General features: G+C 40.0%; 1 protein-coding gene and 1 long non-coding RNA gene across 2 annotated transcripts; one reads left to right on the top strand and one right to left on the bottom strand.

Moving 5' to 3' along the window:
• Positions 1–17,898: 17,898 nt before the first annotated feature.
• RGMB (repulsive guidance molecule family member b) lies at positions 17,899–45,533 on the bottom strand. Its single transcript, XM_011967255.1, has 5 exons — positions 45,202–45,533; positions 44,160–44,235; positions 40,614–40,867; positions 34,373–34,881; positions 17,899–21,308 (listed from the first exon to the last, which is right to left on the bottom strand). Exons 2-5 carry the CDS (start codon positions 44,162–44,164, stop codon positions 20,640–20,642), a joined length of 1,437 nt encoding a protein of 478 aa, XP_011822645.1. The 5' UTR covers positions 44,165–44,235; positions 45,202–45,533; the 3' UTR covers positions 17,899–20,639.
• On the top strand, positions 41,707–45,209 carry LOC105529961. The gene is made up of 3 exons (XR_001004588.1): positions 41,707–41,865; positions 42,038–42,214; positions 43,651–45,209. It is a non-coding gene; the product is annotated as an uncharacterized LOC105529961 (long non-coding RNA).
• Positions 45,534–72,089: the final 26,556 nt, after the last annotated feature.

Below are 72,089 nucleotides of genomic sequence, written 5' to 3'. Positions count from 1 at the left end.
GAGAAATTATACATATAATTAAAATCTCCTGGATACTTTCTCTGGATCTATTGTTTTTCCTGCTTCTCTCAAATTAACAATGATTCATGATTTTATATTTTTAGTACATAAATATATCTTAAAATTTTATATTCAAGCTAAGCATTTTGATATAATCAGATATATCAACCTTCATGTCGTTTGCTTCTTGTGTTTTTGGTATATTGTTTAAGAAATTCTTACTCAATTTAAGGTTCATTTATAAACAAATATATCTATGTTTTCTTCTAACATCTAAAAATGTTTTTCTTTTGACATTTATGTCTTTAAAACATCTGGAGTTTATATTCATGTAGGGTGAGGTAAAGATACTTTTTTTTGAAAATGAATAAACAATAGTTCAAGTGCAATTTATTAAATACGTTACTCTTTTCCCATTGATTTGAATTGTCAATTCCATTATATGTCATTTCTATTTATATGCTGGGGTCAACTGCTGGTTTCTGTTTCACTAGATTGTATTTCTAATTCTGAGGCAGTATAACGTTGCTTTAATTGTTATGTGTTATGTAAGTTATTCATTCCTAGTAAGACATGTTGTTTGGACATGTTATTCTTCAAAAGTATTCTGCTTTCTCCCTGGTATAACAAAAGGCATTTACATTTTTATGATTTTAAAAACCTTCACAGCAGTAAAGTGTAATAGGTATATAAATTTGTTTAAATATCAGTTGGTAGTTTGGTCATTTATATGTCATCAGAAAAAGAAATCATTTATTGAATACCATAATTCTGCACAGTTTCGTAAAAACTGATTGATTTTACAAGAACAGTCATTATGCCTGAAGTCCTCTAGAGCTGTATGTTGCGATAGACAAGTATTCTAACAGATAATGTACTGGGACTGGTGGCAGTGGATCAATTTTCCAATAAAGTTTGTTTATCATATATTCATCATGGGACTTAACCACACTTTTCTTTTTTGGCTGCTTGTGCAAAATCATTACACGTTTAGACTTATTTGCTTTTGCACATACAGATCTGCATTTTACATTCACACTAGAGCACTTCTCCCTATTCATACTTCCAACTTTATTTTGGGTCACAGTATTTATATTACCATTTTTATCAGTTCTTTTAATGTTTAATGAGCTGCTTTTGATAGATGGGTATATTCTTTGAATTGGAATGACAGCAATGAAACATGCTTAATGTAACAAATTTAAGTGATAAGGTCAAGAGACAATATTTCAGTTTCTTATTAATACAGTACAAACTCTTAAATACAGTACAAACTCTTTAATACAGAGTTTCTTATTAATACAGTACAAACTCTTAAAGTCTATAAATTGTTAGAACAGAATAAGATTTTAGCAAAACTTATAGTTAATCTTACATCTCAAATTTACAAAATATATATAAATAATTATTGTAAGTTTAAAAAAATATTTAATTGCTAAACAGACAGATGATCCTTCATGGACCATGAGGGACAGAGTCTGAGGCCAGCACTGTGAAAAGCCCTGTTCTCAGGTATTTGCTTCAGAAGTGCCATAGCTTTGTACTGTGTTTCAGAGAAGTAGAACCTTAGTAATCTGAAGACATGTACCTTGACAGAAGAGCTATACCAACCTCAAATGTAGTCAGATCTAGAGTCTAACATATTTTTCAATTTCACTCTGTTGCTCAGGAAATTCCCTATGATATCACATGATTCATCTCCTTTCAGTGAACCACACACAGCGAGTGATCAAAGGATAGTCACTTTTATGATTGAGAAGTTTGTGTGGATGTTTTCATAATATTTTAGAAATTTCAAAGAAATCACATTCCTGGTTTAAAAAGGATTAAAGTGTTAAAGGCTTACATACACACACACACACACACACAGAGCAGTTCCCATGATCCTTTACACCTGAATCGTATTCGCCAAAAGCAATCACTTAAACCTTTAGCTTTTGTTCCCCTAGTATTTTACCTCTATATTTCTACCCATTGCTTTTTACTAACTTATCGATTTTAAGCATTAAATTTTTTTTCAATCAGCCTTTCCAGCTTGAATAAGCTTGCTTTATTTATTTATTTACTTATTTATTTATTGTTTTGAGACATGGTCTCCCCCTGTTGCCCTGGCTGGAGTGCAGTGGCACAATCTCAGCACTGCTACAACTTCTGCCTCCTGGGCTCAAGCAATCTTCCCACCTAAACCTCCCAAGTAGCTGGGACTACAGGCTGCAGCCACCATGCCCAGCTAATTTTTATTTTTTTTTGTAGAGATAGGATTTTGCCACATTGCCCTGGCTGGTCTCGAACTCTTGGCCTCAAGTGATCCACCTGCCTCAGCCTCCCAAAGTGCTGGGATTACAGGCATGAGGCACTGCACCCAGCCATATATTTTCTTATATTCCAAAAAGATTTTATGTAGATTAAATGATATACAACTAATCTCTAAGTGCCTCCATTTTTAACTATCCATAAATGGATATGATAACATAGGGTAACTATGAGAACTAAATGAATTAATATTTGCAAAGTGCTTAGAACAGTGTCTAGCATATGGTAAATTCCATATGAGTTTTTAAAAATAAAACAAACAATATGGCAAAAAGATGTAAATTCAAAATAAGAAAAATGATGCCAATAAAAAATAAAACAAAATGCAAAACACAAAATTATTCCCATGAAATCCTTTACACTAATGAGAAATGGATCACAATCTTGGCTTTGAGCTTTCTGATACCAAGGCAGAATATGAATGACAATCACTTACATTGTTCACAGAGTTTACAATTTAAAAAGAAGAGCCAGTATGGTTCCTTACATTAAGAAGAGAAAGAAATGAATCCTCAGATCCAAATATTTTCACTAAGTTTCTCATAGTGAACATAGTGTTGTTGGGCTGCGTCTCATCATCCCATTCAGTCACATCATAAACAGTTCATTGAGCACATTCTAAGGCTGCTGAGGACCTGTGTAAGACCAGGCACCGTGTTTCAGTTCTGCACCATCTTTATGGCCTGGGTTAGCCTAGGAGTAACTTTAAGAATGTCATTAGTGGCTGGACACAGTGGCTCATGCTTATAATCCCAACACTTTGTGGGCCTGAGGCAGGTATAACACAGTGAGATCTGTTTCTTTAAAAAACATAAAAAATTAGCCAGGGGTAGTGGAGCCTGCCTGTAGTTCCCACTACTCACTACTCTGGAGGTATAGGTGGGAGGATGGCTTGAGCCCAGAAGGCTGAGGCTGCAGTGAACTGTGGTCGTACCACTGAATTCCAGCCTGGGCGACACAGTGACACCCTATCTCTAAAAAAGATTGCATAGAATTGGGTGAATAACAAGTTGATTTATTAAGCATGTAAGAATTGTATCTGAAATAGAAGGAAATGAGTCCTGAGTAATGGCCAGAGAGATTCTTCTTTGAGTAATATTCTGTAAGAGTATTACTTGGTTTTTCAGATAATTTTTTCATCTTCCTATTGATTCTTGGCTGTGTTCTGAATAACTCACTTTGCAAGATAACTGATCATGGAACAAATGCAATATTAATCTACACATGCTACAATATTATGCTGAATAGGGTGTCAAAGGGAGAGCTTTCTTGCAAAATATTTCATGAGAAAGAGATTGCAAAATTGCTGCCGGGTGAGCCATCCTGTTATACATAATAGATCAGTTAAGGAAGAGCTCCAGGTAAATGCGGACCATATAATCCAAACTGTAGAACTGAGTCATCCAAGGGTAGGAGACAGAGGTGTTGCAGGTCTGGGGCTTGGAGCTTGAATGTCTTAGATATCCATCTGAAACACTGTTTGCCTGCCCTTGAAGCAAGAGTTTGGAGGTTAGTCACTGCTTCTCTTTATCATTTTCATATTCCATGGCAGGAGTGAAGAGAAAGAACATTTTCTTCTTTCTTCTCTGAAATTTGGGCATATTGTCTCCAGTTTTCATTTAGTGATTTCATTATTACTACCGACATTTTAAGCACCTGGAGATACTTGGGAATGGGACAACAAAAGGAATGAACAACTTAATGCAATGTGACCTTAAGAAGTTCATTTTCAACAGCATAAACAAGGATAACTGAGGTCAATTTAGTTTTTCAAGTGGGTTGGCATAGTTCAGTGAACTTGAAAAGTGGAATGACATTCTCAAGAGAACAAGGAATGTATAGTTTGTAAAGTAAAAGCAAATCTTTGAGATTTTTTTTCTGGCAAAAAAAAGTTACCCAATGTCCTACTAACACAGTCAGAAAATAATACATTAAGAATATTTTTAGTGGTGGCTCACTCCTGTAATTTTAGCACTGTGGGAGGCCAAAGTGAGAGGATCACTTGAGGTCAGGAGTTCAAGACCAGTCTGGGCAACAAAATGAGACAGTATCTCTTAAAAAACAAAAAAAAGAAAGAAAGAAGGAAAGTACTTTTAGGCCAGGCATGGTGGCTCATGCCTGTAATCCCTACACTTTGGAAAGCTAAGGCAGGAAATTAATGGGGCATGGTGGTATATGTTTTTAATCCTGGTGACTCAGGAGGCTGAGGCAGGAGGATCACTTGAGTCCAGAAGTTTGAGGCTGCAGTGAGCTATGATTGCACCACTGCAGTCCAGCCTGGGTGACAGGGTGAGACCCCATCTAAAAAAATAATAATAATTTAATCTTAGGAATTTTAGTTCATAATCTCTACCTGTTTGGATATATTCTTCCCACTTTAATCAGATCACCATTTGCTAGCAATTGAGCTTATTGATACTGCTGCCAACTTCATGAATGAAATGGAGTATTTGAAACACTGGCCCATTTATTTCTCTAAAAAACAAACCATTTCTCTTTGCTTCTGAAATTTCTTCCCACACTTCCATCACCTTAGTCTCTATGAAGTTCTTACCAAATATCTAAATGCATCTTTTTCCTGTAAAAAAAAAAAAAAAAAAAAAAGGAGCTTCAAAGTGGGTGATCATTACATTGTCTATTGGCTTGTTTAATTTACTTTAAGGTCATGCAAAAACTACTTTATCCCAACTATAAATAATTTGCTTAAATTGAGGTCAGAAGTAGCCTAAGGAAGTAGCCTTCTTCATTGAGCCACCTGAGCCTACCCCCAGAATTCACTGACCCACACACCCAACACATGTTCACAATCGATTCAAAATGCCCTCCAGTGAACCAGCCTCCTGAGACTTTCTCTGTAATCTCATCATCCGGAGATTCCCAGGAATCAACATGCGTGTCTATACTGATAAATGGCAGCAGGGCTTACAATGAAAATGGGAGCTAGGAAATGGGACTGAATCTTTGTTTATGGAGAACAGGAGGTACAGGAAGCATTGTGGGACTACACAAAGAGTGAGGCTGGAGGAAGTTCTTATCGGAAAAAATTGCAACTGAGACCTCTTAATGTACTTTTTTCTCTTCCTTCTATGCTAGAATCTGTTATTTACTATCCGGACATTTCTTGTTTTTTCTTTGTTTTTACTCAGTTCAACTAAATTATTATTTTTTTAATTTAATTTTTTTTTTTTTTGGCTAGGAGTGATGGTTCATACCTGTAATCCTAGTACTTTGGGAGGCCAAGGTGGGAGGATCATGTGAAGCCAGTTCAAGATCAGCATGGGCAACATAGCAAGATCAAATCTCTACAAAAAATTACAAAAATTAGACAGGTATGGTGGCAGTGCCTGTAGTCCTAGCTACTCAGGAGGCTTGAAGCAGGGGGAATGCTTGAGCCCGGGAGTTCAAGCCTGCAGTGAGCTATGACTGCGCCACTGCACTCCAGCCTAGGTGACAGAGTCAGACCCTGTGTCTATACATACATACATACACACACATATAATGTGTGTGTATATATGTATACAGACACACACACACACATATATTTACTGAATAACATTAAAAAATTAACACACAGTAATTATAATTAGCATATTCATCATCTCATTTGCATTTATCATTTCTTTCTATTGGGGACATTCAGTTTTCTCTTTCTGTTTTGTTTTGTTTTGTTTTTAAACAGAGTCTTCCTCTGTCACCCAAGCTAAAGTGCAATGGTATTGTCACAAGTCTGCAGCCTGGACCTCTTGGGCTCAAGCGATCTTCCTGCCACAGCTGTCAAGTGGTAGCTGGGACTACAGATGTGGACTACCATGACCAGCTAATTAATAAAAAAGATTAGTAGAGATGAGGTCTTTCTATGTTGCTCAGGCTGGTTTTGAACTCATAGGCTCAAGGAATCCTCCCACCTCGGCCTCCCAAAATGTCAGGATTATAGGTGTGAGCCACTGCACATAGCCAATTATCCTCTTTCTAGCTATTTGGAACTATGTAACATATTATTGTTAACTCTGGTAGTCCTCCTGTCATCCTCCAGTAGTATAGAATACTAGAACTTACTCGTCCTATGTAGCTGTAATTTTGTATTGGTTAACAAATCTTTCCTTATTTCCCTCTTAGCTCTCCTCCTTGCTAGCCTCTAGTGTACTCTGTGTTTTTTTTTTTAATTATTATTTCTGTGATACCCACTTTTTTTAGATTCCACATAAGAATGAGAACATGTGGAGTTTAACTTTCTGTTCTTGGTTCATTTCACTTAACACAATATCCTCCAGTTCTATTCATGTTGCTGTGAATGACAGCATTTCATTATTTTTTATGGCTGAATGGTATTCCACTGTGTATGTATACCATATTTTCTTTAACCAAGCATCTGGTGTTGTACAACTAGGTTGATTTCAGAGGTTGACTCCATATCTTGGCTATTATGAATAGTGCTGCAATTAAACATGGGGGTGCAGAGGTCTCTGATATACTGATTTATTTTCCTTTGGATAAATGCCCATAATGGTATTGCTGAATTATGTGGTAGCTCTATTTGTAGTTGTTGTTTTTTTTTTTGAACATTCACACTGTTCTCCATAGTGGCTGCACTAGTTTACTTTCTCAAAACAGTGTATAAGAGTTCCCTTTGTTCCACATCCTTGCCACCATGTTATTTTTTGTCTTTTTGATCATAGCCATGCTAACTCTGGTGAGATAATACACTATTACAGTTTGATTTACATTCTCCTGATGATTAGTGATGTCAAGCCCTTCTTCATATGTTTAGTGACTATATGCCTTCTTTTGAGAAATGTCTGTTCAGATCATTTGCCAAGTTTTTAATCAGATTTTTATTTTTAATTTTTTTGGGCTATTGAGATGTTTGAGTTCCTTGTATACTCTGGATGTTAATCCCCTTTCTCATTTGTTTATTTTTGCTTACGTTGCTTATGGTTTTGGGGTCTTATACATAAAATATTTTTCCAGACCAATGTCCTGAAGGATTTCCCCTGTTTTCTTCTAGTAGTTTTGTAGTTTTGGATCTTACATTTAGGTCTTAAATCCACTTGAGTTGATTTTTTAAACAGATGACAGGTAGTTTCATTCTTCTGCACATGGATATCTAGTTTTCCCAGTACCATTTATTGAAGAGATTGTCCTTTACCCTATGAGTATTCTGGGTGACTTTGTCAAAAATCATTTGGCTGTATATGCGCAGATTAATTTCTGAGTTCACTATTCTGTTCCATTGGTCTATGTATCTGTTTTTATGACAGCACCATGCTGGTTTTGTTACTACAGCTTTGTAGTATGTTTTGAAGTCTGGTAGTGTGATGTCTGCAGCTTTGTTCTTTTTGCTTAGGATTTTTTTTTTTTTTTTTTTTTTTGTGGTTCCCTACAAATTTTAAGTTTTTTTCCTATTTCTGTGAAGAATATCATTGGTAGTTTTGATAATAATTGCATTGAATCTGTAGATTGCTTTTGGTAGTATGGTCATTTTTACAATACTAATTCTTTCAATCCATGAGCATGGATGCAAATGTCTTTTCATTTTTTTTGACATTCACATTTTTATGACACTTCACATTTTTATAACACTTCACATTTTTATGAAGTGATTAGTAATGATGAAGCTTACATAAGGTTTTATCAACATATGCATATGTGTTTATACAGATGTTTACACAAAAAACAGGCTAAAGATTCAATTTCCTTCATCAGTGTTGTATGTTTTCCTTGTAGAGATCTTTCACCTCCTGGGTTAAACTCATTCCTTTGTTGTTGTTGTGTTTTTGTTTTTATTGTTGTTAAATTTATTCCTAATCTTTGTATTTTCTTTGTAGCATTTGTAAATAGGATTGCCTTCTTGACTTTTTTTTTAGTTAGTTCACTATTTGTGTATAGATATGTTACTGATTTTTTTTTTTTTTTTTGAGATGGAGTTTCATTCTTGTTGCCCAGGCTGGAGTGCAGTGGCATGATATTGGCTCACTACAACCTCTGCCTCCTGGGTTCAAATGATTCTCCTGCCTCAGCCTCTTGAGTAGCTGGAATTATAGGCATGTGCCACCACACCCGGCTAATTTTGTATTTTTAGTAGGGATGGGGTTTCTCCATGTTGGTCAGGCTGGTCTCGCACTCCCAACCTCAAGCGATCCGCCTGCCTTGGCCTCCCAAAGTGCTGGGATTAGAGGTGTGAGCCACCATGCCTGGCCATTCAGGAGCATGTTGTTGAATTTCGATGTATTTGTATAGTATTTTTTGTTTAGTTTTCTTTTTGTGTTTTTGTTTGCGAGACAAATTCTTACTCTTGCCCAGGCTGAAGTGCAGTAGTGTGATCATAGCTGAAGCAATCCTCTTGCCTCAGCCTCCTGAGTAAATGGGAGTACAGGCATGTGCCACCATGCCTAGCTAATTTTTGAAATTGTTTGTAGAGATGGGATCTTGCTATATTTGCCCAGGCTGGTCTCGAACTCCTGGCCTCAACTGATCCTCTGGCCTTGGGTTCCCAAAATGCTGGGATTATAGGCATGAAACACTACATCTGGCCCATTTGTATAGTTTTAAATGTTTCTCTTGCTACTAGTTTCTAGTTTTATTCCACTGTGGTTAGGTAAGATACTTGTTATGATTTATGTTTTTTGAATTTTGTTTAGACTTGTTTTGTATCTTAACATATGGTCTATCTTGGAGAATGTTCCATGTGCTGATGAGAAAAATGTGTATATCTCCAGCTGTTGATTGCAATGTTCTATAAATCTCTGTTAGGTACATTTGGTCCATGCTACAGTTTAAATTTGATGTTTCTTTGTTGGTTTTAGATCTAGATAAATCTGTCCAGTGCCAAGAGTGGGGTGTTGAAATCCCCATCTATTATTGATTGGAGTCTATATTTCTCTTTAGACCTAATGTTTGCTTTATAGATCTGGGTGCTCTCGTGTTGCCATCTGGAATTTTTTATTTCCTCACTTATCTTTTTGAGAATACTAAACCACATGGTGAGTTACAAATTTTTAAGTATAGGGAGAGTCTTTGGGGGTTTTCCGAGCCTACCTATTCAAATATGAAGAATTGATAACAATTTCCCAAAGTTAATTTATGTTAGTTATTGTGAAAATTATTATAGTTCTTTTTTATATGAAGCACTAGGGAAAAATTTGAGACTTTAAAAGTGATCTTCTTTCTAATGATGGGCAAATAAGATGCTTGAACCTGTTTCTAAATGAATGCAAATTACAAGTTTCAGTAGACTGAAAGTCTACTTTGAGTGGGCTACCTTGGATGTCCAGCCCAACTGAAACTTTAGATCACTGCTTCCCTCAGGTGACCTCTAACCACCACTTCATGAGAGATCCCAAGGAAGAACCACCCAGCTGAGCCCAGTCAGTGCACATATCATGAGAGAAATTACTATACTTTATTGAAATTATGGATAGGCATTATAGAAATAAATTATAGTTGGTATATTAAAACCATACTAGTCCATTTTAAAACATTTTATTTCAAAGTTGAGCACTGAAGGTTGAATATAATATTCCTTTTTGCTAGACCACAAGTTCTTCCAGGTAAGAAAATGAGCCTATTTAGTGTGGAATTTCCAGTTTTTAACAGAGTGGCTTGTACTTAGTAGGTGTTCAATAAACATTTGTTAAATGAATGACTCTTCCCTTCTATGCTACATTCAGTCCAATTTTTCTCCTCACTAAAATCTCTATTCTATTGCAGAGAGTTATTTTATAAACTGAATTCATCATACTACCCTCTGATTGCCAAAGAATGTGGTTCTGATGAGTGGATAAGTTTTAGCACATTTTTATGAAGTGATTAGTAATGCTGAAGCTTACATAAGGTTTTATCAACATTATACATATGCATATGTGTTTATACAGATGTTTACACACAAAACAGGCTAAAGATTCTTTACCCTGATTTATTGACCCCACTGATTTAAACAACAATAATACAATTCATTTTTGCATTTGCTATGGACTAGGGGAAAAATTCATTTTTATAATAATTAAACAAGTGTTTGATAAGTAAGATTACAGGAGAAACATTTACATTTTAATGACAGTATTCTCAAATATTTTAGATGCCCTGTTAGCAAACAATTAAAATGGCCATTTTTAGTGTTTATTTATTCATAAAAGGGGGTTAGCTTAATAGGGCTATTTGTTCAGACTTCATTAGTATTTTCTTTCAAGTAGGTACTATATAATTCAATGTAAACCTTATAGCAACAGTAAGACATTATTGGGCAGGATCATGGCTTCATATGGGGAGCATGAGTTTTAGATCCCAAGGAGTCTAAATTCTAATGTAAGCTCCACCCCTCACTGATTGGTGATCACCGTCTAATTACTCAACCACTTTCCTCAGTTTCCTCAAATCTCATAGAGTTTGCAAGGTGCCTGCATTGTGTCTGGACATAGGAGGTGATCAACAGATATTAGATCCCTTTGCTTCCCCTGCACTGGATACAGGATCAGTCTAGTTCTAGAACCAACTCCCTGCCTTCCATACAGCCTCCGTTACTGATATGGCTAATAGGCAAGTATCAGAAAAAGGGGTTACCATAAGCTTAAAGCCTTTCTGATTATAAAATCACATCTGTCAGCTCACTCTTGACTCCTTCATTTTTTGTTTCTTCTAGTTTCAATTTTACTTCTACTCTTGAAGCATTACCAAGTTGAATCCCTCCCTCCCTCCCTTCCTTCCTCCCTTCCTATATTTATTCATAGGGGCAAAACTGTCTTCTCTGGGCACAAAACAATAAATAGGAAAAATTATCTGCCTTATGGACTTTACATCCTAATGTGGGAGACAAACAGTGAACACATAAACAAGGACTGTAGTAAGATAGTGAAGGAAAACAAAGGAGGGTGCAGGAGTAGAGAGGGAGGGGGTATCATTAGATAGAATGGTCATGATGGGCCTCTCAGAGCCTGCATAAGGAGAAGGGCTTTATGCCTGCAAATATCTAAGGCAGAAAGAGAGTGGATGAGAAGCCCTGAGGCAGAAGCATACCTGTCCTAGAAGAAGCAAAGATGGATGTGGTTAAAGTGAGAAGAAGGGGGTGGGCTGAAAATATAGACCATGTCAGCCAGCATGGGCTAAGGATTGTTTTTAACTTTTTTGGAAAAAAAAAAATTGAACTTGCAGAAAACTTGTAAAAATAGTACAATTAACTTTTGTGTATGCGTCACCTAAATTAACTAATTATTAAATTTCTGCCACATTCAGACTATTTATCTAGCTATGTATATTATATACACATACACACTACCATTATCTGCTGAATTATTTGAGAATAATTTGCAGACCTTTTACTTCAAAATATTTCAGTGTATGCCTCTAAGAACAAGGATATTCTCTTTCATAATTCATAAAAATTTAACATTGTATAACACTATAATCTAAGACAGAGTTCATATTCAAATTTTATCCGTTGTCCCAATAATGTCCTTTAAGAACCATTTTTCCCCCTCATCAGGGTACAGTCCAGAATCCTACACAGACTGCATCTAACCGCCACATCTCTTTAGTCTCCTTTAGTCTGGAACAGATCCTCAGCTTTACTTTGTTTTTTATGACACTGCTCTTTTTGAAGAGTACAAGTCAATAGTTTGTAGAACGTCCATCTGTTTGTGTTTGTCTATGGGTTTTGAATTTTATTCTAAATGTGATGAAACCCAGGGCGGAGTTCTGAGCAGGGAGTGATTCTACTTATGTTTTGTAGGTTCTATCTGGTTGCCGCATGGCGAGTTGGAGCCCACAGAGGAGCAAGTGTGGAGGCAGGAAGGCTCGTGAAGAGTGTCTTGCTATCGTCCAGGTTAGAGTCCATGGAGGCATGGGCAGGAGAAAGAGTCAGCAGGGAGACCTTTCGAATGGTCAGATTTGGAATATGTGTAACAGAGTTTTCTGGTGAATTTAATGTATGGTGTGAGATGAAAAGAGACATGGCCGATTCTCTGAGCTACTATTTAAGCCTGAGCCCTGGTGAAGGGTGGTGCCATGGTTAGAGACAGGAGGAGGCTGTGGGTTGAGCAGAGGGTGTTTGTGTGTAGGTGACAGGAATCAAGTGTTTGGCTTTAGATTTGTTACATTTGAGATCTTTATGAGACATTAGTGTGGAAGTGATATGCAGGCAGTTGGAAATACAAGTCTGGAATTCAGGTGAGAGACTGGGATTAGAAAACCAAACTACCTAAATCTCAGTACTGATAACAAGAATACCTACCTTTATTAAGCACCATTGATGTACTAGGTAATTTGGCAGGAGCTTTATATCTGCGTAACATCCTCAAATGTCAAGAAATACAGTGATATTAGCATTAACAGCACAACTTTCCAAGATTCTTGCCACATCTGCCTCCTATAGATTCCACTCAGATACCTAGGTGGGCTGAATTGCATGGGCTTTTGGGTAAGTCTTGCTAACTGGGTGGTGCCTCTGCCCTGTACCTCTTCCTCTGAGTGTGCCTGTGTTTCTCCTGCTGTGCCCAGCTGGGCTGCTGCTTTTCCTAAGGAGCTTAGACTATTTGTCCTGGATGTTGCTGCCCAGCACTGCTGGGCGCTGGTGCTTTGCCTTCTCCTGCTGGGCCACACCACCAATGCCTTAGAGCCCCAGAGTGCCAAAAATTCATGGAGGCCTGTGGTGAAATGAGGGAGATGCCCGCTGCTCTTTTTGTATTATGCTATCTTACTTGACCTAAGCTGAGCCAAAGGGATTCTCCGCTGAGGCTGTCAACTCTCTGTAGGTGGATAAAACTATAACTCTGTGAGGTGGCCATGTTCCACCATGAGTACCTGCGAGGCAGAGAAGTCAGCTTGCTGAGAGGGAGAGGAGAAAGTGACTTTAGAGTCAGAAGATGAGATCCTAACAGCTTCCCAGGCTCCATTCCTGCCCTTGGGTTCCACAAGGTACCTCTGTGACCATAAAATAAATCCCTCCTTTCTCCCTTCATGCTGGAGATAGTCCAAATTAGATTTTGTTGACAAAACCAGTCTTGGCCAGTTATGCTCTCTAATGCTTGAGGGATCTATAATAAATTTTAAAGTGGGCGTGGTGGTTCATGCCTATAATCCCAGCACTTTGGGAGGCTGAGGGGGGCGGATTATGAGGTCAGGAGATTGAGACCATCCTGGCCAACATGATGAAACCCAGCCTGTACTAAAAATACAAAATTAGCCAGGTGTGGTGGCGGGCGCCTGTAATCCCAGCTACTCAGGAGGCTGCCGCAGAAGAATCACTTGAACTTGGGAGGTGGAGAGTGCAGTGAACGGAGATGGAGCCACCGCACTCCAGCCTGGCAACAGAGTGAGACTCTTGTCTCAAAAAAAAGAAAGAAAGAAAATAAATACATAATAAAATACATTTTAAAAGTCATGATATAAAAGAATACATGGTTGCTCCCTGTCACTGCTCTTCTCCATAAACACCTCAAGCATTGCCTGTAATCAGTGTTTCTATTAACTGTATACAACTTTCTTAATCATCTCTCTTCCACCCTTCTCTGTCACTTGCTCCATGTTCTCTTTCCCATTTCTGTCATTTTTATAGTTTTTTTTTGGACATCTTTTCATTATTTTTTCCCATGTTGCCTTTTTATTGAGCACCTGTGTAAAATTTCTCACAGCTCCTCTCACCTCTCACATTTGAAAACCATTTTAAGATCAGAGAGGAGAAGGGCATTGCTCAATTGGGCCAATTTAAATCTGTCAGCCTTCATGGCAGACAGCCTATTCTCTTTCTTTTCTTCATTGTCTATTTCAAGCAATTCTGAGAAGGTAAGAATGCTATCATTGGCCTAGGCTGAACAACGAGAAGGGATCTGTGGATAAGAGTTATGGTGATGATGTGAGCCCTGGAAGCCCAGTTTCCACACCACTTATATACAACCCCATCTATCAAAACATTTCAGAGTGTCCTTTCCCAAAGTTAGGTGCTCTCTACACTGGGACTGCGATTTGCCAAGCTGTATAATACATGACCAGCAATCACTAGCAATAATTTCTCCATTAGCAGCTTTTCCTCAGAGTTCTTTCTGTCCCCAGTTTATTCCTAATTCCTGAAGTTATGTCCAGGGCAAATGGTTACTCACAAGTCAGGGTTATTTTTTTAGTAGGTGCTTTAAAGAATGTTTGCTGGATTTCCGGGGTGGCTGCAGTCAGGGATCCAGTAGGAAGTACCTGATATGCACAGGTTTTGCATTTGGTCTCATGCACTCTTCCAAGGAACCATGTGCACAGCACATCTCCCTCATAGATGTGAATAAACTATGCAGAACTGTGGCCGCGTCCTAAATTCTTGGATGTTCACAGGGGCATACATGCAAATTTCATTCTAGGAATAGCTCATAGGTTTGCCAGTTCCCAAAGGTGAAAATACAACTAACTATCCATCTTAGGTCCATTTCTGAGTAAGGTAGGTTGAGCACTAGGTTTGTATCAGGTCCTATGCTAAAAACTTTAAAATGCAACAAATTGAACCTCACAATGAATGTTGGAGGTATGAATTTCTTTTAGAATTCTTATTGTAAACATGAGGAAACTGAAGCTTAAGTACAGCTTGGCACGTCTAAGGCCACATAACTAGTAAAGTAGGTGGATTTAAACTCAGAACTGTCTACTCTACAGCCCATAATATTGACCACTATGGTATGCTGCCTCAAGGCAGAATATATAAAATAAATGACCATGCACAAATGAACCCTTCATAATGGCCTGCGGCTCAAAATGTAACCAGAATGCATTCCACATTTGTCATTTTGCTTTGTGAACGCTTCCTGTCCTATTGCCACCCTTCCTCCCAGCTCCCCAGGTATACTTTCCTAACCTCCAGATGTCATCCAGGTTTCCAATGTGACAGGATGCTAAGGATCGTGTATTGCAGGCTGCCCTAAATTGTTTCACTCCTTTTTCCTTTTCCTTTCCAAGAAGGAAGATGGACATTCATGAGCTGACTCAGGCCGAAAATCTTTCCCTTGCACTTAGGGTGAGCCAATCAATAGCTCTACTCACAGTCCTCACTGTGCTGATGACCAACCCTGCATTAATGGCATCGCTATTTAGCAGCACAAAAGAAGGGCTCACTAGAAAATAAATTTATTGTCCCTCTCCATCTCCCCCTTCAGTGAATCCCACCTTACTGCTTCCTGTTAGGCGGCTTTGGAAACCCTCTGGGTTATCAAATAGCACCATTTCCCTTGGTAGTGTTACATTATTGATTGAGATAATGTTCTGAAAATGTCATCTATGGCAGGTGCAATTCCTACTTGGTTAATTCATCTGTGGCTAGGTCTTGTATACTCAATCTGGTAGCAGAATGCTTTTTTTTTTTTTTTTTTTCTTTCTGGAGTTGGAGTTTTCATTACTGAAATAAAAAATGGGTCAGAGAAATATTACCCATGAAGAACTCAGTTAGAAAATATTGCCCTGTTGCTTTCTTCCTGCTGAAGTTTGATAGACCTACTTTATTACATTGCAGTTGGCAGGACCAGTTTACTCAGTTGCTTTAACATCATTCCAAGGAGGCTGAGGGCAGCCATTCTGGCTTTGTAGAATGTTAGTGTATCCTGCTGGGTGCTGGACGCCCCAGTCTTCTTGTAAATCTGTAGCATGATCTTAAGGGAGGTGAGACAAAAACACATCACCACCCCAAGCACATATTTCACTGGCAGGGAGCCATGACATAACCTTTTGGGTACAAAGGACAGCATATTCTATTATTTAGTTGATAGTATCAAATGGCATGCTTATTAGAGGTACTTGGGGGAAGAAGAGCAGAATTTTTTTTTTTTTTAAAGTCTCGCTCTGTCACCCAGACTAGAGTGCAGTAGCATGATCTCAGCTCACCACAACCTCTGCCTCCTGGGTTCAAGCGATTCTCCTACCGCACCGCCGCACCTAGCTAATTTTTGTATTTTTAGTAGAGATGGTAGTTTCACCATGTTGGCCAGCCTGGTCTCAAACTCCTGACCTCAAGGGATCTGCCCGCCTCAACCTTCCAAAGTGCTGGGTTTATAGGCGTCAGCCACTGTGCCCAGCCAAAGAGCAGTAAATTTAAAGGAAAATACCATCTAAATAATAACAATTGTTTGCATGTGACTTGTCCATTTGGAAGACATACAGAAAAGGGATAGAAGCAGAAAGAAACAATATGATGAGTTAGGTAGTGAAATAATAAAGAACTTTGAACTGCTCCTTGAACATCCCGATTACTTTCTCTGTGGGGGAGACATTGGTTCACATACAAATAGAACAGGGAGAAAATCTGCAGCAAGGCATCTTTGCTCAGAAAGGACAGCAGCAATCCAATACTGTGTTATTCCGGCTAACCCCAGACAATAGAATGCTGCCAATGCTACAAAATTAAAAATAAGACAAAAAATAAATCAGATAACAGGACTCTTAGGGTTGTGTCACTGTTGAGATTTTGGAGTTGAAGTTTCATTCCCAAAGAGCTGGAGTTCTGGGAATGAAGAGAGAATGGTAAAGAATTATTTTTGACTTTTAAGCATAAAAGTCAAATAGTCTATAGTACATTTCATTGTGCTATAGATTATTTGCATTCATTCAGCACAGACACATCACTGGGTACTCAGTGACTATGTCACTTCATTCCTATTTTATGTTGTTCAGCTGACATGATTTTTTTTTTTTTTTTTGCTCTGAACTACTGCATGTAAATAACCAACTGCAATGATTAAGCTTATTTCTTTAAGGAATGATTATGGCCAGGTGTAGTGGCTCATGCCTGTAATCCCAGCACTTTGGGAGGCTGAAGCGGGCAGATTGCTTGAGTCCAGGAGTTTAAGACCAGCCTGGGCAACATGGTGAAACCCTGTCTTCAGTCTCTACAAAAAATACACAAATTAGCTGGGCACCTGTAGTCCCAGCTACTTGGGGGCATCACTTGAACCCAGGAAGTCGAGGCTGCAGTGAGCTGAGATTGCACCACTGCACTCCGGCCTGGGTGACAGAGTGAGACCCCGTCTCCAAAAACAAAAAGAAGAAAAAAAAGAAAAAAAAGAAAGAAGAAGAAATGATGTATGTTTACCCCAATCAGAATTTGATCCATTTAGTATTCTACCTAATACAAGTAACACTGCTTTCCTGTGCCTTTCGTTTATTTTCCTAACTTTTCTACTCTTTGGTGTGTTTCTTGAACAAAGACCAACTTATATCTCTTGATGTCTCTTTTTAAAGCCCAAGAAGTGAGACTTTATGTTTTCAAAGCCGGAAAATACTGCCCTCCCAAATCCTCCCCACCAGGAGGAAGTTGTTACAGTTCATATTGCCTTAAAAAGAACTAGAGTGCAGGCTGCATGTCTTCAAGGGACCAAAGTTGTTACTAAAGACAGAACTTTGGGACAATACTAGTGGACAAGTCTTACAGATACTGATTTGTAACTGCTTAAAATTTTAAAAGAAAAAAATGACAGTAGTGCCATAGTTTTGAAAATCAGTGAATTTGTGGGCAGGTGGTATGACTTATCAGCAACCTTTAGAGATTTTATACAATCCCACCCTCCCCCGACTCCCTTTCTTCTGCAGTTCTCAGTTCTTCCAGCAGGTGTCCCTATAATCACAGAACAGACATTCCACAGCATGGTATGTAACTTTATTTTTCTAGCGTAATAATTTAAAGTACTTACACACTGCACACTCACTGTTTTACACAGATACGTATTCATATATCTATGAACCACATCTAAAGGTTTCTTTGCAAAGACTCGACACACTGTGGGGGGGGGGCGGGTTCCAAGCATAACAAAGAGGACAACAAGTTTTGAGTCTTTTAAAGACAGCCATGTGAAGCATCTGTGAAAACCAGTGTTTCCCCCGGTTTAAGCTCCCCCGGGAGACCTCTGAACAGCTACAGCCTATCCACATGTTGGCATGACCTGAAACTCTTCTAGCTAAGGTTTCAAGAACCAACATGTGCAAGCAGCATTTTTTTTTCTAGAAATCTCAGGAGAAAATAAACCTGGCCCTTATGTAGAGAAGTACATCTATTTGTAATCTGTGGGGACTGTTTTACAGGGACACCGATTATAAGGGGAGAATAGCAAAATACACTATTACTAGTGATGCAGGGTGCTTTGAAGTGTCACTTCCAGCTACATATGGCAAAATAACCCAATCTTCATTTCCCAACTATCAGTAAGGGTGGTTTTGTAATTTTCCCTATAAAGAGCAAAGGTATAATCATATACACTCTAAACCCAGATCCTATAGAAATTTCTTCTATTGCTTTTACTTCACTTTCATATTATTTGCACAAAAATAGTGGTTAAAGTATCCTCTGTATTTTTCCTCACTTGTACTACTCAATTATAAAACAAATTATCAACAATAGCTTCTGAATTTGGTACATGGCTCCACAGGTGAACAAAAAAAGCCACAGTTCAGAGCTGATGGTCAGTCAGTCCCTAGTCCAGCTTCTGTAAAAGGAAGGTGGGTTTAGCTTTCAACTCTCTACAGTTGAATCTCTATAAGTAAGAAGCAGATGCCTTCCTTATTTTCCCAAACTGCCCAAGATTATTCCTATAAACACAAGGTAGAGGTTTGCCATCTCTACATGAATTCACAACTCCACTCTGTGACTGGATGGCACATCAGTTCACTAAGAAATAAAACTACAAAATGATGTCCTCTTTTTCCTGCCAGTCTGGGCCTCTGGCAGTGTCACTGATCAATAGGACATGGCAAAAGTAACTACCTGGAGACTTAAAACTAAGCATAATCTTGGCATAAACTACTACCGTATTTAAAGTTCGTACCTTTTATTTCTGTTTATGTAAACTTATCAATAAATTATTAAAGCACAAACTGTATCACTTCTTGTTGGAACCAAAGATTTCCATCTAGATACAACAATAGAAATCTACCTATCCTGGAGTTAACTTTCTCAGATTACTGTTCCTGCCTTTTGCTATTCTTTTCCTTTTCCAAGGGGGTGCCAACAATGGAATGGAAAAGGCAAGGAGAGATCATACTTTATAGAAATTTCTCCAAGTTACAATGAGCAACTGACTAAATAATATTCAATTACAGGTGTGAAGAGGGAGAGTACCTGACTTCAGAGACCACCTGGGAAGCAGCACAATGCTTAGTTAACAAGAATATCTGGATTAAGCAGTGCCGAAGTGGCCACACACTGAGTCAGGCCAAGGAAGCTTTTCTGTCATTGCTGCCCCACTCTGTTCCACTTTGCATGCAGACACATCAAAGACTGTGATGAAGATCATGGTGGACAAGGAAGAATGAAAAACTTTGTGATGGGATCTGGGCCTCTACATTAGAGAAAGAACCCAGTTCTTTGGATTCGTAAGGTGAGGTTGAGGAGGGCTTACTGGAGGTGGAGACAGGGAGAGCTGTGTGTTTCTGGGTTTGACAGCCAAGAAAAGGTTAAAATCAGGGGCTTGCGCCAGTCATACAGATTAAAAAAAGAGCAAGGCATGATAATTACTAAATGTATAGTTTCATGTTTTAACACAGAAGAGTCAGGAAAAACCGACCATTTAAAAAGGGGCATGGGATGAGAAAAAGTCTGGGAGTTTCTGAGGTCTAGCAAGATGCCTGGTACTTATCTACGAAAACTGCCATCACTACACCCTTTTGACCTACAAGAACAACAGTTTCTGTGGTTCAACCTAATACACTGTATGGGCTCAAATATATAACAATTAGAATTGAGAGTGATCAGAATACCAGTAATACCCTCCGTTCTGAAAAAGTAACAGCTGTTAGACCGGAAGAGAGCTTCTGAAGATCAGTGTTTAAGAGTCAAAGCACCTGTAAGGGAGAGTTAACGATCCTTTCAAATCATGTGAGGGCAAAAGGGTGAGGGCATAGTTCAAAGGAACAAGGCAGCTCCACCGGAAGGTGGCGAGTAAAACCTGCACACCGTGGCAAATCAGTAGCAATGGGAAAGGGCAGGAGGGTACAGCCAAGAATAGCTACAAACAACTGGTCACTTCAAAGGAAACGCTGCGTATGGGTGTCTGTGTATATGTACTACACATATTAACCAAGCACACACATAAATATTTAATATATAAAAAATAAAGTGCTTTCTAACAGGTCCCTGGGCAGGGACATTATAAAACATTTCACAAAACTGCAAAACAAAATTGATACAATCAAAGAACACTACATCCAACATATGTGAAAACAGCCAAACACAATATGTACAATCTGGTGGGTGTCCCAGGACAAACGTCCTGTCATATACATGGTATATACATATATACTCTTTTACTCAATATATTATGACAATACATATTTTTAAATTTTGTTATAGACAAAAAATAAAAAACCAAAACAAAAGACAACCCCTACAAAAACACGATAAGGATCAAGCATGTGAGTCCTAGACTGACAGACAATTCACTGCCTCCACGGGGAGTCCCATTGCCACTGCTGGGGAAAATGTGCCAGCGTTCCTTCCTCGGGTGCAGGGCCTCCACGTCCTCCAAGGCACTGTGGGCTGCGGCGGTAAAGTTGGCATCACCAGTGGTGAGCAGGTCGAAGACACAGGACTGGAAATAGATGTCCTTCACTGGCATCTTCTCATGGCATTGAGTGTTGGCAGTCTCCAGTGTGTAGCCAGGCCAGGCCTGCACCAAGGAGGTGCGAGGCAGGCTGTGTCCCAGGATGGCAGACACCTGGCCCTGCCCATCATCGATGCGTTCACTCACGGGGCAGCCATTCATGCACAGCTGCAGGTCCTGGCTCTCCTCGTAAGACATGGCCAGGTCTTCAGGCATACGGATGGCAAGGGTCAGGTAGCGACCCACTTGCCGTACAAACACTGTGGTCCCTATATAGAGGGCGTGCATCTCCACATAGTGGCCACTCTCCCTCTCCACGATACGCAGGCTCTTGGCATCGCCGTCCCCACCACTGGTGGTGCCATCCACAAAGGCGGCTGGCAGGTCATCTGTCACAGCTTGGTAGACTTTCTGATCTGTACACTCATGGTGGGCTTTGAAGATAATAGTGATCTGTGGGAAGGAGCATGTACAAGGTTTAACAGAATGGGAGGGAAGCAGAATGGGGTAACTCTCTGTAGCAAGAGCTCCCATCCATTTTGAAGTTGAATGGCTTAAGGCAGTATCTCCAAAATGGACCCAACTGCTTGTACCTCAAAAATGGGTATCACTTTCAGAAAACATTTTTTAAAGTCCCACATATTTAGAATTAAAATTTAACATAAATCCAGGCAATGTACATCAAGACAAAACTTTTTTACTTTCCTAAGAGAAAGAGCGTGAGTGAGCAGTGTTGCTATCAGAATATAGGCTTGCTTTCTTTCTTTTTGTTTTTGTTTTAAGTGATGGGGTCCACTCTCTTGCCCAGGCTACAGTGCGGTGGCATATTCATAGCTCACTGCAACATTCAACTCCTGGACTCAAAGGGCATTCCCACCTCAGCCTCCTGAGTCCACAGGACTAAGGGCATATGCCACCATGCCTGGCTGATTTAAAAAACTTCGAAGTGATGGGGTTGGTGGGGGGTTGGACGGGGGGAGGGAGGCGGCAGAGGTCGGGGGTTCCTCGCCATGTTGCCCAGGCTGGTCTTGAACTCCTGGCCTCAAGTGATCCTCCCACCATCATCTCCCAGACTGCTGGGATTACAGGCATGAGCCACTGTGCCAGGCCAGATTATGGGCAATTTTTTTTGATAATTTATATCTTGTCTCCTTCCACAGTGGATGAGTCATGGCATAGTTCTGGGAAAAGAACAAGGTTCGTTTCTAAGTTATGATGCAGAAACTTTAAGGGGCTTAATTAACAATATACCTAACAGAACTTTGCTTCCTACAAAGATTCTTCATAGAACTAAAAAACCATATCCCATGACTCACCACTACAAACTTACTCATTAGAAATACAAAGAGAAAGAGTTGAGGAGGGGGCACCCCAGTAACAGCCACGACTCATGTACCCCAGGAAAGATTTCTATTAGTCCCTTCATCAAATGTTTCACATCACTGGCTAATCCCTGTGACAGGGAAATCACCTGGCAAATACAGCTCCTAAGCACTGGCAGAGACTGAATACCCTAAACCTAGTTACAGCAAATGTTTTCCCAAACAGCACCAGAGTCCCTTAACTCCTCAGAAATCTTCTCCCAGCCAACTCTCGATTCTCCAAACTAAGCACATAAATTCATCAAATAAAAAAAATCACTAATAATACAAAAGCCTCTCTTTTGTAAATCCATGTTCTTTCCTGCAGAATCCTTTAATTAGAAGAGTTACTTAAAAACCTTGCACACCTTCACCTCCAACATATCCAACATCTCTGGTACAGGTGGTGGAGGGAAGGTAACTATGAAGAGACAGGGGCTGCTATGTCACACAACAAGGAGAACCTATTTCAAAGAAAAAAGACCACATTTTGAGATTTGTATCATTGCTAGTAACTGAGGCAACAGGGTTCTCTCTTCCTTCTTGAAAAAACAAAAACTATCAGGTGATTTCAGTCAGGAGGAAGGTAGACAGGCCAAACACCCTATGAATTACCCTGGATGGAGGAAACCTACCCCCTGCAAGGAAACTAATCAAAACAATAGACTCTTGTGAAAAAGACCAGAAAATGGCCCCCCTGAAGTCCTCACCACCACCCTCAAGTTTATGTCTGAAGTTTTTCTCTAACTCGGCCAGCATTTGCTCACACTATTTAATTCCACATGTTCCCACTGGTGTTACTTGACTGGAATTTTCCAGCCATTTCATTTTACTTCAGCCAGCTATAAAGCCAGATCTGAACCAGCTGCACTGTAGCAACTGGTTAAATTCATATCCGTTGTTTGCAGCTGCAACTAAAAGCCAGACAATGTACTATGAAAATGCTGGGTTTTCTCCCTTCCTAATTACCCTGAGCCACAACTTGATTTCACTACCAGCCTTCTCACATTTCAACACCTTCTTAACAACCCAAAGGAGGTGCATCAGAGATGATTTCAGGAAATTTGTTGTGCATCCAACCATAGGTCTTTTCAGAGTGAGTGGGGGTTTGCAGCTAGATATCTAACGGGGCCATAAAATAGCTTTATTTGGTGGCTCTAAAATCAGTTGACAAGTGTTTTTTTTAAGGCATGCTGGGATCCCTTGGAGATGAAAAGATTGATTCAAGAAAATCTTACACCTGAAAAAACTGAACGTTAACAATACAGATGGCTAAAATAAGAGTTAGTAATAGACTTTTTATATAATCACTCTGATCATTTTCACCTGTAACATCCACTCAACGATTAACCTCTTCAACAACGGCTAATTGGTCTCTCTAGTCTAACCTAAAATTTAAACCAACTTGATATTATGTGCAAGAACTACTTTTTTGTTCACCTTAGGAAAAACAAAGAGGATTTACTTGTGTTGGGCCAACAAAGCAAAGGTAACTGATTCCAAACAAGTTTCCAAAAAGCAAGCAAGGGTCCATATTGAGATGAATGGAATGGTTCCATTCGTCTCACCATGACTGTTTTTTTCATTAAGCACAACAATTCCAACTCAGGAACTCAGGATTCATTTCAAACACCTCCCACATTATTGTCCTCTGCTATGCCAGTGACATTAACCATAACTCCTACCTATCTAGCAGCTCAAAACTTGTCTTCTGCTCTAGTATCTACACCTACAAAATATTCCAGTTAACCTAACAGATTTGTCTTTCCAATTTACTAGTAGTGATTTGCTCAGAGACAAGTGGATATTTCTCGTTTCCCTACCGAGCAAGGTAATTTGTACACAGAGCATATGTGTAGGATTATTCCTCGAATCAAAATGCTGAGGGTGATGAATTGATTGTAAAGCATGAGTGGGTTTCCTGAGTAGTCCCTTATAGTTTAAATATGCACTGAACAGGTACCTAGAGATACAATCAATGTAAATTTAGAAAACACTGGGTAATAGTTTCACATGACTTAAGTTTTATAATGCAATTTCATTCCTCATAACAATTACAACATGAGCTTTCAAAAGGCAAGCACTCAGCCAATGAAGGGCAAGAAATTCCTTTTCAGACTGTCTTCCTCTTCAGAAAAGCAAAATTTATTCATTCTTAACTCTTACTTTAGAAACATGCACAAAAAATTTAATTGGAATTTTAAAAAACACCAAACTTTTAATATTTCCAGCTAGCAGCCACTAGAAAATAAAAATTGAATATTCAAAATTGTATTTCAAAAGCTCACACAAAGATAATTTAAAAACGCTAGCTATGCTACTTACTTTTCCCCTCTATGAACTAATCTATATGCCGTCATAACTCAATTTGGCACATCTGTTCTATGCCACACCATTTATTATTGATAGATGGCATTTCTGTGCATTTAAAACATCAATGCCTTTTGTTAAACCTCCTCCACCCGGCCCCTCTCAACCCCCACCTTAGACCAACTACTCCAGTTCTCTTCATTCATTTTTAATGTTTCACTCTCCTAGATCTTCACCGCCCACAAGGTTTATTAGGAAGAGAAAGACAGCAGCTACAAATCAACCTTTCTACGTGAAACAGGCAACAAGAACTTACGAAGGTTTGCTGTGAAATAATTCTAAGAGGCACCTGCCTCTTCTTTCCACCAGGAGAAAAAAATATATATATAAAATGAAAATGAGGTAGCCAACAAGGAGGGAAATACACAGGTACTGCCTCGCCAAGAGATAGAGAGATATCTATCCAAGGCACAGCAGCCTTGCAAAATGCCACAAACAGGTTTTAAAATAGCAGACTTCTCAAATGTTTGTGCACCTTGACTATTTGTGCATAATGTATTTTGGAAGAAACATTTATCTGTGTTTAATCAGGCCATTTGGCACTGTGAGTGTAGGACTTTTCTGGAATCCTCAAATATGAGAACCAGACTTTAGGAGCTCTCATCTCTGGGCTCTAGCTTGGTCAGTAAACTAAACTGAAGTAGTCACAGAAACTAGCTTGAAACACATGGAAACATAATTTTGATATGCACCTGGTTAAAATTCTGCTGTGTCAAAGAAGTCAATAAATTGTATTTCATATAATTAGCTGATGTGTCTACTTTGCCATATCCTCTGGGTGCAATGATAGGTTGAAAAATAGAACACTCTAAGGGAGAATAAGAACATGGTGCTCACAGCCCCTTTTACTCTTAACACATGGTAACAGCATGCAGCCTCTACAATCAGTCTTCCCCAGTGAACAAGAAAGAAACCATTCCAACAAGAGCACATACTTCAAAGGAAAAAAAAATACACATACTCTCTCTCCATTCCTAAGAAACCCAAATTTTACTTCCAAGGGTCGATTTTTCTAAATGTTAAGAAGTCAGAGACTAGGATGCTCTGAAGCACCTAAAGGAAGTAGAGGCCTTTGAAAGCACCTTCGAGTGTCTTCCCTGGTCCCATTCCTCCCTACCCACCAGGGTAATTTTGAAGTGTGGATCTTGGCCAGAGCAGAGGAACTCTGTCCAGGAAGGGTGGCAATTGTCCCCTGGTTACATAAAAACTGGGGAGAACTCTGTCTCTCCCTCGAGGGGGGAAAAGAGGTGTATTGATTTAGAATAACTCTGAACAATTTCTTGCAAAATTCAGGAGAGTTTTTATATATGCCATGTTTAATTAAAAAATACTGGACTAGAAAATATTTGATGTCATTGATAATTTCCTTTAAAAATTATGAAAAAAACTGTTAGGAAGCTATGAACTCAATGAACTGGGATGTAATTTTACTATCACCACTCAGCCAATGTATCAAATACCTTATAAAACAAGTATCTACCGGAAGCTGAACTTAAGATCCACAAAAATACATTTTGTTAAACAATTTTACTGGACTAGGACAAGATACTAACCGTAAGACAGTACCTGTGTTTATGAGGTGAGGAGCAGATTAAAACTCATACTGTGGACTCCTTTTAGGGCTTGAATGAGACTAAGAAATGGGCTACCTTCAAAAGAGGTATCAGTTTCTCTATCCTCACGTCTCTTTCCACAGAGCTTGGAGCACTTACAGGATCCAGAGAAATGGAATGGACCAAACTTATTCTTCAGTGTTGCCCTAGGTAATAAATATATGCAGAAACAGGGGCTGCCTTGGCTTCAGAAGGGGTACTTGGCAGCAGATAGAGAACGAAGAAACCAAACCAGAGGGGAAGGACACCCAGAGCTGAAGGCAGCTAGGGTGGTCTAGAGAAGCAGCATCAAGCTCAGTGGCTAAAAAGAGAATGAAAGGGAAGCTGGCCCCAGAAAACACATAAAAGGAACAGGCACAAAAATGCTGGCTTCCCAAGAGTAACTTCTGTACAATTAAGACAATGAAGGCTGGAAGCATAAATAGGTGCAGAGATAGGCAAATTGGCCAACTTCCTTGTACAGACCAGAGCAATGCCAGGGTGAGCATGAGGAAAGGCCTTTGTCATGGAAATCTTGGTCATTCCAAAAACTCCAAATGGAACCTCTCCCTTAGCTTGTCTGTTGTGTTCGGACTCTGCATGGTGAGGAGGCCAGCAAGTGTAGGAATTCACTATGCGCCCAGATATGAAGTCAGGCCTGTGTGGAGAGTATTACAGGCCCAGGATGCCACCTTGCTTAAGACTAGAGGCTAAAAATATTTTGAACGATGAGAGCCAGGGTTGGTGGCAGTAACTCTCAGCCGAATCTGTCCTAGCAGGTCTTGCCTTCAAGCATTTCCCCTCCTGGTGGAGAGAAGCTGCAGAACTACAGACCTGAGGCCCTACTCTGGGCCTAGGTTCAGCACAGCTGTTCTCCAAACCGATGGGATTAGAAAACCACAGCCTCTTTGATCATTTTTCAGCTTTGGGAGGTGAGCAAAAAAAGCAAAAGGGCTTGAAGGTCTTCACAATACACTCACTTTCTGTCACTTGAAGGTTCAATTTTAAGTCACGAGGGCTTAAAAAAAAAAAAGGCCCATGAGAACTCAGGAATGAGGTGGTTAGAAGTGGTCACCATGCATTTCAAGAAGTCAGTTAACTGAAATCCTACAAAACAATATCTTTATGTCTGCATTTTCCTTGGGTAGGGAGAGCGGAAGACCTCAATACCACGTAAAAGCACATGCACGTACATCTATGCATGCACACACACGTCTTAAATGGAAACTGACCCCCATTTCAGGAGCACACGCAGAGCAGATGAGAACTGAGTTTTAGAAGGTGTCATATCATCCTATCCACAGTATACATGCTATGTCCCAAAAGGAAAGAACCCATGTTCTTCTGGCTCCAACTCTTAAAATAACCAGTTAACTGGGGCATAAAAAACTCCTCTTTCTATAGAACCAGTTTCACCTAAACTTCTTTCTAGACCCAGTAGCACTGTGATTTCACTGCAAGGCTGTCCAGTTCAAGTCTGTAACTTACATGTATGTTAGCTTTTCTTTTAAGTTATCACTTACTGACAAGTTGGCCAGCTTCCTTGTCAGTATGAAAAGTCCTTAAGTTACCCCACCCACAAGAACACAAAATTCAAAACAGTGGAAGAGCAAGTTCTACTGCAGTCAAAACAAAAACAAAATGGGTAAGGTAGTAGTTTTCATTGTTCAACACTGTAGGTAACTTTTCACATGCCACATTCCACACGAGCAGAAACTGGTTAGCATTAATTGAAGCCAACAAAAAAAGGACCAATTGCCCAATGTTTCCTTCTCACCCTCTCCCCTCAAAATGTTGACTCAAAGAAAATTTAACCAGGCAAAGAGACATTTGGAAATGTGACAGAAAAACAAGTTCTAACTCTCAGCTGTGTATCAGACTTGGCCTCATGCCTCTGGTTGAAACTATGGAAGAGTGTGGATTTGTTTTAAAGCAGTAGAGCCCCATAGCACCCTCATGGAATCTTGACTGGCTCACACAGGGGTAGGCGCTGGGTTAATTTCACTTACAAACGGGGGGGTTCTGAAGGTTTCTTTTTCCTTCCAAACCACATCTGGGACAGAGGGAGTGGCACAGTCAGGGAGATTAGAAATATGGTAAAAGACTCATTACCCAGAATTTTTAATGTGTATGAATGAAATAAAGGCATAGCTTGTTTGAAAAGTATAGCATAAACAATAAACAGGTAGCTCATTTATCTTACAAAATGATTTTTCAGACTTATAGGTTCATTACACAACTAGTAATTTCCCCATTTTTCTCTGCTTCCTTTCCCCACATCCACTTGGAAACCTTTTCACCTCCAGGCAACTTCCTGAAATGATACAAAGCAAAGTTGAGTACTTCCTGGGCCTAAGACCTTATAATCCAGTATGCACGAGAGCTGCGTGGTAAACAGAAAAGGACAAATAAGAAGACTGCCACGTGGAACTAGAGCTGATTTCTGCTCTTCTGAAAACCTGCCTTTTCATGTTTCAATATTGTTTCTGCAATAAAAAAAAATTCACGGAGAGTAAAAATAGCGAATATATGCTTTTATGAGAATTTTAAAGATGAGATGAGGCTCTGGAAAATGAATTTAATTAAGAACTGGCGACTGTGATGGTCAAATTCTAGAAAGCTTTTGGTATAACATCAAAGATCAGCAGCCTTTGAAAAGTGGGAGCCAGGGTTCTAGGCCGTGCTAGCTTGCATGCAGACGAGGAAATACAGATGCAGGTGGGCATTCTTACCGTGGGAGCTGGAAAGAGACTGTGCCAAATCCCGGAATAAAGACAATGATTTGGCAAGGAGAGGTATTAGCATGGGACAGGCCTTTGTAGCAGCCCACTCTTCTGGCCCTTCTTGACACCCCTGCCAACTTGCTAAATGAATAACATCAACTGGAACCAGCTTGTCAATGTGGTTCACCAGTGTTCCACAAAGAAACCCTGAAAATGCTGGGTTTACACACAAACCCCACGCTTTCCCACCGACTGCTGTAAATTTTAGTTATGTGCTTAGATTGAGGCAAAGGCTACATTCACCTCTACATCGCCCACAGTGGACCCTTTAGTACCTTCTCTTTCAAATGCAGCACCAAATTAACCATACATTTATCAGAGAATGATTATCAGGGAAAGAATTACATTAAGCAGGGAGCTGTAACTGCAAAACCCTTTCCCATCTGTTCCCAATATGCCTCAACCAGTCAGAACTTCTTAGCATCTTCATAAAGCAAGGCGGGTCACAATAAGGAGCAAATCTCCAAAAGATGCCAAGAATGACCAATGCAGCAATATAATCACAACCAAAATAAAGAGCAATCTTAGACTATAAGGATTAGTTACAACGTATCACCAAGAGAGTTGTAGTTTCCTTGTGGAGGGAAAATGGTCTATTTTTCCCCCAAAAATACTATGTGTCCCCCTCTTTATAACACTGCGTGCAAGAACAGTGTCTTGCATTCAAACACAGACCTATCAATGGAAGAACCATATCCCTTAGTCTAGAAAAATAATGATAAACACTATGTAGCTCACATGGTTTCCATAAAGATGCTAAAAACATAATGGGCTGCAAAAACTTAGCTACAATAAATGTACTAGGTCTGGGGTCAACAGAGGACAGATTTCCAAACCTTATGCAGAGATATACTTAAAATGACAGCTGAAAGCTGTTGCAATGCAGGCATGTCTGGTTCTGATTTTGTAACCAACAAAGAATGACCCAGAACACTGGTTTACATGCCCACATGCTGTTGCCGAACAATAACTACATGCTAAGGGGCACCAGAAAGCAGTAGACCTACCTCATGCTCTAGCAGCCTACAAGGCAATGGTGTTTCTTACAATGGAAAACTGCAGGTTATAGTTTGAAGAAGACATTAACCAACAGCAAACCAAACTAAGTCTTTCTACATCTCTAGTATCTTCAACCAGTGGAAATTTTCTAGAACTCCCAAGAAAGTAGCTGCAGAATTTGAAATTCAGGGTAAGTATGGAATTTAGACTATATCCATAATACATGATGGGCAGGGTATGCTACCATGCTTTGGACAGGTGGTGAGTGCTGCCCATAGGATTGCCAGGAGCTGGTGGCCCTTGGCAGCTCCAAAAACATACAAGACAGGCACCTCAGAGCATCTGCCCATCTGGCCAATGGTCATCTGGCTTGGTCAAGTACAATGAGCACAGTCCTTTCCCAAATTCAAATGCCTTAAGGTAAACCACCTTCTCTACTCAAGAGTGAGGCACAGTAAAATGTGTAGTAGAAGATCTGCAATAGGACCTGTTGTCATCCCCAGTCTCACTCCTGCTTTTCATTTTGTGTTACTGAGGTAGAAGGATAGCGTAAGAAAGCAAGAGTGGTGAAAAATGATACAATCACATTAAAACAAAAGGAAAAATAAAGTGAAGGAATTCAAACTACTTGCACAAAAATAATTACTAAAAACATTTCGATTATTTGTTTAGGTATGCAACTTAATAATAAATGATTTCCGAATTGTTTTTGAAAAAGGAGTAATTTTGAATTCCCTGGACACTGCCAATTTTAATATATGCTATTGGGAATACATTTGCAAAAGCAGAATCTTTCATAAAACAATGTATTCCCCAAACACCTTCTGTGATCATGGCATATACAGATTCTTATTGAACCCACTTAAACAGAGATACAAAGATCCATAGAATGAATGAAACAAGAGTTGAGACTGAGAGGCTGGCAAAAATAACATGGAAAAAGTCAAGCATCCTCACAAACAGATGATCTGGTTTCTCTTGTGTGTGTGAGGTACAAGACAACTGCTGACATGTGCCCTCTCTGGAGCCTGTGAAGGGTGGGCTACTTCCTCCTACAAAACAAAACCTGCCTTTCTTCTCAGTGTAGCTGATTCTGCCAGTTCAGAGCCTGTCCCTCTCACCTCTTTCTGAGTGCCTGCATGCCTGTAGCCGCCTCTCACAGCCAAAGGTGGGGAAAATGGCCCAGAGCTGATGTGGATGTCAGCCGAGGTATGTGTGTGTGCCAGACACCCCTGCAGCCCCCGGGGTGGAGAGATGAAAAACCAGCCCTGGCTTCCCCTTCAGAAACACATCTACCTGGCAAGGTAGCCAACTGGCACAGGCTCCTCCAAAGACAGGGAGGCAGGCAGAGGGCAAAACTAAAAACACAGAGGCCTTGAGAAGGCATACCTGTGCACACCACGACAGACGGGAAAACAAGCCTACCTCTCCCAAGGAAGGGGAGGAGAGGGCCATGGTGGGGAAGAAAACAGTAGACCAGGGGAGATGAGGCAACATCATTAAGCACCGCAAGCCTGTCTGCCTTGAACTCATTGCTTGCCATGTAGAAAAAAAGAAAAGGTTTAGCTAATATATGACCCCGGATGACTTCATTTTATTTTATGGTGTTTAGATTTTCCCCCCACTTTGTCTTTTTTGTTATAAGGAAAAGGGGGGTACTTAGGAACAGGCAGAGCTCACAAAGTTGGGCTTGAAGATGGCTTGCTTAAGAGGCCAGGTACCCAGGACTGAGGAGCTGTCTTAGTAGCCTCACTGAGCAAAATATCCTAGGGTCTAGTGCTTCAGTGCAGTGCTAAAGGGAGCGAAATGAATGGATGTTTACAAAAATTTCAGTATCACAGCTGGCTAGCTAGTCAACGACATCATCAGTCTTTCAATCTAGTGGCACTGCGCGTGTGGGTTATTAAAAACGCTTGACCACACAAGGATGATCTGGTATCTACAAGGCACAGTACTAGGTTACCCAACAACTGGTCTCTGCACTTCTTAAATTCTCAGTAAAGCTGAGATTCCCATGAAAAAATTTTTCAAAAGATTTTTCAAAGAAAGTATTGTGGTAGACATTAAGAGAAAATTTCAGATCTTGTTTAGAACTTATTTTATAAGCACTTTGTGCCTCCTATTGTTTTTATTTTTATTACCACCACTTTTTTGTGCTTAAGGTTTTATTTTGGTCCTATGTGGGTAAAAGGAAATCATACTGCAAGATTCTAGGACTTTCTTTGGTTTCACCAGCACACGTCATACTAGTATTGAGACAGGTCTTCAAGAGCAACCTTCCAGATGCTTATGGTGCTTTGGAGAGAGTTACAAAGAGAAGGGGGGTGGGGAACCAAACCCAACAACTCCTAGAGGTCGTGAAATGAAGCTACAGAATAGCTTGCTGCTAAACAGCATGGTCACCAGATGTGGGAAAATACTTTCCAATAGTGCAATTAAAGACCAAGCATTCTCATCATCTACTTGAATTTATGTCAGAGGACCACTTTCTCCAACTTTTTTTGAATGGGTAAAACCTTTGATCCTTATTCCAAACTGAGGGAGAAAACAAGACTGTCCTTTTTATTTATTTGCTAAAAACTACAACTAATTCAACTGAAATAAAATGATCTTAAATACTTCAGTGTAAACTGTTCCATTTATATAATAGCAATTTTCATAAGGTTATCCCCCACATATTTTCACCATAATCAGTAACAACAGAATTCTGAAAGACTGAATAACAAACAGAAGTGACATGAGTGGATGGAAGACATGGAGAATAAAATTTGAATACTGGTTCTTGTGACGAGAACCAGTATTTCCCCATGTACAAGCTCTGATTAATCTCTATAGTTTTGTTTGAAGGTTACCCTGCCAAGTCCTCAATTATTTGCACAATTGATGACTTTTTCCATTCTCAATGGACTGCCTTCTTTCAGTTACCCAAAGACTATTCCTAGCTTTCATGTGCCATATGACTCTGCAGTAATGATGGATTTGGGGCCACGGTTTCTCTTATAACTTCGTAATTCTATAACTCTATATAAAACATAGCAAATACATATTCTGAGATATTTATAGAAAAAATGATTTGCATACATACAAAACCAGAGAGAGAAAACTTTGAGATATGGAATTTGGTAAGGCAAAATAGAAGCTTGAGCTTTTACTAAGAGTTGAAGTATAAACATTTTGGAGCTCCCCTAAGATGTCTAGACCAGTGTAACAGTCGTCTTTGTTTAGGGAAATGACTTCTAGTCTTAAATTTGTGACACCCCAGGGTGTCTCCAGATATCTCCCGAGGTGTTGTAAAATACGCTCCACAAAATGCCAAGTAAAATAACTCTAATTCATTTAAAAAGTATGCCACACATGTTTAGACGCAGGGGAGGGTGTCCTGGAATCAAGAGAACAGTCTTAAGTATTTCAAAAGCCTGCGTCTTGTCAATTACATTAAAAAAATCTAAATCAATGTTTTTGAATAGATACAATAAATGCAGGAAATAAAGCAAGATGAGATGATCTATGCATGTGGTTTTGTGGTTGGAAAAGACAGGGAAGGAGGTGGTTAGTTGGGACACTATTTTAGCGGAAAACTCTTTTCACTTTACTTACTAATGGTTGGATTAACACTGACTCTCAATTAGAAACCCAGTTCATAGGTCCTCTCTACCTGGTTGCACTAAACACTGGTGCCTTGAAGTCGGTTTCAAAGATCTCTGTACAGTAGTAGTTTCTTTAAAACAAATGAACACAAGACTACAGAAACCGGCAGCTAGTCATGGTAAGCTAAATTTTGTCAGTGTTTCTCTTAGCTTCTGACTGAAACTGTTAACCTGAGGCCCTGAGATTACACAGAGGTTACACATTGCTGCTCTGCAATATCCACTTATTAACCTTCTTGGTCATCAAGAAGTTAGTAACTAAAACACCACCTTGGGTTTACCACTGAGAAGTTGGCTTACTGCCATTATGTTTTACTATACCTTCCAAATCTCCAATAAAATATGTTTTCTGATAGGTCACTGCCTCAGGCCTCACAGCTTTCTTTATTCAGAACACCCACGTCAATCATCTGATAAATCTGCACTTGGATTTCTTCAAGAGTCATACATATATGCACTCAAAAAAAGACATCACTGAAAAAGCATCCTTTTTTTATTAAACAGGCCTGTCTTTTCCCTGGAGAACTCGATTTCACTGTTTACTTTTTATTCTTCATATCACTGTCTATTTAAAATTAGAACCACGTTTACATTCCAATGAGAAATTCCTAAGTAATTTTTATTTAACCCTTTATCAACTGTTAATTGCTTTCCAAAAAGAAGTTCCTTTCAAACTAGGCCCTTTTTGGCACATTTCAAAAGTTATCTGAAGAATCAAACATCTGAAAGTTGAGTAGGGAGAGGGAAAAAAGAAAGTATACTTGCCTTATTTGTAGCAGTAGCACTGGATCCAGGGACCACAGGCACGTTTGTCACTTGAACTGAAAGATAATTATTATCTATGAGTGGCCAGGCCCCTTCCACTTTGCATGTTTGGAAGTGATCCTTGAAAGTTCTGAGGTGAGGATCTCCAAACAAGCCACAAAAAAGGTAATTGGGAGGGTTCTGGTCCCCTCTCCTGTGTTCCCTGGCTCCAGCGTGGCTGTGATAGTTGCAAGGATCATGGGTCACTTCGGGGTTGGTAGAGGATGTGGGTCCATCCTTGGAACAATTCCTCTGGCTCATGAGGTCACTGATACCCAACACAGCAGAATGGTATACCAGGTTGCCACGGCAGGCTTTTGAAGTTCGCTGGGTGCAGCCAGCATAGGCACGCAAGGCCTTGCAAAACTCAGAGTCAAAGCCGTCAATGGCAGAGTTCAGGTGAGAAGTCAGGGACACAAAGTCCGTGGTACATTTCTGGATTCGACATTGGGCTGGCTGTTGGCAGTCACCTATGGGAAAGAAGATAAGACCAAACATTTGTAAACTCTTCTTAACTTCCTGGGCTACATGAGAAAATGGCATTGTTATTTGGGAACTGTTTGTTCTATTTTATATACTGTACTCCTGTTTTAAGAAACCTTCAGAAATAGGGTTTCATTGTGTTCCTGTGTCTTCCTCAAATTAAGCCACTGGAAGAAAAACTGCATGCAATTAGTTAACTTAAAACTTTAATGCATGAGCCACTGTGAACGAACATGAGTCTAGTCCAGTGATCACAGGTTGAGATTACAAGGGAATAGTAAATAAAATATTTTATCAGTGTTGCTATTTGTTTATAGGTTTTGAAAAAGATTCCTCTACTCTAAGGTTACGCCAAAAACATGAACATTGGTTTGGTTTTCCAAAATTGCATAACATCCTTCAGAAAGCATTGGAAAAGCAGCACTAGGCACAAAAATGGTTAAAACCTTCCCACCTCAGGAAGGTGTAAAATCCTAAATGATAGTATAATTAGTTAAAACACCTTTACTTCATTTACCTGTATGGCTACAGAATAAGAAAACAAAACAAAACAAACAAAAATCCAGGTACTGTCATTCTACTTCTCCTGAGGCACATTTACCAAGAAACTTAAATAAACTGACACAATTTTCTAATTTCTACAAAATGTAAATGCTCTAAGAAAAAAAAAAAAAAAACCACAAGATTAACTTGACCAAGCTATATATTTGCTTTTTCCTTACCATCTATCTCCACTATCCTAGGATTCTAGCTCCCAAGCAGATCACAAGTAAAAGCACACTAAATAAAAACAATTCATATAAACATTATGAAAAACCAAAGTATTACTGCCCTATTAGTTAAAAAAAAAATCAATTTCCAAATGATGCTTTTTACCACTAGTTTCTCGAACAAAAATTTATAAAATCTCCTAAAGCACAAAAAGCACAAGAACTACCAATACTAGGTCAGTTTTGTGCCCCCCCAAAATTTAATATTCTGTTCCATAAAATGGAAACAACAGACTTAATGAAAAGAGACACTATTCTTTCTCATCAACTGCAAATTTTATATAAATGAACTGTAACACACATTTGTGTTACATAAAATCTTTATAGGTCTTTAAACTATGGAGACGTCTGTTAATCTCTTTAAGTGTGAGGGTCCTCCATCTGAGAAATGAGGAAGCTATTCTAAGACGAAATTTGTCATCTTTTCCAGACAGTAAATATCTTCTAATTTATACTCTGGATGTGGGAAAAAATTCAGGGCCAGTAGATTATTATTAAATATATAATTATTTCAAGATGTGGATGCAATAAACTTTAGGATGATATCAAGATTTAGGGAACTCCATCTGATAAAGACTTAAAATTAAGTCTAATATTGTCTTAGAAAGCTATTTTAACATTTTCACTAGTAAACTGCTCTTAAATCTGAATTTAGTAGCTTGTAATCTGTTTCTGGCTTTAGCTGGGAGAAATAGGTGGGAGGAGACAACTTCTGAAGACAACTCTGTCACCATTTTTAAATCTGAAAAATTCTAAATTTTAAATTTTAAATTTCAAATCTTCTTGGGTTCTTTTGCTTTGGCTAAGGCTTCCAACAGCCTTTTGCTACAGAGATGATGGGAGGGAAAAGGGCTAGAGAGAAAGTGCATTTGGGTCAACAGGGGAAAATACTATGTAGTTAAGGCTTGGTATTCACTTTAACCTGAGTCAAAGATGAAAACATTTTAATATGTTGGAGCTATGGATTTACAGCAATCATCAAATCATACTTTAAAAAAAAAATTTACAAAAACATCTTTGTGTGGAATCTATGTTTGCTCATTCCAAAGCTGACAAAAGTAGCTCTCGGTATTTACAGAATTTCTTTTTCCAAAGCAGATCAAATAATTTTTGGCTATTTTTCACTAGAACCCAAATCAAACTGAAACAGAAATTAACTAATTAATCCCAAAAGGGTTAAAGCCATTTTGCATATGGAAAAACCAAGGCAAAGCGATATTAAAAGGCTTGTTCTAGCAGATTCATAAAACAGCTAGCATTATTAAGCCAGGAGGTGGTGCTTTCCCTCAAAACTTGTTCTTCCATCACAGGTCATGTCTCCTCTTATTTCCTAACTCTAATGACAGTACTTGATGGCTAAAAAAAAAAAGACTTAAGTAGCCACTGTATTTTTTTTTTTCTTTTAAAATCAGATACACAGAAAGCAAGAAAATAAACACGGGTCCAACATCTCAGTGATGAGGAGCTCTTAAGACTACAGATAAATGACAGCACAAGAACTTACCGCTAAACTTGCAGTGCCTATTTGTTCTTTTTATGGTCTATAAAATCTATCTGAGCATGCGTTTCTTTATAATTATTTTAAACAGTTATAAAATATCAAAAGTAAGAACAGTATGGAAATGCAGATGGAATCATTCAGAAGGAAAGAAAAGTACAATTTAGTTTCCAGCTCCCTTTTTTTTTTTTTTTTTTTTTTTTGAGACGGAGTCTGGCTCTGTCACCCAGGTTGGAGTGCAGTGGCGCGATCTCGGCTCACTGCAAGCTCCGCCTCCCGAGTTTACGCCATTCTCCTGCCTCAGCCTCCGGAGTAGCTGGGACCACAGACGCCCGCCACCTCGCCCGGCTAGTTTTTTGTATTTTTTAGTAGAGACGGGGTTTCACCGTGTTAGCCAGGATGGTCTCCACCTCCTGACCTCGTGATCCGCCCATCTCAGCCTCCCAAAGTGCTGGGATTACAGGGTCGAGCCACCGCGCCTGGCCTCCCAGCTCCCTTTTCATACCTTCCTTGCAATCCCCCGAACCTTTCCCTTTTTCTTTTCTTTTTTTTTTTTTTTTGAGACGGAGTCTTGCTCTTGTTGCCCAGGCTGGAGCGCAGTGGCGGGATCTTGGCTCACTGCAACCTCCACCTCCCAGTTTCAAGTGATTCTCCTGTCTCAGCCTCCCAAGTAGCTGGGATTACAGGCATGCATCCCCATGCCCAGCTAATTTTGTATTTTTAGTAAAGACAGTGCTTCTCCACGTTGGCCAGGCTGGTCTTGAACTTCCGACCACAGGTGATCCGCTCGCCTCAGCCTCCCAAAGTGCTGGGATTACAGGCGTGAGCCACGGCGCCGGCCTACACCTTTTCCTTTTTCATAGCAGGTAGGTGTTGACTGCTTAAACAAATCTCAAATCAAACAGATCTCCTGGGGTTCTTTTGCTTTGGCTAAGGCTTCCAACAGCCTTTTGCTACAGAGATGATGGGAGGGAAGAGGGCTAGAGAGAAAGTGCATTTGGGTCAGCATTTTCAGCTTCGCTGTGGGCTCCTATATAATGACTAATTTGCAGCATACACCCAGAAATATCCAGGCTTCATGAATTTATAACGACAATGCACACTTTGCCTGTTACAGGCGGTAAAGTAAGCCTCCTGCCAAAATGCCAAGACAATGCGGAACAGAAACAATCTCAAGGATGTAGCCAAGAAGGCCATGAAGTGTATGAGTAAGCAAGTAACTCCCATATTGGATCTCCATTCACGAATAGCAGAGATTTGCTTAAAAAAAAAATGAAACTAAAGGTACTCCTTTCATACTCTTTTCATTCCCCAAGGGCAGAATGAAAACTCTGCAGTTACAGATTTCTCTACTTTTGGGTCAGATCATCTGTGATCAGTGTGACAGTATTTTCATACTAGTTACTGAATATGCCAAAGCCTTTGTGGGTCTAGAGCTTTCATTTAATCATTTTTTAATGAGTCAGACATAAAGACCTCACCATTCAAGACAGTTTCCTTAACACCAGGACTACACGTGTGAATCTGCAGCACAATCACCAGTTTATACTAAAAGAAATGAGATATTCTGAAGCTGAACTAAGTGAAATGTGGAGCCATATGGCGTGCTGAGGCAGATGATAAAGATTTATATATACTATATATAAAATATATAGTATAGTCCATCTGCAAAGAGCACTGGCACTCTTGCTAGGCTCCCTTCTCTGAGAAACAACCCCGGGCATTTAAATAGCACCACTCTTCAAAGAAATCTCTCAAAAGCAGCGTTCTTTTCTTTAACAGGATTAATCGCTTCACTCCAATAAGTTGTCCATAGAAATCACTCACCACATTATGTTGGGTTGAATCTAATGGTGACTTAAATGAGGACACATGAAGCTACTGAGAGCTTCACATTCCAAATTCTTGAACTAAGACACCCTACTTTTCTAAACCTTTAAGCCAACTTACTATGCCTTTCAAAGGCCAGCAAAGAAATCTTCAGGGACTGCATTCCAATTCTGTCACAGGATCCTATGGCAACTATGGGAAACAATATCCAAGCAGCCAAGGGGGACAGAGTCCCATCTAGCACAATTTCCATTTCATGAAACGTACCTTTTTGTAGTATGGACACATATTTTTCGCACAAAACACTCCTGAATATATCTTTTAACATATCAAGAAAAATGTTCCACGTAACTACATGCAGATTGACACTATTTCCTAAGGTTCTTAAGTTACTAATTGAAAGCCGTAATCATTCTAAAACTTTCTATTACACTTTTTTATTAAGTCGTCAGTCTTTTCCCTAATTGTCGGTGTTAAAAGGCAGCTATTACATCACAATGCAAAGCTACGCAAAGTAAATTAAGTCTTCTCAGATGCCACACTTTTCCCCCCAATACTTAAAAGACCTCCCTGATTTTTAGCATGGCGGGTATGGTTTAATAAGTAAGTAAAAATTACTCTGCACAGTTGCGTAGCATCGAAGTTCAGGATTCTCCAGACCAGAACGTTGTGAAGTGTCTCATATACACAGGACAAAAAGGTCTCGAAGGAAAAGAAACTTATCCAATGCTCTGTTTGTTCTCAAGACTAAAAGATAATGCCTCTTTCAACCTTAGCATTAAAAAAAGTTCTTTGTCTAGGCAAATTCCTAAAATAAAATAGTGTGAAGAGCATCCTGGATTTTCATGAAACGATTTTTTTAAAAGAAAAATAGGTATCACATGGTAGAAGGCTCATCTGCAGGCTTACTTCTCTAGGAACATATTCCTCGACGCAGGGGAAGCGCCGACCTCCAGAAGGCAGCACGGTTATCTGTCAACCCCTCACGGAGCCCGAAGACACCCGGCTAGCCACAGAGCACGAGCTTTTCCCGGGAGACTGATAGCTGAATTAAAAGCAGCTTTTGCCAAAACGAAAGAAATCCCTAGTCAAAAAAGTTGACGTTACTTCGAGATTAACTCCCAGGTTTGCAAAATCTGGTGAAAATCTTTCCATCTGGCGCGCTTCCTTCGCCTCGCCGCCACCCCCAACTCAAGAAAAACAGCACAAGGCTCCTGGTCTCCCTCCGAGGAGGCTGCGGCGGCGGAAACCTGATCCGAGCCTGACTTTCAGTAAACACCAGCGCAGAGCAATAAAGCATCCGGAACATTTGTCTCCGGCGCGCGGCCCCCGCCCGCTAAGTGTTTGATAAGCGGCTGTCTGAGGGGAGATTTGTCAGCGGTCCGAGCCAAGGGCAGGGAGAGTGGGGAAAGGGCTCGTCTCTGCGCCCAGCGGCCGCCCGGTGGGTGGCTGCGTTCCTGTCGCCGGGAGCCCGGCAGAGGTGCGTGTCAGGGGCTCGGGAGGCCTTTCTCGTTGCGCCACGCCACCCTTCCGCCCGGGCGAGCGCCTTCGAGACTCGGGGCTGTTTGGGAACAAAGCTCTCGGCCCCAGGGCTGGCTCCCCTCACGCGCTCCCGTCCTACCTGCGTGGAGCAGCTCGAGGCTGAGCAGCAGCAGCAGTAGCAGCTCCAGCGGCGGCAGGCAGAGCCCGGGGCGGCGGCGCTGCTCAACCTCGGCGGCAGCAGCGGCGGCGCTGGAAGGTGCTGGTCTCAAGCCCATGCCCGTCCATGCAGGTCTCGTGGGCTCCGGCGAGGGCGGCGGGGCGGGCGCCGTGGCGGGTCTGGGCCCGTGGCTGCGGCATGGGCCGGGGGGCGCGCCTCGCTTCCTCTTCTTCCTCCTTCAGGCCCGTGTAGCAGATGGGGCGCCACCACCGCCGCAGCAAGCAGCACGCCGCGGGCGCAGCCAGTCGGCGGCGGCAACAACGGGGCGCAAGGGCATCGTGGCGGCCGGAGGCGGCGGGCAGGGAAAGAGGGGCGGAAGAGAAGACACAAAGACCGTGAGCGACTGCTGAGACGAGTCCCGAGCGCGCCGGCACCCCGGCCCCAGCCAGCGTGGGCTCGGCGGGCGTGGACCTCCAAACGGCTCGCCCAGCCCTAGTTAGCGGCAGCCGCCGGCGGCCCGGATATCTCTGCGCGGCAGCCCCAGCGGTCAATCAATCTCAGTCCCGCACTGCCGTCCCGCCCCGCCCTGTGCCCGCCAATCTGCGACGCCATCATCCCCCGCCGCGTCCCTCCCTTCCTCCCCATTGGTTGTGACCGCACGTCCGCCCGACTCAGCCTGCCAATCGCAGGACGCAGAGGGCCCTCTCCCCCGCCTGCTCAGTGTAATTCGAGTTCCGTGTCCATCGAGACTGCAAGTCCTCTCCTGTGCGGCAACCTTCCTCGCACTCCCTTTCCTCTCCCCTCTACCACCTTCCGCGATTTACTGTTTCCTTGCGCCCAATACAAATGGGCGACCGCAACTCTCACTCCGGCCGGCGTTATAAAGGTACCGGCCTTTGACCTCTGCTTGAATTAATGTGATCCGATTCATCTTCCCTCCAAGTTTTTTTTTTTTTTTTTAATTTAATTACCCTTCCCCGCCCTGGCCCGGCCAACTTCAGCTCCACCTCCTTGGAGGAAGCTGGCGCTTTTACAGAGCGCCGCGCGGCAGGTCCCCTTTTAGCCAATCACATCTGCGGAACAGCGTTCCGAACCGTTTGCGGGTGTCTGGTAAAGCAAGCTCGGGGCAGTGTTGGAAATCTGAATGTCACCCGCGGTCCGGAGCAGATAGGATGGGCTGGGAAGGTACCCGTGAACTCCCGGCGGAATTCGCTGGCAGCTGTGCGAGGCTCAAGTGTTCTAGTTTCTTTGACATTTCCCTTCCTGAAAGCGGCAAGGAGAGGTCTAAGAGTGGGCAAACTTCAACGTTCGGTTACAGTGTAATTAATGAGAGTGGTGGGTTTTTATGCAGTGTAATTATGCCACGATTTGTTGTTGCTCAGTGACTTTTTCACAGATTTCTACAGATTATTTCAATTTTCCGCAAATTTCTACAGATTAATTCAATGGCAGCTCACTTCCTCCTTTTATGATTGGATAGGTCCGAAAGTGAGGAAAAAGCCAATTGTCTGCAAAGAAAGAGGCTGCCAAGTGGAGACAGAAAAGCAATTATGAGACTGGTGATATATTCCAATTTGTTATCAGTAGGTGTGAAGTGGTATCTAATCTCAAGAATGACCTCAAGGCTGAGAGACACTTGATACTGCCCTTGCCTTTGCCTTTCCCCAAACAGCACAGGACCGCCATTTAAAATCCACTAACATCCAAATCGTAGTTGGCAACTCTACACGCTACATTACTCAGAATCTCTAATTAGGAATTTCGTATCAACCACGGACATGCTGATATTCCACACATGTTTAAATGTGCTAATCAATGGACTAAGATAATTGAGGGGCAAACCTTCGGTCTCACCAGCTCACTTCATTATAGACACATTGTGAATTGCCCAAACCACTATGTCCCTAACGAAGGATGCCTATCTGTTTTTACTGTAACTTTTCATTAGTTACTTATTACATACTATGATGACTTACGGGGTAAACACACCTTTCACTACCCACGATATAATCCAAGCCTGTGTATATCCATAATATGCTTAATAATAGCTTCACAGTTACCTGGAGAAATGACTTTTGGGGAGGAAGGTATATGACATTTTTAGATAATGCTGTGGATTAAATATTATTAGAGCAAAAATTTACTATCTTGCAATTACTTCATATAACTAATGAGGTACAGTTCATGACATACTAAGAAGCATCTTAAAAAAGTAATCAAATACTGATTTTCAAAGTATTTGGCTAACAAGGACTAAAATTCTTTTTCTCTTAATCCAAGATTTAATTCGACCCCTATACAAGAAACACCTCACTTTATTGATCATACTTCAAAACATATACTCAATAGTTAAGGATCAATAATTTCTGTTTGGTTTGGGTCTTTCCACTCGTGACTTTATCATGTTTTTACTCCCCTCCCCCCATATCCTGTTCCTTAAATACACGGGTGCTCTAGATTTTCCTATCAATAGAGGGCGTCCTCGAGTCATTGTATACCCTGGTGTTGTTAAACGGAACTGTTCTTCAGAGGAAAAACTTCATCTCTAAGGCGCTTTATTGCTCCTCTGTTGTAAAATTTGACAAGCTCGAGATTTATAAGCCTAACAATTCACTTTCTATTGCTGTATAAGTGTTCACCCGCTAAAGGAAAATGCTAATTTTCACAATTAAACCGCAAGGTGGTTCCTATTTTCAAGACATAGGTCAGTTGACACACTCGCGGGTAAATTCGTACTGTTCGCAAGAGCAGGAATCAGCTTGGAAAGCAAGAGTGTAGTGAATAGTCGCTTATAGCGCAGCCACTCCTCAATCCCGTGAGCTGCAAGTTACAAAGGATTTTAGATTCTACAAAGAAAAATCGGGGAGGGAGGTAGAAAACAAACATAAAATCGGTGACTTATAGAAGTTTTATGTTTTAATCAGAAAAAAATCATGAAGTGACTGAGGAGTGGTGCAACTCACACATCCACCCTGTTTCTTGCCACTGGTACTCCTTCTCCCTTCCTCTTTGTTTTCAGGAAGGAAGGAGGAGACCTGAACAGTACATCCAGAGAATCCAGCAAAGCATACCACGGTATGAACGTGCAAGTGCACAGAATTAAAACACATGTCAGAAACACTAATGGATTCTAAACAAGATGCGGTTTCATTTCCTGAACCTATAAGTGATGTTTTTAACTGTTCTCCAGTTAATATGTCTCCATTTCCAGAAATCTAACAGGAGAATCTCTGACTGCTTAACAGATCATCTAGGTTTGCGATTTGTGCAATCCATTCTAGAGTAAGGGCTCCCCGGCTGCTCCCCGGCCACTGTGTACCCCAAAGCAGCGGCTGAAATAGCTCAGAGTCCGACAGCTCAGCGTCAAGCAGCCTGTGGTTTGTACTTACATCATTTTTTTTTTTTCATAGCAGGAGTAAAAGTTTATTAAAAAGCGTTAGAACAGTAAGGAAAGGAGAGAAAATAAGGAAAGTACAACTTGGAAGAGGGCCAAGCGGGCGACTTGAGAAACCAAGTGCCTGTACTTACATCATTCTTAACCCTTCCGCTCCTGGAGGGGGCTCAGCGGGATCAGGGGGCCCCCGAACTTCGGAACACGCAGGACCTGAGTGTGAGAGAAGAGTCCCAGAGCTTGGTGTGAGCAATGCACTCCCGGAGGGAGACAGCCCGGGGCTTGCGAAGGGCTCATCACCCGCTCGTAGACAACGGGCCCCCGCAATCCCTGCGGGCTCCGCCGCTGCTCTCACCGCTCAAAACGGCAGGTGCAAAAAGCATTTGGGAGCCGCTTGCCAGCGCGCGGAGGTAATGTGCTTCCTGTCCATTTATCTCAGGAAACCAGTGCAGCCTTCCCTTCGAAACAAAATTAACCTCTCATTAGCCAGCCACTGGTTCCCAAGAAGGCCTTAAAAGCTTTACCGGCTCGCTAATGTATTTAGGCTTTTCTTCCAGGCAAACGCAGCCGCCGGTCTTGACTGCCATCAGCTCAAGGGGTTCCTCTGGGCTCTCCCGCGAGCCAACAGCCGACCTCTCTCCAGCCTAGTCTGGGAGACTCCAGCCAACCCAGGATCCCATTTTGTAGTCCCGGGCAGACCCGACACCCCTGAAAGAACTCCACTCCAGAAGACGCCAGAACAAGTTCCCACGAATTTCATGGGCGCCCTTCACATCAAAACCTCAGCTCCCCTGTCCTCAAGGAACAGGGAAGAGAGCCGGGGAGGGATTTCGGTGGCCAGCTGTCCCTGGGTCGTGGGCGCTGTTTGCTCTGCGGAGCGCCAGCCCTGCACACAGCGGGTGCGGGAAGCGTTGATGGAGGCTGGAGGGCGGGGTGAGCGTAAATTAGGATCTAGCCGGTTCCAGGCATGGAGAATCAAATGTGGTCCTGTATCTGTAAGTGGCGAAAAGGGGCTTTTGGGAGCGCTTTCTCACTCCGGTCCCCCGCCGCCTTGAGGCTGGCAGATTTATACCACACAGGTGGATGGAGACCTAAACAAAACAGTCCCGGCCGCTGCCTGCCGCTCGCCCCCCACGTCCCCTGGGCCCACCGCAAACTTCAACAAAATAAACAACTCACCACAGGCATTCCCTTGTCTGCAGCGCGACGCTTGCCAGCTGGGAAAATAAGCCGCAAGCCACGCGGCCGAGGCGCGGAGGGAAGGCAGTGCGGCGCCCGCCCCTCTCCCCCAGGTTGGGGGCAGCGGGACTCCGGGCGGGAGGGAGGCTCCGCCTCGGGGGCCGCTCTCCCAGCTCTCCGATTCCGGAATGAGCTCTCGGAGAGGAGCTGCGCCCTTCCAGCTAGCCCGATTTCTCCGCCACCTAGGGGAGAGGGCGGGGAGCCAAATCGCTCAGTCCCCCGCACCCCAGCAGCTTCCTCCAGGCAGCTTTTCCCCCAGTCCAGCCTCAAATAGAGGTGAACAGAGAACCCCCTCCTCCCGGCTACTCCTCTGTCGCCACACTGCCCCCTGCCGGCGCTACCCGGCTCATTCCGGCACAGCGGACGGCTAGGGGCATAGGGGCGCGCTAGACCCCCGCGTCCAGGTCCGGGCTCAGTTCTCTCTTCGCCTTCCCCCCACCACACTCAGTCTTGCACAAAGACGCCTTTCACGCCGCCAGCGCCACCCTCTGCGCTGCCCTCCGGGCCGGCGGCCGTGCCTTCGCCCACCCGCGGCACCAGCCGATTCCTGGTGGGCGATTTTGCCACTCGTCGCCAGGCAGGGCGGCAGCGGACGCGTGCGGGCTGTTCCCACTCTGCGCCTCGGCCAAGGCGCCAGATGCGCTGCCCCCCGCCACGTTCTCTAGCTGCCCGCCGGCAGCAGCAGAATGCTCCCCTTTCTCTCCGTAAATGATCCTTAAGGGTCTTTCAAGTGTTTCTAAAATGGGAACGGTGCGGGAATGGTCCTCTGGACTTTCGCCGAAATAAGGAATCCAGCGATCTTCCCTGACCACCTAAGGTGCCAGTGTGTCTTTACAGCTTAAGAAAGTCAAAGATAAAGACTTGGAAATAAAGAGGGGAGAGAGGGTTTAAAGAGACACCTAAGGCCCAGAGCAAGTGTTACAAAGAATGAGCCCACGAAACGTTCGAGGCAGGACGGTCGCTTCGGTCAGCGTGGAAGGCGTGGAGGGCGAGAAGAAAGCGATTAACTTTCTACCTTACATTGATCTTCCAAAGTAGAAAAACAAACAAGCAAACAAAAAAATTATAGATACTCAGCGGCAGCTAATCGGCGCGTTCAACTCCTGGAACTAGCGAGCTGCTTCTCTTAGTCAAGTCAAATGCTCAAGTATCTTGACTCAGGGAGGTCACTTCTTGCCTCCTTAGGCAAGAATCTACGACCCTCTCCAGCTTTTCTTTGCCTTCTCGTCCCCCAACCCCTCCTTATAGTTTCTCCGGCTAACGCTAGAGGCAGCATAGGGCAGTGTAAAGAGGGCGAGTGGGAATCCACAGAGGAAGGTCTAGTTCTGACTTTCTGGGTCTGAGTCTTAGGCAACAGATTTAACGTCTTTGGACTTTGGGGTCACTATCAAGAAAGGATGTGTAAGAGGCAATAATTAGTAAAATTTACATATTTTTCTCTTTCTTAAATGGGATGACAATGAACGCCCTTCCTCCAAACCTCTGCAGGTTCCTTCTTAGTATTTTTTCACCTTGCTTTATCTTTTCTAAGTGACAGTCAAATTGAAAAAAAAAATACTAAGATCGTTTAGAGGTAAATGTAAGACACATTGAAACATACTCTTTTGCATCTGAGAATTTAAAAAGAAGAAGAAAAAACACCCAACTCAGCTCCTGGTTCAGAAAAGCAAGGAATTTTAATGTCCCCACTTGTTTTGCTTTTGAAAAGCCACTCCAGCAGTCAGCAAAGCACAGCTTTGATTTAGAAACTAAAGGCTAGTCTCTTGTGTTTTTCTTTTCCCTTCCACCAACACAAAGACAAGCTGCAGCATAAAATAATGATGAACAAGAGTTCAAAGCAAGCCCAGTGAGCCAGCCCAGAGGATGTTTTTTAATGCAGCCCCAGTCCTTCCTCCCTCTCCTGCTAAGCTGGACGGTACATAAATAGCAGGCAAAAGCTGCCAGAATTCCCTGTCTCCTCCAGTCTTTTCCCATAAACATTGGTCAGTAGAACCTGGATGCTAACTTGTCAATCATCACATAAATACATTCATCAAATCATACATTTAATTTTTCTTTAGTTTCATAACATTTTTCATGATTTTCAATTCACTACCCACTTTGGAAGCTTGAACATTAGTTCTCCCTCTGGGCAAGCTTGTCTGATTTCTGGGAACTTTCTATGCAACCAAGGCAAAAAAGGGTAAAATCTCATAAAGAAGCATTAACTTTTAAATTACAAATATCATGCTTCAATTTCAACAACAGAATTTTAGAATGGCTTAGCTTTCATACAATGCACACTTTTAAAAGTTATTAAAGAGGATTCTTAAGTATCTTTTTGGGATACTTTTTTTTTGGGAAAAAAGTTTCCTTAAACAACATTGGTAGGAAAATATTGTGAGCTTGTCTAATTCTGTTGCTTTCATTTTTTTAAAAACATTATATTTTAGGCTCATCTGTAATCCCAGTGCTTTGGGAGGCCAAGGCTAGAGGATCACTTGAGTCCAGGAGTTAGAGATGAACCTGGGGAACATAGCAAGACCTCATTACTACAAAATTTTAAAAACTTAGGAGACATGGTGGCACATGCCTGTAGTCCTAGCTACTTGGGAGGCTGAAGTAGGAGGATGACTTGGGCCCAGAAATTTCAGGTTACAGAGAGCTGTGGTCTGGCCACTGCACTCCAGCCTGGGCAACAAAGTGAGACCCTGTCTCTAAAAACAGAAGTTGTATTTTAATTGACAAATAAAACTATATATAGTTATGGTATACAACATAGTGTTTTGAAATATGTGTACATTGTAGAATGGCTGGATCAAGCTAATTAACATATGCATTACTTCACATATCTTTTTTTATGGTGAGTGCAATTAACATCTACTCTCAGTGAATTTCAAGAATAGAATACTTTGTTAGTAACTATAGTCAAAATGTTATACAGTAGTCTGTTGCTTTCAGTTGTATCAATCTCAACATTCCCACTGCCTCATTCAAATATGCTAAAACATTTACATTTCTAAATAGATCTTGGATGTTTCATTGGTAAAAGGACATGACTTGTTTCTTCTCCCCATTTTTAAAAAATCTTGTTCAATCCTTCACATTCTCACCTGATTTCATTTTGATTTTTCTTTTCTTTTATCTTTTTGAGACAGAGTTTCTCTCTTGTTGCCTAGGCTAGAGTGCAATGGCGTAATCTTGGCTCACTCCAACCCCTGCCTCCCGGGTTCAAGCGCTTCTCCTGCCTTAGCCTCCCAAGTAGCTGGGACTACAGGCATGCACCACCACACCCAGCTAACTTTTTGTATTTAGTAGAGACGGGGCTTCACCATGTTGGTCAGGCTGGTCTCGAACTCCTGACCTCAGGTGATCCACCGGCCTAGGTCTCCCAACGAGCTGGGATTCAGGCGTGAGCCACCACGCCTGGCCTTGATCTTTCTTTTTTTGTCACATCAAGCAAAATAGGACTAAGATGGGAATAGAGAAGGGAAAAAAAGTCCCCTTTCAGTAAAGTTGACTTAACATTTTTCTACTGACTATAAAGAAACTTTTTGGTGATACAACGTGTATATGCACCATCTTCTGAATATTCACTAGAAGGTGATAGCACTTGAGCTTTTAGAACATTCAACTAATGTGTACATCTAACCCTTCAGTTGTCAAGATCATAGCTTGCTTACTCCTGATGTTCCTAAGTTTTTTTCATTTGCAATTGTGGAAGTCATCTTAATTATCAGGAAGCATATGAATCCATTTTCTTGTTTCTTGTTTCACTTTTCTTGCATGTTTTTTAAAAAATTATTCTCTAAATTAGTTTCAGATTGATGCCTAACTTAATAATTCCTTTGTTTACTCATAATGTTTGAGAATTATTATTGTTAATAAATTACACTATTTTAAATATTAGTAACACTAATAGTGTTATTGGCAAGGAACAGAATATCAAATGAGCTACATTTGACTACTTGAGCCTGCAGTTCCAGCTACTTGGGAGGCTGAGGCAGGAGGATCCCTTGAGGCCAGGAGTTTGAGGCCAGTCTAGTCAATACAGTGAGACTCTATCTCAAAAAACAAAAAAAGGATACTTATAAAATAATGTTAGGAGAAAATGTTGCTTTCTAGATGTGATTTAATAAATGTTTGTTTAATTAAACATTGAAGTTCATAAAATTCTGTTTTGTTTTATAGGATCAGTGTTTAAATAGAGTGAAACACAAGATCTAAGACCTACTTGTACTTTTAAAAGGGCGAGGATTTGCTTTGCTACCTCCCCACCCTCAAACAAAGATACAGGACAGTTGTCTTGAACCATCAGCTCATGTGATAGTTAAAGAAAGGAATTCTGGTAAATCGCAAATTTGAAAAATAAAACCTCTAACCACATGCCCAATGAACAAAGAAAAGTAAAAGAAAAGAAGGGATATCCTGTAGAAGATGAACACTATTATATTCTATCAGTAATTCAAGCCTGATTTTCAAGAGAAATCCTGTAGTTCTGAAATATTCCTACATATGTGTACAAGAAAAAGGCACATGAATACACATTAAATTAGTAAAGTCGATATTTATAAAGAAGTACTAGAAAAAAAGCCTTTTTTTTTTTTGTCTACTTAGTATTAGAAAAGCTCTTCTCATGAAGAACTTTCTCTCTTCATCCTTCCATCATTGGGTGGCATATAGAAGCTCTCCCTCCCTCTTCTCCTCTCCCTGTCTTCATTCCTTCATTCTTCAACAAATGTTTCCCGGCTGTTAATCACCATAATTAGGTACTGATTATACAACAGTGAATAAAACAGACCTGAACCCTATCCTCAATGTACCTTCAGTTTAGTGGTTCCTTTTCTGCCAGGCTGGCCAGGAAGAAATGGCTTCAGCATCTTTCCTTCTTTGTATTCATGGAATAAGGGCTGGAAGGGGCTCCTTCACCATGCTTTCCTTTTATACACACACACACACCCGTCTTTCCCTGGCCTTTCTCCCTTTCCAGTGCTTATTTTTTTTTTTTCTAATAAGTCTCATTTTAAAGGGGAAAAAAAACCCAAAGTGAAAACATTTTAGCCATTCAGCACAGTTTAAAATAGTAGAACATAAAACAGCAAGGACTGGACTTTTTTTCATTGTATCTGCCAATTATTCCAGTTGCAATCATGATAGACACACCCAGATATACGAACACACACATATACAGTCTTTTCTAACTCTCAAGTCTAAGTAGGCAATTTATACACCCCAAAGATATCCATACTTCTCCATTACATTTGCTTTATAAAAATGAACTCCATGAAGTTGGAAAAGAACCATTTCAGTGAAGCAAATAACTGAAGGTGCCCATATGAGAACCAATTTGGACCTATTGCTATAATTCAAAGTTTCTTCCATAGGCAAAATCTCTATACCCACATTCACCTGTATATACGATGGCAAGAATATTATAAAAACATGACAGAATGGAATATGCAGCAATCCTTAAAGTACCATGAAATCTAAGACATATGGGAATTGATTCTTACAGCCAATACTCCTAATTAAGAGTTTACTTTAAAAACACCCCTGCATATTTTAATATACAGATAATAGGTTTTTTTTTTTTTTTTTTTTTTTTTTTTTTTTAAGACGGAGTCTTGCTCTGTCGCCCAGGCTGGTTTTTTGTATTTTTTAGTGGAGACGGGGTTTCACCATGTTAGCCAGGATGGTCTCGATCTCCTGACTTCATGATCCGCCCGTCTCGGCCCCCCAAAGTGCTGGGATTACAGGCTTGAGCCACCGCACCCGGCGATAATAGGTATTTATACCTTACCAATAGTAGCAAAATTTCCAAGGAGATATGTTTTAATACAACTTAACAAAATTGAAAAAATAATAGGACCAAGAAATCAGTGTTCAAATAACTGCAAGTACAAGCATATTAATATTCTTTTTTTTTTTTCCTTATCTTCTTGTATTTCATTGTCCTATCATTTCAAATTGTCTGAGCCACATGAGGAGGCTCAGGTAGGGTTTGCTCCAGAAGCAAGATGAAACTCAAGGATGAGAATGAACTCAGGAATAAAAATAGCGCATGTTTGTCAGAAATTTATGTGAAAGAAATCTAGCTGAATTCAGGAGTGGGGCTGGTTTCAAAAGAAGAGGATAACTTGGGAGGAGGAAGGGATTCTCTGAGGTTTGGACTCTTGCTATTGAGTTGTTAATGTGCTCTTCAGCTGTCTCAGCTGGGACTGTCCATCAATGAAGAATGTGAGGAATGCATGACTGGTGCAGACTTCTATGTGAAATAGATGAAGTTTCCTTTTCCCTTGGCCCCTGGGGGGTGGGGGCTAGAAGAGAGGATGGGGATTCTTGCCCTTACATCCCCCGGGAAGCAGTCAGCATCCAGCATACTTTCTCCCTGTCAAAAAAAAGAATCTGATGCTCACTCATCCTCAAATAGAACTTTTTAAATTTCTTTCATTAAGTAATGTTTTTTGAGCACCTACTAATGGTCCTGGCAATCTAAGTCCTGGGGATACTGCTGTAAACAATTCAACAAGGCTCCCGTGAATGTACATTCTGGTGGTGGAACTAAAAGCAGACAGCCCAGCACAGTGGCTCACACCTGTAATCCCAGCACTTTGGGAGGCCGAGGTGGGTGGATCACTTGAGGTCAGGAGTTCAAAACCACTCTGTCCAACATGGTGAAACCCCGTCTCTATTAAAAATACAAAAATTAGCCGAGCGTTGTGGTGCATGCTTGTAATCCCAGCTACTGGGGAGGCTGAGGCAGGGGAATCTCTTGAACCGCGGAGGTGGAGGTTGCAGTGAGCCGAGATGGTGCTATTGCACTCCAGCCTGGGCAATAGTGAGATTGTCAAAAAAAAAAAAAAAAAGGAAATATAAGCAGGCAAACAAGTCAATATTCAATAATGCTATAGTGCTTAAGGAACAGGGTGTTATGATAGAGAGTAAAAGGGGGAGAAAGAGCCACCATTAATGGAAATAAATTTCTGAGATCCCATGCTCAGGCCTGAGTACAAGATAGTTATGTAGTAAAATGGGGAAAAGCATTCAAGGCAGAGGTCAATGTCTCAAAGTGAAAACAATTTTGGAGTGTTCAAGGAACAGGGAAAAACTATGGCAGAAAGTGCCATACCCAGAAGACTTTTTAGCAATCTAAGGCAGAGTCGTTTAATTCCAACTGGCATTTGAATGAGGGAGGGTTTTTTTTATTGTTTCCAAATCTCAGGGAAATACCGAACAGAAGAGGCATTTATTGAATTTAAATCTATTTAATTTAATTCCACTTGATGTCTGGTTCCTGGAGATCTAAGTGTATCCTCATAACCTCTCTCTGAAGCACAGATTATTGTTCTTACAGATGAAAAAATTTAGGTTGAAAGATTTAAAAACCTGCCCAATATATTACAGTATATAAATTTAGTATATATAATATATCATATAATACATAAATATAAAATACATTACAAAGAAACAATAATTAAAACAATATGGTACTGACATGAAAATAGACATATATACTAATGGATTAGAATGGAGAGCCTAGGAATAAATCAACAAATATTCAGTCAACTTATCTTTGACAAGGGTGCCAATAATACACAATGGAAAAAGAATAGTATCTTCAACAAATGGAATTGGGAAAAATGGATACCTACATGGAAAGAAAGAAATTGAACTATTATCTCACAACATACACAAAAATTATCTCAAAGTGAATTAAAGATGTAAACATAAGAAATGAAACTGTAAAACTACTAGAAGAAAAAATAGGGAAAAGCTCTATACTACAGATTGGTCTTGGCAATGATTTCATAGATCTGACGCCAAAAACATAGACAATGAAAGCAAAAACAGACAAGTGAAACTACATTAAACTTAAAAGCTTCTGCACAGCAAAGAAAACAGTCAACAAAGTGAAAAGGCAAACTGTGCTATTGAAGAAAATATTTGCAAGCTATATATCTGATAAGGAGTTAATCTTCAAAATATATAAGGAACTACACTTAGATAGCAAAATTAGTCCTAATAACCTTATCAAAAAAATGGGCTGAAGACTTGAATAGATATTTTTGTAAAGAAGACATATAAATAACCAATAAGTATATGAAAAATACTCAACATTACTAATCATCAGAGAAATGAGATATCACCTCACACTTGTTAAAATCTCTGTTATAAAAAAAAGGCAACAGATATTGGCTAGGAAACCCTTGCACACTGTTGGTGGGAATGCAAAATGATGCAGCTGCTATCAAAAATGGTATGAAGATTGCTCAAAACATGAAAATAGGACTGCATATGATTCAGCAATCTCACTACTGGGTTTCCACCTAAAAGAACTGAAATCAGAATCTTGAAGAGCTATTATCACCTCCATGTTCATTGCTGTGCTATTCACAATAGCCAAGATGTGAAAACAGCTAAATGTTTATCGATGGATTAATGGATAAAGAAAATGTACTGTATAAGTAAAGTGAAATGTTACTGAGAATTAAAAAATTAGGAAATTCTACAATATGTGAGAGCATGGATGAACCTCTAGAAAATTATATAAGTGAAATAAACTTGTCATGGAAGGACATACACTGCATGATTCCACTTACATGAAATGTCTAAAATAGTCAAATACATAGAATCAAAGTGGAAAGTTGGATGCCAGGGGCAAGGGGAGGGAGAAATGGAGAGTTGCTAGTCAAACGGGCACAACGTTTCAGTTGAGCAAGACAAATAAGTTCTAGAAATCTGCTGTACAACATTGTACCTATAATTAACAAACTGTACACTTACACATTTGTCAAGAGAGTAGATCTTATGTTAAATATTCCTACCACAATTAAAAATAACCTGCTAAAGATACACAATAAATGGTTAGTACTGGGTTTGAACTTTGTCTTTTTGATTCTAAAGTACAGTTGTTTTCATTAGACTTCTTTGCTCTATATTATTTACCAGAGAGTTCTGATGTTAAAATACACAGAGATTCGTCATAAAAGTTTTGAGGCAATGATAAATCAAGTCAGTGTAATTAATAGGGAAATTGAAAATGAACTAGTTAAAAGGAAGGCCTTAGGAATGATTATTAGAAATTTTAAATTAATCCTGTGGTCCCCTCCTAGACCAATCAAGAATCTCTTTTCAATAAAAGAGAGGGCTAAAGAGTCTCTTATTTCCTCAATTTACATTCTGCCAGTTTACATGGTACTTGTCAAGAATGAATACTCTTGGCTTGATTAAATGCCTAGTAGCCTATGGCTTGATCTTGAGAATATAATTTTGATATATACTCCAACCGATTTGATCGGAGTCCTCTAGTTTTTAATGAATACACAATCAGAATTATCTGATGGACATACTCGTGTCTGCCTCACAACTTAGCTTATGCTATTTCCTCACTGTTTTCCTGTGTAGGGCTGTGTGATTATGGTAATGCATGTGTGGTGTCCATGGTACTAGAAACACAGCAATACTAATGGTTTCTTACCACATTCAGAGCCTGGAAAGAGAACTAGGGGTATTGATAAAAAGTTGAATAGAATCAGAATGGAAAATAATTCAGATTATCAGTGCATGGCTGCAGCACTTGTTATTACTCTAAACCGATAATATTATTATATTCATTTATCCATTCATTCAACCAATTAGTTAGTTATTTGGCAAATCAATCTTTCAGCAGATATTTATTGAACTACCTACTATGTGTCAGACACTCTTTTAGGCACTAGGAATATAGCAATGAAAGAGAAAAGAGGAACTAAGATATGCATTAATGATTAAAACATAAAAATCCTTCTCCCTCTTAGAGGAGAAGACAGGCATAAGTCATAGACATGAGGATATTCTATGATATATTAAAAGGTTAAAGTGCTTTGGGAAAAATAGGACATGATAATGGGGTGCAGAATGCCAATTTAGATGTGCAAGTTTTAAAAGGGTGATTAGAATGGCCTTCACTGAGAAAGTGACCTCTGAGCAAACACTTGAAAGAGGTGATAGAGTGATCCATATAACTATCTGAAAAAAGGGAATTTAAGTCAGAGGAAACAGCCAGTGCAAAGATTCTGTGGTGGAAGCATGCCTGGCATATTCAAGACAGAGAAAAGAGGCTCGTTTTGTCAGATTCAAGTGAGACTGGTAGGTGACGAGTTCAGAGAGGTCATGGAGAAGCCATACCATATAGAACTTCTAAACCACTGTAAGAACTCTGACTGAAGTTGGTAACCTTTGGAGAATTTTGAGCAGATAAATGACATGATCTGAATTTTAGTTCATTCATGTAATTTTGTTGAGAGTATACTATAGCCAGGCAATAGTGGAAGCTGAGAGGCCTGTGGGGTGGTTTTTAAAATAATCTATGCAACAGATGGTAATGGCTCAAACCATAGGGGTACCAGTGGAATTGGTTAGAAGTGATAGGATTCTGGATGTATTTTGAGGTGAAAACCAAAAGCATTCCTTGGTAGATTGGATGGGGATGCTTGAGAAAAAGAGGAGTCAAGAATGACTTCCAGGGTTTTGGCTTGAGCTGCCATCAAGATGGAATTGCCACTGGGCTCATATCTGTAATCCTAGCACTTTGGGAAGCCAAGGTGGAGCCAGAAGTTCAAGGCCAGCCTGTGCAACATGGCAAAACCCCATCTCTACAAAAAAAAAAAAAAACCACACACACACAAAACAAAACAAAACTCATAAAAACCAAAAATTAGGTGGGCATGGTGGTGTGCACCTGTGGTCCTAACTACTTGGGCGGCTGAGGTGGGAGGATCACCTGAGCCCAGGGAGGTTAAGCCTGAAGTGAGCTGTGATTGCGCCACTGCACTCCAGCCTGAGAGACAGAATAAGACCCTGTTTCAAAAAAAAAAAAAAAAAAAAAAAAAAAAAAAAGGAATTGTCATCAACTAAGGTAACAGTTGAAATAGTTTTTACTAGACAAAATGCACCAGACAATTAAGGGGATGATTTCATAAAGTCTCTTGCAATACGGAGATAGTTCATTAACTAGGATGATCTCAAAGATAAGAAAAGAGGCCTTGCATGAAGGGCAGATAGGCAAGAATGTCATCAGGTTATCTTCTGAGAGTGGTAAGAAGGAGTTGAGAGGCCTCTTAACCTAGTCATTGAGGAAGGTAGAGATGGGTTATCTTGGAATATTAAAGGGCAGGATGGTTCTGTATGGTTCCCCATTTATTTGAACACAAAAGAGTGAGAGCAGAGTGCTCAGATAAAGTTGAACATTGTCAGGGGAAAAGCATGAGTATTATTTTGGACTTACTAAATTTAAGATTTGTTCGAATTCCTAGTGAGAATTTCTTCAATATTTCTTTGTGTTTGCTGCATCTATCCCTGAATTCTCACATTACATGTAATAATATGTCATTTGAATAAACAATTTTTATTTCATTTCAGCAGACAGATGTAAGCAATGAATTATTTTCTTTTTATTATATAAATAGTTTCATTTTTAACAGCCTTCACATTACTAAATGATCTATTTCAACAAAATTGGAGACTTCACCTGCCACCAGATATCCTGCATCTCAGTGATAGGCTTCATGAATCACGAAAGACTGCAAGGTGCTTACCATGATTGACTTCATATTCACACCTATCTACATATATGTGTTCTCTCCCTTTTAGGCACTTAGATGTACAGTAAATTAGGAAAATTATACCTTTCTTTAGTAAATTCTCTTAAAGTTACATGAAAATAGTTTTGATAACTACATACAATAAAATACATGGATTGGTGTGTTTAGTTATAACATTATGGGTTCTTGGTCTTTCTCCCAAAGTCCTCTCAACAACTCTCGTAGATTATCTCATATTTCATATGACATCCAGGACAGCCAAAGTTTGATCAAAGTGGTCAGAGAGGTGATAAGAAATGTGGACCTTAAGGGAAGAGACTGGAAAAAAAGTAGACTGCAGATTATATGTATCTTGGAAAGAGAAAAGATGATAATATATAGGGTTTAGGTAGGAAAGAACATGTTGAGAAGTTTAATTTAAGAAGATAGAAAGAATAAGAGTAATCCAGATTCCAAGGACAAAAGGCACTCCTGAAAGGTGAAATACCACAAACAAGCTTTGTTTGCAAATTTGGGAATCTGAGTTAGACCATTCCCTTTATTTTGAGGGAAAGGATAACTTGATCTTAAAATAATCTATATTTGTTGATCTCCTTCCTTTGTTTTTCTGGAAAGAAAATTAAAAACAAAAATAAACAACAAACAAAACATTCATATTTGGGATCTACTCTAGCATTGTCTCTCTTTGACTTTAGAAAAGCATCATTTTAACTAAATTTGATTAATTAATGAGGGAAATGAGACCCGGAAACCAATGCAAACTCTGCACTAAATGTATTATCACACTTAATTCTCACAACAATTGTCCAATCCTAGATACTTTTGTTTTCTATATTCTACAGATGAGGAAATTTAGAGAATTGAGGAAACTTACTAAATCATGACTTTGTTTTTCTCTGCACAGTAAGAAGTTGAAGAGGTAGGATTTATATTAGTCAGTTTTCACACTGCTGATTAAAAACATACCCAAGACTGGGCAATTTACAAAAGAAAGAGGTTTGTTGGACTTACAGTTCCACATGGTTGGGGAGGCCTCACAATCATGGCAGAAGGCAAGGAGGAGCAAGTCACATTTTACGTGGATAGTAACAGGCAAAGAGAGGGAGCTTGTGCAGAGAAACTCCTGTTTTTAAAACCATCAGATCTTGCGAGACCCATTCACTATCATGAGAACAGCACAAGAAAGACCCACCCCCATGATTGATTCAATCATCTCCCACCAGGTCCCTCCCACAACATGTGGGAATTACGGGAGCTACAAAATGAGATTTGGGTGGGGTCACAGAGCCAAACCATATTAGATTCAAACCCATATGTATAGCTCTAAAAAGTCTTTTAACCTTTACACTTACTACTTCTTTCTACTTATATATTACTGAAGAGTTCTATCATTTCCCCTTTGCTGCCTTTTCTTTTTCTGGGCTATTAACTTTCTATAACTTTTGCCATGAAGGTATTTCTTTCTTAACCTTTTATTAATTCTTCTATTCTCTTCTGAATGATGTAATTTGACTGTCTCTTATTATATAGTTCTGCCAGAGTGAACTTCAAATTTCACTTGTACTAAACCAAAGCAATGCAAATGAAATTCACTCAATGTATTAAATACTATTTTAAATGAAGAATAAAATATAGCATTTTTGTGTTAGTGACACATTATTGACATTTTTCGTTTTTCTCATGCTTTTCGGTGTTTTGTTCTTGTTAGTGTTTTGTAGTACTCACCATTTTCTGTGTAAACCACTTCACATTTTTCCTTTATTGAACATAGCATTTAATTGTTTTTCACCCATTTCTCAAACTTTTCATGCTCGTATTCGACTTTAATCTTAATTTTCTAAGACACTGTAATTCTAACCATTTATAAGTTTGATTAGTGTTAACATCTTCACTCAAAGCTTTTAATAAAAATGTTCAATGATACTGGGTTCTAAAGGACTTCTATGGAACTCTAAGTAGCATTTTCTCCCAATCAGGATACCTTACATTTATAATTACTTTTGGGGTTTGATTTTTTTTGGGGGGGGGCAAATGTCATGTTCTTTTATAGCAATGTCATTCTATCCAAAATTTAATTTTAGTTTCTCCCATCTCTAGGATCTTAGTCATAGATGAAATTGTATATACTTAGTATTGGCTTTAATAAGAATTTCTATGTAAAGCTATTTTGGCTGCAGGGCCTGTTAGTCATTTTGCCTTCTCAGCTGCCAAAATTCTAATTGTCCCCAAGGGCTGCCTGCAAATACAAACTCACTTAAAAACAAACAAACAGATCACATGCACTTGCAATACTCATAACCTAGTGACTTTGGGAATGCATTTTCAGCTATGGCTCCTGCTGCTGGTCAATACTAGGTAATCCCAGTGAGTCAATAAAGAAATAATGAAGCCATGTATCATTGAACTCATTGCCCAAAATTTACCTTTCTAACATTTATCACATGGAATCTGAGTCTTGGAATGTTCCTTGGTTTTTCTGCACTTTTTTACAAGGCCCTCTCTGTTAACTCAATGATTTTCTTAAACTATCAAGACAGATATCAAGCAAGATGTCAATCAAATCCCATTTTCTAGTATCTGTTTGAGTTTCTGCCAGAATAGATTTACTCTAGGTAAGTCTTCAAGCCAAAACTTTGTTTTCTATTTTCTTAAAAATAACAATAAAATACAGCTCAAAGGGACTTTTTTTGGTTATCCTTCAGAGTACATTTCTAATTGAGAGGGTTTTAAAAAGTAATTTGACATTTTAAATTAAATCGGAGGAAAAAATCCTGTTATGTTGTCTCAGTGTACCTTCTCTTATTGTCCCTTCTTTTCTGGGAATAATAAGTGATTGATAGAACACTTAGTTTTCTAATTATGCACTCTCTTATCTGATTTGACAAGTTTGCTGCTACCATTGTCATACCACAATTTAGAGCTGTAAGATTCTATGCTATTTTGAGGTGAATTGTGTCATAATTGTTTTAGGGTTTTTAAAAAAGGTTTTGATTATATCATAACCATATGAATTCTTAACTGATTCACAGAAGATTGCCAAGTGTGGTAGTTTTTAAAATATCTACTTTATAGACAGTTAATTACATATCATTTTCAACTCCTAGACATGAACAAAAACTTATTTATTGAATAAACATTTATATAGGGAAAATAGAGATGCCCTGGTTCATTAAAACATATTTTATTAATAGAACAATTTAAATAATTGTCCTACAATAATACTAAGAAAAAAAAAGTGATGTCACCTTGGAAATATGTATAACAGATGAAGTATAACATATATGTCACTTTCCTGGTATGCAAATCAGCCTGAGGGAAAAATATTCTTCAGAAAAAAAAAAAAAAGCTTCCTGAGAAACACTTGGTGTTGGAAGAACAATTCACTTTATTTTCTATTTATGACACTCAACTCTCCACACTTTGGAGGCATATATTCTTATTAGTTTGCATTATGCAGCATGTTCATAAGAAAGAGACACAAAGATGCATTGGAACAAAGCAAACAAGAAATCAGAGAGGCAGACACGCAATGAAAACAATGCAGAACATTAAAGTTTTTGTTAAATGGGAGAACTGGTTGCACACTATAGCTAAAATCTATGAGAAAGACACAATTCAAAATTTAGTCTAAGCTGCTTTTAGTGATAAGACATATCTGGGGAAGCTTCAGTGTTTCAGATACATTTCCCTTTCCTCATCCAAAGCTCGTTTGCTGGCCTATTATTGTCATATTTCTCCTTCCCCAAATAAAATTCCTTTTAGCTAGCATTTTCCTGAGGAGAATGTACAATAACAATGTGCCCAAATGGAATTCAGGGAAGAATGAAAATAGGTGAAAAGCATTCTGGGTAATGAAAGTTAAAATTATAAAGTCTGTGCTCCAAACTTGAGAGCCTACAGTTCACGTGGTTTTTGCTAATCGACTAATCCAGTGGATTTCAGTGTGGTCCCTGGTCCAATAGCATCAGCATCACCTGAGAATTTGTTACAGGTGCAAATTCTCAGGCCTCTTCCCAGATCTACAGGATCGGAATCTCTGAGGATGGGGCCCAGCAACCTGTGTTTTAACAACTGCCCCTTCCCCCTCCCTGCCACCAGGTGATTCTGGTGCGTGTTGTGAGAACCTTCGGGCTAAGCCCTTTGCTACTCAAAGTTTAGTTCTTAAACCAGTAGCAAAGGTATCACCTGGAAGCTATTTAAAAATTCAGATTCTTAGGTCCTACCCCAGACTGATATGTTTTTAATAAGATCTTCGGATGATTTGTCTATACATTAAAGTTTGGGAGCACAGTGCTAGCCATTCTTTCATGGTGTTTGTCCTCTGAGTGCATAATAACATCATCTTGGGATCTGAAAAAGAATACCCTCAGAGGTTCTGATTTAATTGGTCTGGGATGTTGTCTGCACACTAGGGGTTTTTAAAAGGTCCCCAGACATTTCCAATGGGCAGGCAAGACTGAGAATTGCTGCTTTTAAACCCTCAAACAGAGTTTACTTACTTTGGTTTCTGATAACTTTCTTTATTTGGTTTCTATCCCTGAAATACCCCAAAGGAAATCTCAATCTTGAGTTGCATTAAGTAAACGAGGAGAACGTTAAAGGAATTGAGGTGATTATTTTCACCTAACTTTGAATGATCAGATCACATGGAAAGCTGTGCCTTCATTTACGGACTCCCTTCTGGAGGAGAATGTGGAAAACCTAGAGCAGGATTAGAGAAGCTATCATTCCTGTGAGAAATGGTTACAGGAATTTGTAAGGTTCAGGAAGCCACAGTGATTTTCAGAAATGTACCTCAGATGTATTGCTCTCATGTTTGTCACTTGCCACTGCATTCGGAAAGGAATGGAAGGCTTCTACCAAGTCCCTACATGATCAGGTACTGCTCGCCTCTCCCCCTTATCTCAGGCCCTTTACCTCTCCCACTCGTACCTCTCCAGCCACAGCTGCCTCCATATTCCTTGATGATTTCGAGAGTTTTCTTCTCTTCCAGTGAATTAATTTACTGTTCTTTCTGTCTAAAGGACTTTTCTCTTGACTTTTCTTCTGGGTGGAGCTTTAACTTTTAGGTCTCTGCTCGGATAGGGAGTCTTCCCTATGCACTCAGTATCTCCCACTACCTTTCCAGAACAGAAGCCTATTCAGTGTCTTCTTGATACTTACTGTGATCTGTAATGATCTTGTTTGCTTATTTATTTTCTTGTCTATTATCTTCTCCACCAGTAAGTTTGATGAGGGCAGAAACTTATTGGTCTTATTTAATACTATATATATTCCCAACATCTAGACTGGGTTCAGCACAAAGTAGACACTTGATAATGATTCATGAAGTGAATGAAAAATGAAGAAAAAGAGAAGACTTTGTGTACCATAATAATTATTTTCAGATATTTGAAGAACTGTAATTGGAAAAAGGTTTAAATTTGAATGGCCCTGAACGTTAGCACTAAAACCAAAAGGTAAACTGATTTTGATTTAATATACGTAAGAAATTCATAAAACTGAAAAAATCAATAGGCAGTCAAAGAAGTGAGCTGTCATAAGCGAATGGGTACAAGGTTCAGGGAGATGGCATCTTGGTAGGTTGTAAATCAGGTGACTTAAGCATTTAGAAGGTGATTGGTTTCAGTGGTCACTGACATACTATTAAATCTCATGATTATGAAAATTAAGGCTTTAATAATCATTGTAATGATAAACTTGAGTTATTAATATTCTTCATTGAGTCAGGCAACTAAGTGATTTATTTTGGAAATGAATCCAATAAAATTAAGATAAAAGAGTTTGGCTATGTACAAGTATGAAGTTAATTTTCAAGAAATGTTAGCCATCCATAGATACCCATTCATCAAGAGTTCCATAGCCAAGACGTTTTACTCTGTCTAAATCTGTGTATATGTATTTATGTTGATTGAATAGAGATATGGTTAATACGATAGCTAATCTATAAATGATCTCATTGGCCTTTATTGGCACTGCTCACATCCTCAGTGGAAATGCATTGTCATAGTTAAATTTAACTTTTTCTAGTAATAAAAAAGAAATTAATGGGCTAAGATAGTTCACACATTGATCCAGTGTCTATGCATTGAACAGATGTTTCACCCTACACTTCACTTTGATATTTAGACTTATTTTTGATGTTTCCAGTCAGCAAACCTCATCATAAGGGTTCATTGGAAATTTCATAGGAAGACCTGAGACCTCAAGTAGTTAGTGAGAGAATGGTATCAACTAAGTAGTACTAAGGTAATTTCTACTGGGTAGCTCGATCTTTAGTGATATGGTTTCACTCGGTGTCCCCACCTGAATCTCATTTGTAATTCCCACATGTCAAGGGAGCGAGGTGACTGGATGAATGGGGGTGGTTCCCCCCATGCTGTTGTTGTGATGATGAGTGAGTTCTCACTAGATCTGATGGTTTTATAAGCATCTGGCACTTCTCTGCTTGCACTTCTCTCTCCTGCCATAATGTGGAGCAGGTCCTTGCTTCCCCTTCACTTTCCACCATGATTTTAAGTTTCCTGGGACCAACCTGGCCATGTGGAACTGTGAGTCAGTTAAACCTCTTTATTTATTTATTTATTTATTTATTTATTTTGGGGCACTGAGTCTTGCTGTGTCGCCCAGGCTGGAGTGCAGTGGTGTGATCTCAGCTCACTGCAACCTCTGCCTCCCGAATTTGAATGAATCTCCTTCCTCAGCCTCCTGGGGACTACACGTGTGCACCACCATGCCCAGCTAATTTTTCAATTTTTAGTAGAGATGAGGTTTCACCATGTCAGCCAGGCTTGTCTTGAAATCCTGACCTCAAGTGATCCGCCTGCCTTGGCCTCCCAAAGTTCTGGGATTATACATGTGAGCTACCATGCCTGGCCAAACCTCTTTCCTTTATAAATTACCCAGTCTCAGTTATCTATTTATAGCAGTGTGAAAATGGACTAATACACTTAGTTTGGATATTTAGCAGTTTCTTTTTTATTGTTGTTGCCCTATGCTCTGTGTTAACATGAAATTTTTTATCCACGAGCTCAATGATTACAACTAATTCGGACAATTAATTACTGGAATGGCTGATGGAGGCCCTAATAGAGAATTAGACTCTGACTAATTAACAAGTTCACAGCAGTTAAATTATAGTTTACCATTACTACTGCTAGTTACATCGTTACAACCTTAGAGAAGAATTTCTTAACAAGCTGATAATATGGTCTGTGCTTATTTTCCACATCATGATGAAATTGTCACTAGCATCTCTGAGTCCTCAAATCTTTTCTAGGTTACATTTAATTATCCGCATTTTTCATTCTATTTAGTCCTTTGCCCAAAATTGTTTTTCCATTCACATTATCTCCTAAATTTGGTCTTTTTGCTTATAACAGTCTTTTGTCATATTCTCATTATCTCTTCCTTGAATTATCAACTTATACAGTGATTTTGGGAATGGGGTTGAAAAAACTAATAATTATTGGGGACTTTCTGTGAGCTAGGCATCATATAGACGTATTTCAAATATTATTTAATTTTCAGAGCAATGACGGAAGATACAGTATTATGCCCATTTTTTATATGAGGATTCTGCAGTGCTAAGATGTTTTATAATTTAGACAAGTAGCTAGTTTGAACCTAGGTGTGCTTGCTTCAAATTTCTCTCCACAAAACCCCACACTACCCCCAAAATTAGTGTGAGCACTTACTATGTTCTGTAAATTAAACTATGTAGGCTGGTAGTTATGAAATTAATGAGGCATAACCCCTTTCCTGGGGGAACTTGTATTTCAGAAGGGAGACAGGCCTGTAACCAAGACAATTCTGTATCATAAATGCATTTGAAAAGGGGTAGAATGAATAGACTCACAGAAAATAAAGATGACTGTGATTCACAGATGAGTAAAGAAGAGGGGAAGAGATATAGTAACAGGTTCTGGTGACAGTAGAGAAAATACAAGATTATATAATATAGAGAAAAACTCCTGTGGTTCTATTTTATTTTCTGTAAGCTGTGTTTCAAAATAACACTGACCAACAGATACATAGGCGAGCTGCATCCGGAGTCTCAATCCATGACAACTGGAACTGGGAACTTACTTTCTATCTCTCATGTCTACATTGTCTTGGTTGACTTTGACCCCAGGAGGGCTCTCTCCTCATGACCAGCAGGAATGTTACCATTTTTGTTTTTAAATTTATAATCCTAGAAATCTTTCCAAGATTTTTCTAGTTTCTGTGATCTGGTTTTCAAATCCTATGCAAAAAGGCAAGAACCTTTGTCTCAGTTTCCTAGAAGTGTTTCTTTGTCTCTAATTGAATCATGTGCCCATCACTGAACCAATCAATATATCCCAGGGTAATGTGACATGCTGATTCTCACCCCTAAGCTGAATATGGAGGCTCACCTGGAGCCCATGTGCTGAGAGTGGGGGAGAGGTAGCATCAGGGCACTGTTACCCAGAGGAACATGAATAGATGCTGGATGGTGAAATAACCAACTATGGGTATTCACTATTCTTCACAACATGTGGCTGGCCTGCCTTCCTGCCTGCCTTGCCTGCCTTGCCTGCCTTGCCTGCCTGCCTGCCTGCCTGCCTGCCTGCTTGCTTGCCTTCCTTCCTTCCTTCCTTCCTTCCTTCCTTTCTCTTTCTTAGTTCTGGGATACATGTGCAGGATGTGCAAGTTTGTTACATAGGTAAACATGTGCCATGGTGGTTTGCTGCACCTATCAACCCATCACCTAAGTATTAAGCCCTGGATTCATTAGTTATTTATCCTGAAGCTCTCCCTCCCCCTGACCCCCATGCCTGATAGGCCCTAGTGTATGTTGTTCCCCTTCTTGTGTCCATGCCATGTGTTCTCATTGTTGAGTTCCCACTTACAAGTTGATGTTTGGTTTTCTGTTCCTGTGTTAGTTTGCTGAGGATAATATCTTCCAACTCCATCCATGTCCCTGCAAAGGACATGATCTTGTTCTTTTTCATGGTTGCATAGTATTCCATGCTGTATTCGCACATTTCTTTATCCAGTCTATCATTGATAGGCATTTGAGTTGATTCATTTTTTTTTCTATTGCAAATAGTGTTGCAATGAACATACATTTGCATGTATCTTTATAATCAAATGATTTATATTCCTTTGGGTATATACCCAGTAATGGGATTTCTGGGTCAAATGGCATTTCTGGTTCTAAGTCTTTGAAGAATCGCCACACTGTTTTCCACAATGGTTGAACTAATTTACATTCCCACCAACAGTGTAAAAGTGTTCCTATTTCTCCACAGCCTCACCAGCATTTATTGTTTCTTGACTTTTTAATAATTGCCATTCTGATTGGCATGAGATGGTATCTCATTGTGGTTTTGATTTGCATTTCTCTAGTTATCAGTGATGTTGGGCTTTTTTTCATGTTTGTTGACTGCATAAATGTCTTATTTTGAGAAGTGTCTGTGCATGTCCTCTGCCCACTTTTTAATAGGGTTGTTTGCTGTTTTCTTGTAAATTTGCTGAAGTTTCTTGTAGATTCTGGATGTTAGACCTTTGTCAGATGGATAGATTGCAAAACTTTTCTCCCTCTCTGTAGGTTGTCTTTTCACTCAGATGATAGTTTCTTTTGCTGTCCAGAAGCTCTTTAGTTTAATTAGATCACATTAGTCAATTTTTGCTTCTGTTGCAGTTGTTTTTGACATGTTTTTTCTTTTTTTCTTTTTTTGAGATGGAGTCTCGCTTTGTTGCCTAGGCTGGAGTGCAACGGCGTGATCTCGGCTCACTGCAACCTTTGCCTTCTGGGTTCGAATGATTCTCCTGCCTCAGCCTTCTGAGTAGCTGGGATTACAGGCACCTGCCACTATGTCCAGCTAATTTTTGTATTTTTAGTAGAGAAGGGGTTTTACCAGGTTGGCCGGCTGGTCTTGAACTCCTGATCTCAGGTGATCTACCCGCCTTGGCCTCCCAAAGTGCTGGGATTACAGGCATGAGCCACCATGCCTGGCCACTTTTGACATTTTTGTCATGAAATCATTGCCCATGCCTATGTCCTAAATGGTATTGCCTAGATTTTCTTCTAGAGTTTTGATAGTTTTGGGTTTTACATTTAATTCTTTAATCCATCTTGAGTTAATTTTTGTATAAGGTGTAAGGAAGGGGTCTAGTTTCAATTTTCCTTATATGGCTAGCCAGTTCTTCCAGCACCATTTATTAAATAGGGAATCCTTTTCCCATTGCTTGTTTTCATCAGGTTTGTCAAAGAAAATATGATTGTAGATGTGTGGTCTTATTTATAAGTTCTCTATTCTGTTTCTTTGGTCTATGTATCTGTTTTTGTACCAGTACCATGCTGTTTTGATTATTGTAGCCTTATAGTATAGTTTGAAGTTGGGTAGAGTGATGCTTCCAGCTTTTGTTCTTTTTGCTTGGGATTGTCTTTGCTATACAGGCTCTCTTTTGGTTCCATATAAATTTTAAGCTAGTTTTTTTTTTTCTTTCTAATTTTGTGAAGAATGTCATTGATAGTTTAATAGAAATAGCATTACATTTATAAATTACTTTGTGCAGTATGGCCATTTTTATGATATTGATTCTTTCTGTCCATGAGCATGGAATGTTTTTCCATTTGTTTGTGTCTTCTCTTATTTCCCTGAGCAGTGGCTTGTAATTCTCCTTGAAGAGGTCCTTCACATCCCTTGTTAGCTGTATCCTAGTATTTTATTCTCTTTGCAGCAAATATGAATGGAAGTTCACTCATGATTTTGTTCTCTGCTTGTCTGATGTTCATGTATAGGAGTGCTTGTGATTTTTGCACATTGGTTTAATATCCTAAGACTTTGCTGAAGTTGCTTATTAGCTTAAGGAGGTTTTGGACTGAGACAGCATTTTGTAGATATAGAATCATGTAGTCTGCAAACAGAGAGAGCTTGACTTCTTTATTCCTATTTTACTGCTCTTTATTTATTTGTCTTGTCTGATTGCTCTGGCCAGAACTTCCAATACTATGTTGAATATGAGTGGGGAGAGAGGGCATCCTTGCCTTGTGCCAGTTTTCCAGGAGAATGCTTCCAGCTTTTGCCCATTCAGTATGATATTGGCTGTGGGTTTGTTATAAATAGCTATTATTTTGAGATATATTCCATCAAAACCTAGTTCATTGAGAGATTTTAACATGAAGGGATGTTGATTTTTATTGAATGCCTTTTCTTCATCTATTGAGATAATCATGTGGTTTTTGTCTTTAGTTCTGTTTATGTGGTGAATTATGTTTTTTGATTTGGATATGATGAACTAGCCTTGTATTCCAGGGATAAAGCTGACTTGATAATGTTGGATAAGAGTTTTGATGTGCTGCCAGATTTTTATTGAGGATTTTATTGAGGAGTTTTGCATTGATATTCATCAGGGATATTGGCCTGAATTATTATTATTATTATTTTCTCTGCCAGATTCAGGTATCAGGATGATGCTGGCCTCATAAAATGAGTTACGGAGACGTTCCTCCTTTTCAATTTTTTGGAATAGTTTTAGAAGAAATGGCACCAGTTCCTCTTTGTACTTCTGGTAGAATTCAGCTCTAAATCTGTCTTGTTCTGGCCTTTTTTGGTTGATGGTCTATTTCTTACTGCCTGAATTTCAGAACTTGTTATTTGTCTGTTCGGGGATTCAACTTCTTACTCTTTTAGTCCTGGGAGGGTGTATGTGTCCAGGAATTTATCCATTTCTTCTAGATTTTCTAGTTTATTTGCCTGGAGTTGTTTATAGTTTTCTCTGATGGTTGTGCATATTTCTGTGGGGTCAGTGGTGATATTCCCTTTTCGTTTTTTATTGTGTCTAATTGATTCTTCTCTCTTTTCTTTTCTATTAGTTTAGTTAGTGGTCTATGTATTTTATTACATTTTTCAAATAACCAGCTGCTGAATTCATTGATTTCTTTCAAGGGCTTTTTGTGTCTCTGTCTCCTTCAGTTCTGCTCTGATCTTGGTTATTTCTTGTCTTCTGCTAGCTTTTGGGTTTGTTTGCTCTTGGTTTTCTCATTCTTTTAGTTGTGATGTTAGGGTGTCAATTTGAAATATTTCTAGCTTTTTGACATTAGCATTTAGTGCTATAAACTTCCCTCTTAACACTGCTTTAGCTATATCCCAGAGATTCTGGTACATTGTCTCTTTGTTCTCATTTGTTTCAAAGGACTTCTTAATTCTACCTTAATTTCATTATTTACCCAGGAGTCATTCAGGAGCATGTTGTCAATTTCCATGTAGTTATGTGGTTTTGAGTGAGTTTCTTAATCTTGAGTTCTAATTTGATTTTGCTGTAGTCTGAGAGACTGTTATGATTTCAGTTGTTTTGCATTTGCTGAGGAGTGTTTTACTTCCATTTATGTGGTCAATTTTAGAATAAGTGTCATGTGGCACCAAGAAGAATATATATTCTGTTGTTATTGGGTGGAGAGTTGGTCCACTTGATTCAGAGCTGAATGCAAGTCTTGAATAGTCTTGTCAATTTTCTGTCTCAGTTATCTAATATTGACAATGGGGTGTTAAATTCTCCCACTATTATTGTGTGGGAGTCTAAGTCTCTTTGTAAGAACTTATTTTATGAATCTGGGTGCTCCTGCAATGGGTGCATATATGTTTAGGATAGTTAGCTCTTCTTGTTGAATTGATCCCTTTACCATTATGTAATGGCCTTCTTTGTCTCTTTTGATCTTTGTTAGTTTAAAGTCTGTTTATCAGAGACTAGGATTGCAATCCCTGCTTTTTTTTTTTGTTTTGTTTTCCATTTGCTTGGTAGATCTTCCTGCATCCCTTTATTTTGAACCTATGTGTGTCTCTGCATATGAGATGGGTCTCCTGAATACAGCACAGTGATGAGTCTTGACTCTTTATCCAATTTTTCAGTCTGTGTCTTTTAATTGGAGCATTTAGCCCATTTATATTTAAGTTTAATATTGTTATGTGTGAATTTGATTCTGTCATTATGATGTTAGCTGGTTATTTTGCTCGTTAGTTGGTGAAGTTTCTTCCTAGCATCGATGGTCTTTACAATTTGGCATGTTTTGGTGGTGACTGATACCAGTTGTTCCTTTCCACGTTTAGTGCTTCCTTCAGGAGCTCTTGTAAGGCAGGCCTGGTGGTGATGAAATCTCTCAACATTTGCTTGTCTGTAAAGGATTTTATTTCCCCTTCTACTTCGCTTATGAAACTTAGTTTGGTTGGATATGCAATTCTGGGTTGAAAATTCTTTTCTTTAAGAATGTTGAGTATTGGGCCCCACTCTTTTCTGGCTTGTAGAGTTTCTGCCAACAGATCCGCTGTTAGTCTGATGGGCTTCCCTTTGTGGGTAATCCGACCTTTCTCTCTGTCTGCCCATAACATTTTTTCCTTCATTTGATCTGTGGTGAATCTGACAATTATGTGTCTTGGAGTTGCTCTTCTCGAGGAGTATCTTTGTAGCGTTCTCTGTATTTCCTGAATTTGAATGTTGGCCTGCCTTGCTAGGTTGGGGAAGTTCTCCTGGACAATATCCTGAAGAGCATTTTCCAACTTGGTTCCATTCTTTCTGTCAACTTCAGGTACACCAATCACACAAAGATTTGGTCTTTTCACATAATCCCTTATTTCTTGGAGACTTTGTTCATTTCTTTTTACTCTTTTTTCTCTAAACTTCTCCTCTTGCTTCATTTCATTCATTTGATCTTCAATCACTGATACCCTTTCTTCCACTTGATCGAATCAGGTACTGAAGCTTGTGCATATGTCACATAGTTCTCGTGCCATGGTTTTCAGCTCCATCAGGTCATTTAAGGTCTTCTCTATGCTATTTATTCTCGTTATCCATTCGTCTAGTCTTTTATCAAGGTTTTTAGCTTCTTTGCAATGGGCACAAACATCTTCCTCTAGCTCGGAGAAGTTTGTTATTACTGATCTTCTGAGGCCTATTTCTGTAAACTTGTCAAAGTCATTCTCTGTCCAGCTTTGTTCCATTGCTGGTGAGGAGCTGCATTCCTTTGGAGGAGAAGAGGCCCTCTATTTTTTGGAATTTTCAGCTTTTCTTATCTGGTTTCTCTCCATCTTTGTGGTTTTATCTACCTTTGGTCTTTGCCGATAGTGACCTAGAGATGGGTTTTGGTGTGGATGTCCTTTCTGTTTGTTATTTTTCCTTCTAACAGTCAGGACCCTCAGCTGCAGGTCTGTTGGAGTTTGCTGGAGGTCCACTCCAGACCCTGTTTGCCTGGGTATCACCAGTGGAGGCTGCAGAACAGTAAATATTGCAGAACAGCAGCTGTTGCTGCCTGATCCTTCCTCTGGAAGCTTTATTCCAGAGGGGCACCTGGCTGTATGAGATGTCGGTTGGTCCCTACTGGGAGGTGTCTCCCAGCTATGCTACTTGGGGGTCAGTGACCCACTTGACAGGCAGTCTGTCTGTTCTCAGATCTCCAACTCCATGCTGGGAGAACCACTACTCTCTTCAAAGCTGTCAGACAGGGATGTTTAAGTCTGCAGAAATTTCTGCTGCCTTTTGTTTAGCTATGCCATGCCCCCAGAGGTGGAGTCTACAGAGGCAGGCAGGCCTTCTTGAGCTGCGGTGGGCTCCACCCAGTTTGAGCTTCCCGGTCATTTTGTTTACCTACTCAAACCTCAGCAATGGTGGACATCCGTCGCCCAGCCTTGCTGCCACCTTGCAGTTCGATCTCAGACTGCTGTGCTAGTAGTGAGTGAGGCTCTCTGGGCATGGGATGCTATGAGCCAGGCGCAGGATATAACTCCTGGTGTGCCATTTGCTAAGACCATTGGAAAAGCATAGTATTAGGGTGGGAGTGTGCTGATTTTCCAGGTACTGTCTGTCACAGTTCCCCTTGGCTAGGAAAGGGAATTCTCTGACCCCTTGCACTTCCTGGGTGAGGTGATGCCCCGGCCTGCTTTGACTCACACTCTGTGGCCTGCATCCACTGCCCAACAAGCCCCAGTGAGATGAACCCAGTACCACAGTTGGAAATGCAGAAATCACCCATCTTCTGTGTCACTCATGCTGGGAGCTGTAGACTGGAGCTGTTCCTATTCAGACATCTTGGAACCCTAATAATTCTATGTGTTTTAAAGAAATAAAAATAAAACAATACTGTTATATTTACTCAGATATTTACCATTTCTTATGTTCTTCATTCTTACTGAAGATTTCTTTCAATCTGATATTTACCTTCTGCCTAAAGAACTTCCTTTAGTCTTTCTTGTACTGCAATCCTGCTGGCAATATTTTTTTTTTCATTTTCTTTTGTCTAAAAATGTC

This window comes from Mandrillus leucophaeus, unplaced genomic scaffold (assembly GCF_000951045.1).
Source record: "Mandrillus leucophaeus isolate KB7577 unplaced genomic scaffold, Mleu.le_1.0 Scaffold796, whole genome shotgun sequence".
Lineage (NCBI taxonomy): Eukaryota > Metazoa > Chordata > Mammalia > Primates > Cercopithecidae > Mandrillus > Mandrillus leucophaeus.
Note: the sequence above shows the minus strand (reverse complement) of the source record. Positions and strands in the feature narration are given on the sequence as shown.

What these genes read in the sequence shown, in the direction of transcription:
- RGMB (XM_011967255.1), bottom strand. An exon ending in CCTCGAGCTGCTCCACGCAG is followed by an intron (nt 34,882 to 40,613) that starts GTAGGACGGGAG and finishes TCTTTCCCATAG; the next exon opens with GTGACTGCCAACAGCCAGCC. An exon ending in GTGCTACTGCTACAAATAAG is followed by an intron (nt 21,309 to 34,372) that starts GCAAGTATACTT and finishes TCCTTCCCACAG; the next exon opens with ATCACTATTATCTTCAAAGC.